Source organism: Triturus cristatus, chromosome 3_1 (genome assembly GCF_964204655.1).
Source record: "Triturus cristatus chromosome 3_1, aTriCri1.1, whole genome shotgun sequence".
NCBI classification, from domain to species: domain Eukaryota; kingdom Metazoa; phylum Chordata; class Amphibia; order Caudata; family Salamandridae; genus Triturus; species Triturus cristatus.
Window position 1 is genome coordinate 484,329,698 of NC_140583.1, and position 72,089 is coordinate 484,401,786.

Here is a 72,089-nt window from a genome sequence, read left to right on the forward strand (position 1 = left end):
GTCCAATAGTCCTCGGGGTCGCACGATGCTGTAAGGGGTCCACCTCCAGATAGCCCCTTGGTCTGATATAAATATGACAGACACAGAAGGGCGATCAGGCGAGGGAAGGAAAGGATGGGAACTGCGGGGAGGGAGACCTGAAAGAGAAATAAACAGTATGCTATGGTTAGAACAGCCCTAGAACCCTGGGCACATTGCTATCCCCAGCTACCCTGCAGTACCTGTAAAGGAAATAACGGCTTGGGAGACGTGGATCCCCTTGAAGCTGATGTTCGGGAGTCCTACAGAGAAGGCAGGGATTAGCATAGGGGTCACCCTCTCACTCTACTCCCCCACTCACGTATCTCCCTAGGTTTTCAGTACCTACCACCATTCCTAGGTGTACGGACTGTACAGGGGGGGGAGGACGTATGCCAGAAGTCACCTCACCGCCCCTGTATGGAGTACAAATAAACAAATGACGTGCAGATGGGACTAGCGCCCCGGGTAAATCCTGCACCCCTATGTGGGGTTTCAACACACCCCTATAGCACTGCTCCAATACGTCTTGTGCAGTACTAGCAAGTAACAACGTATGACCCCCAACAGTATCGCAGCGGTTTTACTACCACAATGTTCTGATAGTAAGTACTGCTAGCTCTGGGAGCCTTCGCTGAGTCCCTCCTAAGACGAAACCGCTGTATGCCTGGTTTCTCTCGGACTCGAACCTCCGATTGTCTCAAGGATTCTAGACCCTGTATTCGCGACCCCGCAATGCCTCGTAAGGCGCCCAACGGGATCGACAAAGGTCTATTCGGAAGTAGAAGCAACAGCCTTGGCGATCCCGCAATGCCGAGATCGGCGTCCAACGGGATCGACTACGTTCGAAATCACTACAGATTAAGTTCAAACCTGTAATGCTCAAGAAGTGCAAGCCCTTGAGCCTGCGAGGAAAAGTAAGTCGGTGCGGAGCACCCCTACCAGTACGTAGCACTCTGTCTTGCTCGAACCAGGAAACCAAAATAACCAGCACCTGAGTTCCGCCGGATGTTCCTTTTGTTCTTGATTGCGCCGAGCGCGCTGACGTATGTACGTCTGCCCGCCTTGCGCCCTGGGAACTGTAGTTCCCCTTACTCCCGTTTACCACGGGTGTTCTTCCTGTAACCTGGCAGTGCTCGTCGGCGCCCTCTGTGGGACGTGACAGTACATCCCTCCCCCGAAGAGCACTGACAGAAGCAAGCTTTCTTTGGATGGGCCTTATGATATTGAGCCTTCAGCTTGGGAGCATGGACGTTGGAAGCAGGTTCCCACGAGTTCTCCTCCACCCCGTATCCCTCCCACGCCAGCAGGTACCACAACCGGTTGCGATAGATCTTGGAGTCTAGTATTCCCTTCACCTCGTATTTGACCTCACTGTCTATGATGGTAGGCGCAGGGGTCTTACTGGGCCCCCCTACGGCGGGTTTCACGAGGGACACGTGGAATGCCGGGTGGATTCTCAGCGATGACGGCAAGGAAAGTTTCACCACTACAGGGTTTACTAACTGCACCACCCTATATGGCCCGATGTATTTGGGATTAAAGATGCTATAGCGCTTGAACCTTATGTGTTTGGTGGACAACCATACGTAATCTCCTACTTTATAAATAGGACCCTGCCGTCTACTCCTGTCCGCGTAAGCCGTGTAACTGCCCTTCGCTGCTCTTAAATTGTTTTTAGCTGCCTGGAAGTTTTTCCGGATGCGTTCTATTCTATACTGCGCCTCAGGCACCTTAGTAGCAAGAACGGGTTTAAGGAAGGGAGAAAACCAGGGGTGGAAACCATACGAGCAGAAAAAAGGAGTAAGCTTGGTGGACGAGTGGGAAGCGCTGTTATATGCCACCTCCGCCAACCAGAGTAAGTCCACCCACTCGTTCTTGGATGCGCTGGAATAACACCTAAGATATTGTTTCAGGGTTTGGTTCACACGTTCGGTTTGCCCATCCGTCTGGGGGTGGAAGCTGGTGGAGATGTTGGATTCGATCCCCAAGGCCGAACACCATGCCTTCCAGAAATGGGCAGTGAACTGACCACCTCGATCCGAAACAATCTTCCTTGGCAATCCGTGCAGTCGCACCACGTTCTCCAAAAGCAGGTGCGCTAGTTGTCCTGAAGAGGGTAGTGTCTTACAAGCCACGAAGTGTGCCATTTTTGTCAAATAGTCCACAATGACCGTAATTACGGTACATCCTTTATCACTAGGCATTCCAACGATGAAATCCACAGAAATGTTTTCCCAGGGGAGTTCGGGTGTGGGGAGAGGATGCAACAGTCCCGCCTGTTTCGTATGTGAGGATTTCATCTGACTGCACACTCGACATTCCTCAACCCAGGCTGTGATATCTTTGTGTACCGAAGGCCACCAGAATTGACGCAAAATCCTGTCTAGAGTTTTCTCTTTGCCATTGTGACCTGCACAAGGTAGTTGATGACACCATTTAAACGCCTGCAGGCGTAGAGATTGGATTGGAAGGAGCAACTGCTTTTCTCTCATCGGCAGGCCTTGTACTAGCTTCCATTCAGCATTACTTCTCAGCCAGTCCCTCCACCTGGGAGTTCTGACGTTCTGAGCTATACTCCGTAGGAACGGATCCGTGCAAGTAGCCCCGATGACGTGCTCCGAACTGATGATGGCTCCTTTGGGAACTGTCGAGGGAGTACCCTGAGAGGCTTGTCGGGATAAAGCGTCTGCTTTTTTATTCTCTCTTCCGGGCCTGTAGGTAACAAGAAAGTTGTACCCTGCAAAAAAGAGAGTCCATCTCAGTTGACGGGGTGTGAGATGTCTCGCGGCCGTCATAAACTGCAAGTTTCTGTGGTCGGTGTAAACCGTGACCACATGTCTGGCGCCCATCAAGTGGTGCCTCCATTCGCTGAAAGCATCCTTGATGGCAAGCAGCTCTTTTTCTGCGATGTTATAATTACACTCCGCGGGGTTTAACTTCCTAGACATGTACGCCACTGGATGCAGTCTGCCTGTTTCGAAGTGTCGCTGTGACAACACCGCTCCCACGGCTGAGTCCGAGGCGTCTGCTTCCACGATGAATGGGTATTCTGGGTGAGCATGAGCCAAGACCGGGGCCTTTGAGAAGGCGTCCTTCAGTTCTTCGAATCCTTGTTGGGCTCGTGCGGTCCACTGAAACACTGTTTTCTTGCGCAATAGTTGTGTGAGGGGATTTGCCATGTCGGAGAATCGATCGATAAACCGACGATAAAAGTTGGCAAACCCCAGGAAACATTGCACGTCTCGAAGGTTGTGAGGGGTCGGCCAGTTCTTCACTGCCAGTATCTTCCGTTCCGACATTTCTTGGCCCCAGGGGGTGAGGTTCACCCCTAGAAATTCCACCATGGTTACCCCAAACTCACACTTACTGATCTTACAAAATAAGTGGTGTTTGCGCAAGGTGTGTAGTATGGTCTTTACATGGTGAGTATGATCCTTGGTGTCTTTAGAATAGATCAAGATATCGTCTATGTACACTATGATGAAATGATCAAGGTATTCACGAAGGACGTCATTTAAGAAAAACTGAAAGGCAGCCGGGGCGTTGCACAGCCCAAACGGCATAACCAAATACTCGTAGAGGCCGAAGCGCGTTTTAAACGCGGTCTTCCACTCGTCACCTCTCCTCATACGGACCAAATGATAAGCTCCTTTTAGGTCCAGACGCGTGTATATCACAGCCTCCTTTACCTGCTCCAGCAGCACGTTAATTAACGGTAGAGGGTACCGATTTTTGACTGTAATGGCGTTTAACGCCCTGAAGTCCACACACGCACGGAGCTCGCCATTTGCTTTGGGAATAAAAAAAAGAGGTGATGCTGCGGGAGACTTAGATACTCTGATAAACCCCAGGCCCAAGTATTTATCAAGATATTCCCTAAGGTATTTATGTTCGGGCTCCGTTAGGGCATACACCCGTCCGGCTGGAATGACTGCTCCGGGTATCAGATCTATTTGGCAATCGTAAGCCCTGTGCGGAGGTAAAACTTCAGCCTTGTCTTCATTAAAGACGTCTTCGAATTCGGCATAGGCTTCCGGCAACGCAACCGCGTGTTCCACCGCAGTTGCCACTTGATAACCCGTTGCCAACGAGGAGGCTGGGTTCCGAGGGGAAACGGAGCAATTAGCCATGCAGTAATCCGAGGCGAACTGTAGGGTCTTCTCGTGCCAGTTGATGAGCGGATTGTGGAGACGTAACCACGGCAACCCCAAGATGACGCCGTAATGGGGTGCCGGAATAACATTAAAGGAAAGAAACTCCTGGTGTTCCTTTCCCTGCCGCACCGACAAGGGTCCAGTATGGAATCTCACGGGACCGGAATCCAACATCTTTCCATCTACCGCAAACACCATCTCTGGCGTGCTCTTCTCCTGTAAGGTTATTCCGAGACGTACCACCTGGTCCTGATCGATAAAGCACCCTGTGGCCCCAGAATCCACTAACGCCTGGACTGGCAGCCACTCCCTCGCTATCAGAATATGCAAGTCCACGTAAAAGTGATTTCTGTTCGGGGTTTTCAGCTCTTCCAATGAAGGGATATACAAGGTGCTCAAAGAATTCCCTTCCTTCTTCTTTAAGCCGAGTTGTTTCCCGCCGACGATAAACTAGTTCGAGTTACTGCAGCCTTTTGATCGGGACGCGGACTTTTTGGCCTCATACTGCATTCCCGTATGAAATGACCCTTCCGCCCGCAATATAAACACAGGCCTCTCTTCCTCCGATACTCTCGTTCCTCGGCGGTGAGCGGGGACCGTACCGCTCCGATTTCCATGGGCTCTGGCTTACCGGGCGCCGCATTGTGGGTCGTCTTGGTATTCTCCATATTAGGTACAGGTCTCTCTCGCCTTCGGTGCTCCCCTTTTCTCTCGCTCATCCTATGGTCCAACCGAAGGACCAGACTTATGAGAGCCTCACAGGAAGTGGGTTGTGGGTCGATCTGTGCCAAGACGTCTTTCATCTCGTCGCATAAGCCCTGATGGAAGATAGCCGCGTGTTTCCCTTCAGGCCACTCTGATTCTGCTATTAGTCGCCGGAAATCATTGAGATATGAGATGACATCCCTATGGCCTTGTCGCAACTCCAGCAGATCCCTGTCTGCCGAAAGCGTAGCGGCTCTGCGATTGAAAGTTTTCTCAAATTCTACCAGAAAGGCGGTCCAATCGTACAGGAGCGGGTCGTCCCTCCTCACTAAGGGAACTGCCCATTGGGCTGCGTCCCCTGATAAATAGGAGAGAAGGAAAGCGACCTTCGAATGGTTGGTATTGAAGGCCCTGGCTTTACATGTAAAATGTAACATAACTTGCGCCAGGAAGACTTGCAATTTACCGCCGTCCCCGCTGTATCTTTCCGGGGTGGCTAACGGACTTAGCGTGGGGATTTCCACCACTACAGGGGCCGCGGGGTGAAGGCGTTGTGAGCCAGCATCAAAGGGATTCCGCTCCAAGCGGTCTACCTGCGCCTGTAGTGTGGCAGTTTCTGTTCTAGAGGCAACCACCTCGGCCTGTAACAGGGCCAAAGCGGCTAAGACGTCCTCTAAGGTGGCCATCCCACCGTGCGACTGGGAGGACAGTAATTCGTGGGCCGGTTATTTTGTCACCGTCCAATAGTCCTCGGGGTCGCACGATGCTGTAAGGGGTCCACCTCCAGATAGCCCCTTGGTCTGATATAAATATGACAGACACAGAAGGGCGATCAGGCGAGGGAAGGAAAGGATGGGAACTGCGGGGAGGGAGACCTGAAAGAGAAATAAACAGTATGCTATGGTTAGAACAGCCCTAGAACCCTGGGCACATTGCTATCCCCAGCTACCCTGCAGTACCTGTAAAGGAAATAACGGCTTGGGAGACGTGGATCCCCTTGAAGCTGATGTTCGGGAGTCCTACAGAGAAGGCAGGGATTAGCATAGGGGTCACCCTCTCACTCTACTCCCCCACTCACGTATCTCCCTAGGTTTTCAGTACCTACCACCATTCCTAGGTGTACGGACTGTACAGGGGGGGGAGGACGTATGCCAGAAGTCACCTCACCGCCCCTGTATGGAGTACAAATAAACAAATGACGTGCAGATGGGACTAGCGCCCCGGGTAAATCCTGCACCCCTATGTGGGGTTTCAACACACCCCTATAGCACTGCTCCAATACGTCTTGTGCAGTACTAGCAAGTAACAACGTATGACCCCCCAACAGTATCGCAGCGGTTTTACTACCACAATGTTCTGATAGTAAGTACTGCTAGCTCTGGGAGCCTTCGCTGAGTCCCTCCTAAGACGAAACCGCTGTATGCCTGGTTTCTCTCGGACTCGAACCTCCGATTGTCTCAAGGATTCTAGACCCTGTATTCGCGACCCCGCAATGCCTCGTAAGGCGCCCAACGGGATCGACAAAGGTCTATTCGGAAGTAGAAGCAACAGCCTTGGCGATCCCGCAATGCCGAGATCGGCGTCCAACGGGATCGACTACGTTCGAAATCACTACAGATTAAGTTCAAACCTGTAATGCTCAAGAAGTGCAAGCCCTTGAGCCTGCGAGGAAAAGTAAGTCGGTGCGGAGCACCCCTACCAGTACGCAGCACTCTGTCTTGCTCGAACCAGGAAACCAAAATAACCGGCACCTGAGTTCCGCCGGATGTTCCTTTTGTTCTTGATTGCGCCGAGCGCGCTGACGTATGTACGTCTGCCCGCCTTGCGCCCTGGGAACTGTAGTTCCCCTTACTCCCGTTTACCACGGGTGTTCTTCCTGTAACCTGGCAGTGCTCGTCGGCGCCCTCTGTGGGACGTGACAGTTTAATCCAATGTTCTTTTACTACTTAGAATCATGGTAGATAGTTTGCGCTTCAGGGCAAACACTTTATCAGCCACACTCTCAATATATTATTTTTATTTCAGTGCTGCCCTTCTCATCTAATACTGATTCATGTTTTGTACCATATTCTGTATTACCCTACTCCTAAGTATTCTCATTTATTGGGGAGAGGAGTTGGCCCAACGGCCAGGGCACTCGACCTCGGACCTGGGGAACTGGGTTCAAGTCTCTGTAATGACGCTGAACATCCTGTGATTCTGGGCAAATCACTTAATCTCCCCGTGCCTAACAAAGAATGAATGTGTGTCCTAATGTAACGTAACTGGTGCTATGTAAAGCGCTCTGATACCTGATTGGATTCGGGACAAGTTCGCGCTATATAAAACTCTGCAAAAAAAATAAATATATATATGTCTTTAAATTGTTTCAGCCAATTTGTCAAATTCTGTGTTTTCTTAATACCATATTTATTCCTTCTCTGTTGTGAGTTGATTGTAAACCTCGCTTTTTATTTGAAACTATATCCATATTTTGCCTTTCCCCAAATATGTTTTATCAAACTCCTTCGTTCGTTTACCAGCAGCTCTTTTTTCCATTCCGTTCTCTGCATCAGGCACTTTTTTACTCTCACTTTTAAGCAGATAGTACTCCTTCTGTTTTTTTCTTCTTCTGTCTTTCTTGGCATTATAAATCTTCCTCTTTAAACACAAGTAGTTATCTGAAAAGCAAATATAGAATACATTTATCTCTACCTTACATACTATTAGATTACATACTTCAAGCAAGTGAGTAACTACATAAGTGGTTATTTCAGTGTGTAAGACATTGTGTAAGTGTGTCAGTATGTGTGTTTAAATGGGTATATAAATGGCTATATGGGTGGGTCACTAGGTGTGTGAGTGGTTGGGTGCATATGTGAGTGAGTGTGTCAGTGCCTCTGTGGGTGTGTCACTGGATGTGTAAGTAGCTGTGTGGGTGTGTGACTTGGTGTGCTAGTGCCTGTATGGGTGTTTAAATGGATATATCAGTGGCCGTATGGATTGGTAACTGACTGTGTTAGTGGGTGTTTGTGTGGGCAACTGTTTGTTCAAGTTACTCTGTTACTGGTGGATATGCAAGTGATGTGTGGGTGCGTGAGTGGATGTGTAAGTGACTATCACTCTCTGACAGGGTGTGTGAGTGGCTCTATGGTTTTGTAAATAGGTATGTGCCTGTATAGGTGGGCGATTGGGTGTATAAGTGGGTGTATTGTGCGCAAGTGCGTGTGTAACTGACTGGCTGAGTGCTGGGTACATGAATGATGGTTTAGGTGTGTGAGTGGATATGACAGTCCCTGTATGGGTGTGTGAATGAGTATTTAAGTGGATGTATAGGTGAGTAAATGGGTGTGTGAATGCTTTTATAGGTGTGTGACTGTGTCAGTCACTGTCTGGCTATACGAGTAGTGGGTACATAAGTACTTTTGTGGAAGTGTAACTGGGTGTGCAAGTACCTGCCTGACTGTGCGAGTGGGTACAAATTACATACTATTAAGTTACATACTATAAGCTAGTACCCATAACTAGTTTCTAACACATTCATTCATACTGGCTTGATAAAATAACTATATTTTCAGTATGGTAAATTCTTCTTCTTACTTTGCTGCTCACTATATTTGTATTTAATGTTCTCATCTCAACTCCCTTCATTTTGCCTTTCACTGTAGTTTCCAGAAGCTACACATTTTCTTTCAGCTCATATACACTCATAGGTTATTTTAAATATACTTTTGTATAGTACAAGCAATTAACATACTTGTAACATTTCTTTACTGTTGTCCAACTTTTATTGTTATATCTGATAATATCTGTTTTTCACTGCAAATTTCAAGTCAGAACTATGGCAATCCTTCACTTTTTCCAGTCTAAAAGTACCTACAATGGCTACCCTTCCCAATGTGCTCTTACTCATACTCCTGTACTTAGCAATAAACAGAGTTTCTTTCATCTTTCATTTTTGTTATATCACTCCTAAATGATCACTATTTTTTAACCTTTTCCATGTTACCCATAAAGAAACAGACTTTGGCCAGCTTTTTGTGGGTCCGTGGATCCACACTGAAGCGCATAAAAGCATTCAAGAATCTGCTGTTAATGCTTTGCATTTCTATGTTTTTTCTAAACTATTGTCAATTACAATACAAACACTCCCTACTGAGCAATTTGTACACACCAGCCTGTTTTTCTGGTTCAACTATAGTCTCTTTTGTTCCCTTCCCCATACTCTTTTAGCTTCATTTTCATAGTAACCATTATTCCAATAGTCTCTACCTACCAATAGGTCAAAAGGTCACAAGACTTTATCTCAAAAGTATACTACCTTTACATTAACTGTAGCAGGTGTGGTTGACTGTTTGCAATTCTAATCATATCCCAAACAACATAACTTTTATTTTTATTTTTCCACAGAATTAGTTACTTTTTTTTCTTAAATTCACTCTCTAATTTTAGTTACCTGCATATCAAATATGTTCTTTTATTTTTTAATTGCTGTCCACCATTATATCTGCTTTTCATCTTCAAAACTGCTTCATTCTGCTGTAGCCTTTTCCTGTGTGCTACTCCTGCTTGACTCCAAAATGCTCAGATTCTGGATTGTGTGCCATAGTTTATTTTTGGCCAGAGAGAGTGCTAGAAAAAGTGGCCTTGACTGGGACTTAGGTTTACCTCCCGTAGACATCATTCGGATTAGCCAGAGACGGGTAAAGTGGCATCAATTGCTGCCTTTAGTTGAAAGCATTGTGGATTGACAAAATCCAGACCTTATAATTGTGCACTTTGGTATCAGTGACCTAGGCACAATTACTACTGGGGTAGGACTGAAAATCCAAATGAAGGATACCTTTAGTAAATTAATTCCCCTCGTACTGCCTTGGTGTCTCCAAAATTTGCCAAAGACATAAGTGGCAGTGGTCAACCCAATTTTGTCTGCAGTAAAAGAAATCCATGAAACATGTCAATAAAACGGTTTCTGCATTTCTCTGAGACCACAAAAAGGGCTCGATATACCATAACAACTTACGCTTAGACATGGATGGAATACATTGAAAAGACCACTTCACAGACACAGACAACAGGGTGTTCCTCAACAACTTAAAAGACTGCATCCTATTCAATGTGGAGTTGTCAACTACACACCATTAACACAATGGCTCTTTTCAGAGCTAATACTTTTCAAATCACTGTTTTTTTCCCAATCCTTTTTTCTAATTTCTCACTTAGATCTGCTGATCCCTCATGGATCCTTGTCTAAATAAGAGTTCTGTTGAATATATTGAAGGTGGATTTGCAGATCCCGACCAAAAGCACACATTTAATACCAAAACAAAAACACATTAAATACAGTGAGTGTGTGAGTGGGTATGAGTGCCTGTTAATGCAGGGATTCTGCACATATACAGAGCTATGCAGAGAGGTGGTTTAGTTTAAAATTTTTATTTTAACTAACGTGCTCTATGGTACAGTACACATGCCGTTACTTGCAGAAAAATGCTTAAACGCAATATAGTCAGCATTGTCACAATTCCATAGAATACAAACGGGGATATTATTTTATAAAGACAGTGGAAAAGGGACTAAGAGACCTAACTACCCTCCCCGTTGTAAGAAATAGTTTATTATAAAAAAGAAGACCTCTGGGCTTTGTCAGCAGACCCCATACCTCAAGGCCTAGATGAAAAGTTCACATCACAGGACAAGCACAGCTCTTCTCTCTGGAAAGGTGTCACTCCAAGTGTGTCATTACATGTTCTGCTTGCAATATTAAAGCACACGATTTCCAGTAGTGCAGCTGTGGGTAGTATGTTATGTCTAGGTGCGAGGAACTGACCAGAACAGAATAACAAGAGGCATTGTTAATCGACCTTGTACATCGTGTGCAGAGTAAACCTCAGAGCACAGCAGAGAACGCGAAAAGCAGACAGTTCTCATGTGAACGGGGCACAAAGAGAGTCTTGCGAAATATATGCTTGCAGTGTTGTGCGCAAAAGTAGCCTCATAGCAGCGAAGCTCATGCTAGGTTAGCAAATGTCGACAATGGGCCCATAGGCTCTACTACACTGTATGAGTGCATTAGGTGTGTGAGTGGTTGCCTGGGTGTATGAGAGAGTATATGAGTATCTGTGTGGGTCAGTGGTTGGATGTGTGAGTAGCTGTATGGGAGTGAATGGAGCTGTGACTGACTGGGTGTTGGACTTGGCCCTTTTTGAAGGGTCATCCCAGGACCTTTTGCCTCCCTCCTGTATTTTATCTGACCTGTCATTGGTGGTTTTATGACTCTGGGCACTTTACCACTGCTGATCAGTTCTAAAGTGCATATGCTCTCTTTTGTAAATTGTGTTATGGATTAGTGTTTCCATGATTGGCTATTTGATCTACTTATCAGACCCTAGTACAGTGCACAATGTGTGCCCAGGATCGTAAATCAGATGCTGATGGTGAGCTTGCAGAACTGATTGTGCCACCCACAGAAGCAGCTTGTAAAATGTGGCTCAGGCCTGCCATTCCAGAGCCTGTGTGCAGTCTGGGACTGCCTTGCCGACTTGGCAAGTGCACACACTTGCCAGTCCCTAAACCTTCCCTTTTCTACATATTAGTCACCCCTAAGGTAGGCCCAAAGTACCCCTGTGGACAGGGTGCATTGTATGTGAAAGGTAGGACATGCCTTGATGTGTGTGGCATGTCCTGATAGTGAAATACTGCCAATTTCGTTTTTCACTATTGCAAGGCTATCTGTTTCCATAGGCCAGATTGGGAAGTTTGTTTATAACATCTTTTAAACATAACGGACCCTGGGAAGAAGATCGAAAAATAACATTTAGTTATATTTAGTTTTACATTCTATGTTTGAAAATACCACTTTTAGAAAGTGGGGATTTTCTTGCCTAACCATCCAGTGTGTCTCTACTCGGTTTGTGTATTGCATGCCTGGCTTTTGGATGACAGGGGCTGGAGGAGGACAGTGGCTCCAGAAGTCTGATGAGTCAGGGCTGGGCTGAATAGGCCCAATCTGCATTTGGAGTGGTGGGCGGAGTAGCACAACCACCTGAATAGGGCTGTGCCTGCCTTCCACAATGACGGCTCCCCCCCCCCCCTGTGGTGTGTCTGGAGCCAGGGCTCACACTGACAAAGGAGGTTGTTATGTACTTGCAAAGTGCCCTGCAGAACTGGTTTTGGCCAGGTACAGACAATCTCTGCCTTCACAGAACAAAGGATTTTGGTGTATAAAAAGAGGGTCCCAGACCCCAGACTTTAAGATCACTTCTGGGAATTAAGAGAAACCTTTGCCAAGGAGAATAGCTGGAGAAGCTGCGCCTGTGCTGTATGCTGTCTGGGGTTGGCCTGCAGTGGCTGCTTTCTGCCAAGGAAAGGAGAAAAGTACTTTGCTGCTTGCTTTGTCATCTTGAGGAAAGACTGTCACATTGCTTGGGGTCCACAGTAAGAAACAGACGCATTAACTCCCCACACAGTAAGGAACTGACCCATCACCTCCACTGTGGCCATTTTGTTTGCTTTGCGTGTCGCATCTAAGGTACTTTTGAAAAAAGTGTTGCATTTACAACTTGCGTTGAACTGAACTATTTCTACCATTTGAAAGCCTTATTTTTAATACTGTATTGTGGATTTTTGTCATTTGGTCTTGTTTTGGTTTAGATAAAGATTACTCATTTTTCTAAACTGGTGTGATGTCCATTTGTTGTGTTTTCACTGTATTACTGTATGTGTTCACAAATGCTTTACACACTACCTCTGAGATAAGACTGTCTGCTCGTTTGCCAAGCTACCAAGAGGGTGAGCAGGGGTTATTTTAGGAGTGTATCCCCCTTACCCTGACTAGAAGCAAGGGTCCTTATTTGGACACAGGTACCTACCTTTGCCAATTAGAGACCCCCATTTCTAACACTGGGTATTTGGGTATGTGAGTGATATTGTGAGTCTGTGAGTGGGTGTGTCAGTGGCTGGATGGATGTGTGAGTGGGTGTGGGAGTAACTGTGTAGGTCTGTGAGTAGGTGTATGAGGGGTTTTGTGGGTGTGTGAGTGGGTATATAAGTGGTTGCATGGGTGTGTAATTGGGTCTGTGAGCATGGGACTGAGTGCATGAGTGGGTATGTGAGCGCTTGTGTGGGTGTATGAGATAGTGTGTGAGTGTCTGTGCCAGTCTGTGAGTGGGTGTGTGAGTGGTGGTATGGATGTGTGAGTGAGTGGTTGGGGGTGTGAGAGAGTGTGGGAGTGTCTGGGTGTGTGAGTGGCTCTATGAGTTGCTGTGTGGGTCTGTGAGTGAGTGTGTGAGTGGTTGTTTCCGTCTATGAGTGGTTGTGTGAGTGGCTGTATTGGCTGCATGAGTGGCTATTTGGGTCTGTGAGTGGGTGTGTGAGTGGTTTTATGGGTTTGTGAGTGGGTTTGTGAGTGACTGTATGTGTGTGAGTGGCTGTATGGGTGTGTGAGTGGCTGTGTAGGTCTGTGAGAGGGCCTTTAAGTGGTTTGGGAGATCTGTGAGTGGGTATGTGCATGTGTGAATGGGTGTGTGAGTGGGTGTGTGAGTGCTTTTGTGGGTGTGTATGAGAGTATGTGAGTGGCTGTGTGTGTCTGTGAGTAGGTGTGGGAGTGGCTGTATGGGTATGTGAGGGGATTTGTGAGTCTGGGTGTGTGAGTGGGTATGTGTGAGTGTGAATAGGCATGTGAGTGGGTATGTGAGTGGCTATATGTGTGTGTGAGTAGTTGTGTCAATGGCTAGATGGGTGTGTGAAACTCATGATGTTTATGATATTTGTAATTCATGATATTTTATAAATAATATTATGTCGGAGAACCATGCATAGTAATCCTAGTTGTGACTAGGAGAGCAAAATAAACTATTTTCATTTGTTAAAGCAAAGTCCTGGTTGGACAATGATTTAATAACTGTTATTTGCTGCTGGTTGAGTTGTGAGTTTCTAACCCCACAACACCTCCCTGAATAAGAATTGGACTGGACTGATTGACCATACTTCAATGAGAATCAAGTGCTAAATGGTGCACTAGTTGCCCAGTTTTGGGTTAAGTAAACAGTTAAAATCTGGGACACCAGAGTAAACTGACCCTGAATCTCATATTCTCGGCCCACTGAGCCCTGATTAACCTGGGACACCTGAACAGTTCCCAAATGAAGAATTATTCCTTCCTCTGTTCCACACCTTAAGCTTAGCAGGTTGTCACTCCCGTAGAACCTCCCAAGAAACAGATTACACTGTAAAAGGTGGATGCTGGATTTCATCACAATCTCTCTGGGGAATTTTACTCCCTCTCCCTTTGCATGAAATTTCCAGGGTACTATGTGATAGTGTCTTGTACAGGATCCTTTTGGCTTTGAGCATTTCCTTTGGAACAGTAGTTTGCAGTGGGGAGAACATTTCTTCTAATGCAACTCATAATCCTTTTTCAAATTTCTCATATGTCATCCGTATGCTCTGCCGTAGTGTGTTGCATGCTTATTGATATGATCCCACTTTTGAGGTTTTTCTCATTGAAAGTTTGGTTTTCAGAAGAGCTTACATTTTTACCCTATCAGTGCTGTGACCTATCCTCCCCCTTGCAGTAGGCTGACTCTCATCTCATCCTCTATTAGTCCCTGTTCAAGGCTTATACACTACTTAGCCCCTGCAACAACAAAAAAAGAGAACATTGCTTACCACTGCTAGTTGTGATGCCCAATTATTCTGCGCGTTCAGAGGCCCATTTCCACCATTATTCACTCCTCTGAAAACTGTTTCAAAAATGTATCCTTGGTGCATGTCATTCCATAAGATGATACCCATAACTGTACCCTCTAGACTCTTAAACTGGCACTCTTTTATTTCAAATGGTCTGTTCTGCACCAAATCAAAGAAGTGCAGAAGCACAATTATTTTAAACAGAGCCTCCCTGAGGAGCTGCAAGAATGAGTCCCTTCCAATGTGCTGTTCTTTTGTCAAACCACAAAAGAATCAGTTACAGTTAATATTATCCCAAAATAGCAGAATTTCTCCTTTCTCTGCATCAAAGCCAAAGGGCCTTAATATGAGTCTGGTGGTGTGGGTGCAGGACTGCCAAACCCATGTACGAACCACCAGTCAGATCAGGAGTTTTCTCTAGTCTGGCAGGCAGTTCTTTGGTGTTCCTAGGGCATTGCCAATGAAATAGGCACAGCCCTGGACACCCCCAAGCCAGTACCTGCAGGGCATGTATTGCTTCAGTCCATGCCATGCAGGTACTGGTGTGCATGCACACAGAAGGGCACATGTTGTGCCCCCCCTGTGTGCATCCACATAGAATGAGGCACAAGCGGGCGCTGCAAGGCCCCCTTTGTTTCCTCACCACCACACTTTTCAATGCAGTTGCACCACCATGAAAAGTGTGGTGGTGAGGAAACTTATAATATGCTTGGCAGGGCTGCAGCGGCCCTGCTAAGCATATTTCAGCCTCAAGACCACTGTGCCACCACCAGGGATCCCAGACCCCTGGCGGTTGCGATGGTCTCAGGGTGGTCTGAATGCCCTGGTCGCAATGAGGCAATTGGGACACCACCATTGCCGTGCCCCCAGTCTTGCGGTCAATGAACAAAAATGCACTAACTGCAATTGATGCCTCGCCCACCATGCCTGGTAATCTGTCAGAATATAATTGACTGTATGAAACCAAGCCTTGGAGGTCCCCACCCATTCACCAGAATATCATCTGTACATAGCAAAATCACTAGCTCTTTCCTATTAGGTCACACAAATCATTTCAGTATCTGGCTCATTAGCATCCAGGTCACTGGTATTTTGAGTCCAATCGCAAATTGGAGGATTAATTATGAACAGCCATGTCTTACAGTGTATTATACTTCAGTTGAGTTAGATTTCTCCCTGTTAACTTTGGGTGTTTGTGCAGCAACTCTATGCATCTCCTACGCTTAGGTCCTAGTTCATCTTTTACACATATTAAATCTGAGTTAAAGATCACTTCTCCATCAGGGATATTGGTAGCTCTACTCAAGCCACATGTGCTATAAGGTTTAAACATGATGTCTTCTGTTGTTATTTTAGGTCATTAACCATCTCTAATAAGCAAAGATGCTGCAGGATTATGGGTTCTCCCATGTCAGTACCATAGATTCATGCTATGAAAAGTGTGATACTCCAATTTATTGGCTGATAATATGAGCATTGGTAAAATCATTCAGTTTTCTCTCCTTAGGCAATGCAAATAAGCCACAATTTTCCACTTGCTCTACGGGTTCCAAAGAATCTATAAACACTCGTATTTTGTGGTTCCTGAAATTTCCATATTGTGACAGCTTTTTGTTTCAGGGTCATTGAAATCACATGATTGGTGTACCTTGTCTACATTTAAGTAGAGGGGAGAGAATATGGCCTAATGGCTAGGGCGGTCAGCCTCGGAGCTGGGGAACCGCGTTTGGGTTCGGCAGGGATGCTCAACATTGTGTGATTCTGGGCCAATCACTTAATCTCCTCGTGCCTAGCAAAAATGAATGTATCCGTCTGTAACATAACTGGTGCTCATATAAAGCGCTCTGTTACCTTCAGGTCTAGTTCGCGCTATATAAAACTTCACAAAAAAATGCATTGCTTTTGCTAGCTCTATGTTTTCAAATATAACCCCTAGTTCTTCCAAACATCATTCCACTCAGGTAAACACAAACATCTCTTCTCAACACTTTCGAAATCCATACATCATCCTATCTCAGAACCTCATCATCTCAAAACAAAGTCCAAGATCTAGCTCCTCCAGCAATCTGAAAACAGAATGCTCATGCTGTCTCATACCAGTGCTCCAACACCCGCTTATCATATTAATGCCGCCCTCCTAAACTGTAGGTCTCCTGTTTTGAATGCTACAACTGCACCTTAATCGTGATACTCTAGTTCTGATTGAAACCTGGTTCACCCCATCTTTTACTCTGTTACATTAGATGTTAGCACCTGCAGGCTACAACATTATCCACCTTGACAGAACAGAGAAAGTAAGGAGACAGTTATTTCTACCACAAAAGGCATCACTCAAATACTAAGTGGCATGATCATAAAATTCCTCCCTATTCCAATGTCTCATGGTTGAGACTGCAAACATAATACCCAAATATCTGAGGTGGAACATCCATTACCACTCAGCCAAAAGAGAAAAGGACTTCCTATAAACTATCATGAATATAGCCCATATCAACTGATCTCTCTTGTCACCATATTTTCCTTAATGACTTCAATTTCCTTCGGGGAAATAAAAATGACACCCACTCCTCTAAATTACAGTCCATCCAATCTGGCAATAAGCTGTTCCAACACTGTATCCCCCCCACCTACAAAATAGGTACCACTTTGGAACTGGTCTACCCCAATGTGCACAACATTTGCAAGTCAAATGGTCAGAAGATCTCCTCATCCATTTCCAAATGTCTACATTTATCTTCCTCCTACATGTCAAACAGAAAACTAGAGTGGTGAACTCTAGAGATACCAAACACATCAATAAAATGGTTCTAGCCTCTCTGATTGAGTTGGTCAAACTATCACGAGAGCCTAATGCTGGCACTGTCAGGATCAAAGAATCATATCATGAAAGTCTATATTACTGAGATTGAAGCTTACATATTCTATGATTCACTCTGAAGACATTTTCCAGACTTTTCACAAATAATTCAAAGAGGATACCCCATCTCTCTTAGAAACCAAATGCATTGCTGTGGCCCACATGAGGATTAGGGATGATATAGCCAAACACCTTCCTTTGACATTGAAAACTCAACCAAAATCCTGTTTCCATAGATATAGTGAAACAGCCATTGCAAACAAAAAAAACTAAACTTTGTCTTAGCTCCTAAACCATGATCCCTAGCCTAAGATCAGCAAGATGCCCTCTCCCACTCCTGCTCCAAAATAACAAGTCCTTAAACCAAGGCTTTCTTCAGGATTTTCTCAAAATAAATACTGTTTGTCCCCCGATTAGGAAGTCCATGATGTTCTTGAAAACTACAGCCCCAACACAGTCCACCCTTTTCTGCAAAAGAGTATTGAATAATGTGTAAACAGCCAACTAGAATAATACACCAGTGTATTCAAAAGACTGCATTTCTAATTTTCGCCCCTAACAAAGAACATGAACCACCAGCCGAATGGTAAATCATCTTACAGACATGAGTCTCACACAAATTACTATCACCTCAGCTAAGTCACTTGTTATCAAGTTTGACAAACTAATCCACTTTGATATACACATCAAAGAGATGACTAAAAACTCTGGGGCATATTCTCAAGGATCTATCGCTGAGTTATCGGCACTTTATCGCAGCCAAAGTCGCGATACATTTATCGCCCCATTCACAAGCTGGTGTTAACAGCCCATACCACCAGTTTACCTGCGATAGCAGCCGCAAAAAACATCGCCACAGATGACCCCAGAAACTATCGCTAATGAGATGCAGAGTAGGCGTTCCCGAGCAAAAACCCGCGACAACACCACACCTCAACATTCTAAACGGCCAGCCAGATCGGGGATAAGACCACAAAACAGGTGATAAGGCTCGTTAGCAGCAGGAAATTAACACCTGCTCTGACCTGGTGTAAAGTTGGACGACAACCTGCACCATCAAAGAAGCCACTGACTATGCATCCCGGAGCCCCGAGAGGGCAACAACACCCACTTCCACCACCCCCAGGACAGCCACACCCCGTCACCTTCCCCAGACCACCACAGAGGCAGTGCAGACAAAGACAGCGGACCTTCAGGAAACGCACCAGCCTCACAGACCTAACAGGAGACAGTGTCAATGCCCACTACAGGCTCAAAAGACAACCATCCTCCGCATCCTGACGATCATTGCCCACAGGCTGAGGGTACCAACACAGCGGACAACCAACATCCCACCTCAGACAAAGCTGCTGGCTGTGCTGCACCTGTTGGCTGTTGGCTGAGCGGAGGAGACTCACAGCCAGCCCCATCCAAGTTCCTCACACCTGCCCTGGTAGCCATCATCAGCTTGGTCCCCCAGTACTCATAAGTCCTCCACAAAGCGCAGGAACAGCTGGAGACCAAGAAAGGACTATACGCCATATCTGGATTCCCGCACATGTTGAGGGCACTCGGCTGCACACATGTCCTACTTGTGCCCCCTGCCGACACTGCACACAATTACCGCAACAGAAAGCACACGCATTCCATCAATGTGCAGGCAATAGTGGACCACCGGGTACTCTTCACCAATGTCGTCACCAACTACCCAGGCAGTGTGCATGATTCCCTCATCTTCCGACAGTCCAACATCAACCAGCGCTCCCAGGATGGCACCTATGGGAATGCACTGCTCGTTGGCACATACCAAATGAACACAGCACACACCTCAACTCCACAATCATGCAACTCACTACTCTGGAAATGCACACATCACAAAATCACATACAACATACCAAACAACATGCCCACCCACCAGACACGACAGCACAACTTACTGTGTTAACCTTGATTGGCCATGTACATGAGCCATCAACGGCATGGCACCTCAGCGGAATGTTGGGAGAGGTGGGAACCAAGCATGTGCGAAGGAGGCAAGTGACCCATGAATGTGAATGTACACAATACCAAGTGTGGCAGAGATGTGCTGGACAGACAGCAGTGTGCAGACCACAGACATATCCATGTCTACATGCACTGCTGGTGTTTGGGGTGTAGTGGACAGTGGATGCAATCATGTCACCCCAGCCAGTGGGGAAGACCGCAGAAATGTAGCTTGTGAAGTCCCCCCTGTAAGTGTGTGCGGAGTGGGCTAGCCAGTGTAGGAGTGTGAATAAAAAGCGCGTAGCTCTGGGCATGGTTCTCTTCCGGAAAGCCCAATGTGTCTGCCAGGATGGTGCCTCCCAGCCCGCCACAAGCCTGACGCCGTTGCCATGAGCGGTGTGGCCTGCGATCCTGTGCGCCTGCTGCACCCAGGCCTCTGGTCCCCGAACCCGTCATGCCCGCCCCTGCGCAGCCAGGCCTCACTGCTCACCTGCCGACACGGGCGTGTGTCAAAGAGGGCCCACCGGTGCTAGTTCCAGGCCCGAGGCCTGCGACCTTGGCAGCCTCCTCAGACCATCACGGCCTCCGCAACACAGGTCCGCTTTACTCCTTTCTCGTTGACCTACTCTACCGCTGCGTCCGGCCTACACTACAGTCAAGTAGGTCACACATTTGGAACTGAGTCTTGATTATACAATGGCCGAGTACACATATCAATGCAGAGTTTAAATCACTATACTCCCTTCGATGTGGTGACACCAAGTCTGTGCATGGCATCCCAACAACATGTGTCTGTAGGCCCTTGATGACTATGCCATCGGCCTACACTGCGGTCCAGCATGCCTCACACCATCCAATCCAGTCCATACCAGGCAGGACACGGCATCGTCGCTATCTAAACACCCGCTCAGCTCTGGTGCTACTACCTCTGTCAACCACAAGTCATCCCCACATGCCATTTCAACGTCGTGTATTAGCGTTCCAGGAGGAGCTTGCTGAACAGCGGTTAGCCCGAGCTGACCGCTGCCTCCGGACTACACAGCGGTCAAGTAGGTCACACATGTGGAACTCAGTCTTGATTATGCAATGGCAGAGTACACACTTTATGGCTGATTTTATGTCACTATACTCCCTTAGATGTGGTGCCACCAACTCTGTGAAAAGCATCCGAACGACACCTGTCTGTGGTCCCTTGCTGAATACTGCCTTTGGCCTACACTGAGTCCGAGTAGGTCACACACTTGGAACGGAGTCTTGATTTCTGTATTCCAGAGTTCATATCATTGTACGCAAGGAGAGGAGTAATAGGCATAAATGGTTCAGTCCGGAGGAAAAAAGGATCCTCGTTACGGAGGTGATCGAACACTGCCGACAACTGCTCTGGTGTCACTAACTCTGTGCAGCGTGGGCCAACAACACGTGGCTGTGGGCCTCTGCTGACCGCTGCATTGGACCTACACTGCGGTCGAGTAGGTCACACATTGGGAACTCAGTCATGATTTATTAATGGCAGCTTTGATATCATTATACTGGCATCATCGCAGACTGCATCCCCTTTAAGCTCTGGGGCCATTAAGTCTGTTCCCCGACATCCATGGACACTTTCTGTTTGGACTTTGGTGGCAAATGAGTCTATGGACTGGGGGTTGTCTTCATACTCATGTTGGTGATACTGGCTTTGTGGCAAAAACAAGGCTGTAGCATTCCACTCCTCCATTTGCCGCTTCCGGCCAGCTTCTGCCCTCTGCATCATGCCCTAGAAGACACATTCCATTGTCCCCCGCAACCCACCGCTAGATTCACCTTGGACATCGAATGGGGACCTGCTCAGCTCACGTGTCCCTATCTCACTGCACCGCAAGTCACCGTCCCATGGCGGTGTGCCTGTGCCGGCCACAGTGCATCCAGGGCCACCAACTCTGTGCAGCTCAAGTCATGGGTCCTGTCTGATAGCATATTGGATGGCCTCTGGGTCGATAAACTAGGGGTCATCAAGGCCATGTGTCTGTGGCCCCGGGCTGTCCGCTGCCTCTGGCCTCAACTGCGGTCCACCTTGGCTCACACATCAAATCGAGTCCTGACCTGCCCGGACGTCGCATCACCGCAGGATGCACACGCCACCACCGCCAGGACCAACTCCAAACAACAGGTGCCAGAGTCGGAAGTGTCTTACTGCCAGACTATCAGAGTTGCTCACAACTGTCGTGGGTGCCATCATCAGCTTGATACCCTGCTCAACTCTTTAGGTGCCACTAACTCAGTGCACCACAAATCATGGACCATTCTGCTTGCATGGTGGGTGAACACTGTACCTTCTCCGGCTACCACCATGATTCTTCACAGTTTTTTCTGCTATGCTGGTGTTTTCTGTTTCCGCTTTAATTGTGATCACTGTTCAAGTTGTTGCCAGCACCAACGACTCCATATGGGCTGGCTTACCCTCACCCTGCACTCATCCAGAACATAAGTCACTGTACATGTGACCATGCCAATAAAGGTGTCGAGCGCACGTACCCGTAGCCAGTTCAACAAACTATCTGAGTGTGTCCGTGTGCTCATGATGTATGCATTTGGGGCCCAGGCCCTACAACATCACATTGTGCAGTGTACAGCGTGCGCAGCCATGTCACCGCAGGCAGCGGGTGAGCCTGGCACATGTAGCTTTGTCGTCTCCCACTCAATACATAAGAGGAGTGAACTGGCCTGGCGTCTGCCAGTCCAGCGTGGGGGTGTGGATGATTATCCCGTGGCTCTGGGTGTGGTTCAGTACTGGAAATGTGCAAAGGCATGTGTCTCTGTCACAGTGTGGGTCTCCATTGGGGAGTGTAGGTGGTCCCTGATGGGACTTAGACACCCACGTATGGGATCTGGTTTGGCTTTTATGAGGTACTACCCCACCTGCACATGTTCGACCACCCCCTTCTGGCAGTCTGACACCTGGCCTTAGAATGCGATGTGTGCTTCGGTGGGCTGCTGGGAGCCAGCTGGGGTGGTGAGTGCGTCTAGCTTTGTTGTCTGTGCAGGGGGTGGGGTATCCTCGAGGCAACTGGGCTGCCCTGCTCCTGAAGGTCGATTGCATAGGATGTCCATGAACTGTTGTAGGGCGTCGATGTCGGAAGTGTGGATGTCCTCTTCAGCATCACTGTAGAGTTGTCTGGTCTGCTCAGCTGGAGGTGTTGTTTGTCCCTCTGCAATGTGAAGGGGAGATGCTTGTTGACATTGTGTTGGCATGTATGTTGACACATTGTTCAAGTTTACATAAGACTGCATGATATTGTACATTGTGACTGTTTGGGAGGAGCGGACTATTTGATGCGGGACAGTTGACATTTGGACTACATGACGTAGGTGAGGTTGTCCACGTACATTTTCATCTCACAGTTTCCTGCTATGTCAGATGTGATTGGCCATTTTCTACGCACAGGCAGACCCAGTTGTGTCCTCTGTTCTGCAGTGTAAGTGTTGCACTGTGTGCCACATTGTAGTCCATGTGGATGTGCTGTCATTACTATATGTGTGTGCTGCATTGTGGGAGAGTCGTACCTGCAGCTGTCATTTTGCTGCCCCTTATCCCTTGGAGGCGTTGTGCCTTTGGCTTTTCTGCTTTTAAGGTGCTGTGATGTTGGCCACTTGGGTCATTTGTGCTCTTGTACGGTTTTTGTACTCTTGTGCATTGTTTGTCTGCAGATGTATTGTTGACGTCAGTGGTTGTTTGTGCACGTGGATGTGTCAGAGTGTGACCTGCTCATTTCCGATTGTGGTCCACACTCAGCCACCTCAGTCTCGTGGTGTGCACAATGTCATGGTGATTGTACTCCAGCCATGCTGCTCGACATGTGGTGTCACTTGCATTGTCAGTGTGGCTCTCACACGCATCTTTGCTGTGTTTCGCACGGTTGCATGTGTGTGTTGTTCAATTGGTGATGTGACCCCTTTAGGCACATGGTGGACAGGGGCCTACTTGATGTTAGTATGTGTGCTGCAGTGTACCACGGGGATCAGGGACATGACCCAGGGTCATTGTGGGTGTGCGGTGTGCTACACGTCATTGTGCATGTGTGCCATTGTGCCCGTCCTACCCGTCCCCCAGTCCCTGTTCAGAACTCACCCTGTTGATGTTGTGTCAGGTCGTGTCGAGCAGTGTCCGGACTTCCGACTCTTTGCACCGTCTCCACACTGGTGACTGTGGCCACCATTTGCTCCTGCTCCTCCTGTGGCGCAGGACTCCCACCTCCGTTTGCCGTTGCTGCCTTCCTGTTGGCAGCGGGTTTCTGCTTGGTTTGGCTTTTCACATCGTGCCAGCGGATCTTGGCCTCCTCGACACACCGACTGCATTCATGTAGGAATGCCATTTTTTCGTCTGTGTTGCCAATGACACAGTGGAGGTGACGGACAGTTGTTGTTAGTGCTCTGTCACCTCCGTGACGACGATCCAGTTGTCATGCGGACTGTACCCCGTCTTCCTCTTCTCCTCCGCCTTCCCCGACACCAGGGTTCCTTGCTGGTGGTCTGTGGGGCTTGTGGGGTTCGCGTTGACCTGGACACTCGTTCCGGGTGCATCCATGTTGCTACGCAGTTTATTTTGTTTATGGTGTGTTTTTCTTGTTCAGCTTTTATAGTGCATTTTTCCGCATGACGCGTGGGAATTGCAGGCCTGTCGCTGGTTATTGCTGATTTTTGTATCGTGTTGGCCTCATCGCAACTTTATTCGCGTTCGTGTTTCGCATATTTGCGGCAGCGCGTTGATTTTAACGCGGTCATTTGACGCGTTATCATGGGACTATCCCGCCAGGTTGAGAATACTACGTTAACACAGGTTTTTTTCCCGTGATAGACTGCGATATGCAAAGTTGCGTTAAGCTAAATTTGCGATGGGTATCACACGTTCTTGAGAATATCCCCCTCTGGGTTTCCTCAGAAACCTCAGTGTAGCCTCAAGTTTTTCCTCCCAAAACAAGATCTCAATTAAGCAATGCAATCCCTAGTCATCTGATCTATACACTACAGAAATTCACAGCTGAGCTGACTGGTCTGCCTAATGTCGCCCAACTTCCCTAAAAAGGTCCTCCATTCAGTAGCCCATATGTTTTTGATACAAAAAGATTTCTAAACATAGCACCTGTCCTTTCTTGTAGCATGGCTTCCCATGAACCTTCTCTCTACCTTTAAGAATGTATGCAGAAAATGCAAGGTGACTCATAAAGAAAAATGAATACTTTTCTCAAAATCTTTAGTTCAGGACTTGATTAAGCCTGACAAATGTCATATTTTTAAAACATCTTCCACTCTAAAATTATCATAATCTGGAAATGCTCAAATGATACAGATACCTGTGACAGGCAAATCATTGTCCATTTCTAAAAGGAACCTCAAACTCTATTTCCTAAAAAACTTTCATCACCTTAACTCACCTCTTTTAATTGTTGCTCCCAAATCCTGTACCATACACATATCAACTTTTTCAAGACCTAGATTTTATGCTCTTAAACATGTTCTTTGCCTGTCTCACTGCTATTTTCTGTTAGGAAGCTCAGTCAAATTTCCAACCATGCAATTTTTGTTAACTTTTTCTAACTTTGTGAGTGAAGATTGAAAGTTTGCCCACCCATACAGATGATGGGAGACTGAGAGAAACCTTAAGAGTGGTCAAAGTTAGGAAAGTTAAGATTCAGTGCAGTGAAGAGTCCTATCTTTACCTTGATACCTGCTTGACCTTGTCCTCTTTACTACTTCTGAGTTGAATCCACCTCCTGAGAAAGAAAAAAGGACAGGAGTGCTTGCACGATTCCCCCTCACTCAGTAGGTATGCCCTATAAGGGTTGTCTTACCCAGTGTTGGACCTTGCCCTCTGTTCAGGGTCACACCCAAACATTGTGCCTTTACCCTCCACCTTTTTTTTGCTGAATTTGTTTTCGTTGGCCTTAGGACTCTGTGCACTTTATCATTGCTAACCAGTGCTAAAGTGCTTGTGCTATCTCCCCTAAACATGGTTAATTTGGCTTATACCCCATTGGCCATTTTAATTTACTTGTAAGCCCCTTGTAGAGTGATATACCATATACACAGTGCCTGTAAATCAAATGCTATCAGTAGACCTGCAGTACTTATTGTGCCACCCACTTAAGTAGCACTTTAAAACATGTCTTAGGCCTGCCACTGCAGCCTGAATGAAGTTTAATATTGCCATTTTGACATAGCTTTAAAAAGCACTAAAACCCCCATGCCAAGTCATAAACTCCTTTTATATTACATATACGTCACCCCTTAGGTAGGCCCTAGGTAGCCCATACAGCATCATGCTGTGTATTTAAAGAGCTGGACATGTACTTTTAAGTTTTACATGTCCCGGTAGTGATAAAATCCTAATTTCGTTTTTCCCTACTTTGAGGCCTACTCTTCCGATAGGATGACATTGGGGATTCCTTCTTACATTTAATAAGCTGTAATGTCCATATGGGAGCTGGTAGCTAAGCTATGCCATGTTTGGTGTCCTTAGAATTGTAATGAAAAATCCTATTTAGTGGTAAAATCGGGTTTTTGATTAAAATTTCAAAATGCTAATTCTAGAGAGTTGCATTTTTCTACCCTTAGTCCTTTTGTGTCTGTATCCTGACCTAGGTCACAAGACTGGGCGTAAATTACAGTGAGACTGTGAATTCCACCAAAATAGTCACACAATAGAGGGATTAGGTATCCCTACCTCACATTTTCACTGCAACTAGCCTGGGGCCAGGGCAGGGTAGTAGTAAAGATATTCCATACACTTCAAAGCAACTGTCTAGAAGCTTCTCCCGCCTTCCAGAAGGAGGACGCCAGGGAATAAAAAGTGGACCTCTAACACCAACTCTTCAGTACACTACTGAACCTGTGGATACTTTGCCAGGAAGGACTGTTGTTCAGGACTGCCACTCTGCTGGACTGCTTCTCTAAAAGACTGCTGCCCTTCTGAACTGCTTCCCTATTGTCCTGCTGCTCTGCTACCTTATGCCTTGGCACAAGGACTGGTTCTTCGTCTGAGGATCTGCAGAGTGACTCACAAGGGCTAGTTTGCTGGACTTCTGTTCAGATCCGCAGGGTCCACAGGGGCACAAAAGGCTTTCTCCATATTAAACCTATACCCGTAACCAGCCTGAGTGAGTCCTGACCCCCCATTGGTGCCCTTTCAGCCCTGGACACTTGGAAGTAGTGGCAAAGGTGCCCAAATAGCCAAAATACAAAAGTGGTGAATTTTTGGCTAAAAGGTGCTCAGAGAACCAGGAGGAGACGGAGACCAACCTGCTTGTCTATCTGCCCGAGGTCAGAATGACTTTGTTGCTTCTCCTGCTACGTTCTTCTGCGCAGCAGCAAATCCATTTCAGTGGTCCTTCACCAAAGGGGTATCCAGACTCAGGAAACTGTCTTTGGCTACAGCCCTCTGCCTCGTCCCACTGGAAATGTTCAAATTGCATTTCGCAGACTAAGTCCGAATATAGAAATCTTCACTGTGGCTTTGACACGAGGCCATCCAATGACAAAGCTCCCTCTTTGGACATCTCCTGTAGCCCCATCCCACTGACTTTTACCTTATCAGATAATTTTCTCTGAACTTCTTCTAAGTCCAAAGATAAAAGCTGGACCCAATCCACTGCTGTATCTGAACCGCACTCCATTGCGGTTGGCCATATTTTTTACTTTGACATGGTATTGACAGTAGTGGCTCCTGGAGGGAGTGCTGCCGGGTTGTGACGGGTAGTAAATTCCGGAGTATGGCCGAACAGAGGTAAGTATACAAATAAATAAATAAAACGAATTTCGTTGCGCACGCTGCATCGCCAAATGAATCTGTCTACAGCTAAAGAGTACCACCAATTAAAACTACACAGAACATTCGAGAATCCAATATCATGTGTCACAGAACTTTTCTACCTTCTCACAGTAAAACTTGGCAACTTTATTTGATACGTCCATCTTCTGGACCGCACATCAGAACATCCTTGGATTTCTCCTGTCTCTACATGTACAGCAATACAAGGGAGGGACCTCCCTTTGTTCGTTAGCACCTCTAGTCCTTGCCAAGAGTTCTCCTTCAGAGCCTCACTATCTGTCATACACAATGTGCCTTTCACTAACTATGAGATCATGTGAACGCACCTGCAAAGAAGAAAAACATTGCAACCCAACTTTCATGTTGAAGGTTAAACATCAGAGTCCAATTGCTTTATGCCTTTGGTCATTTTAGCATGGCAAACATTTCAGTACACATTTAAATGCATGATTATGGATACATATACAGTTATAAAGTAAATGCAGGACACTATTCAAATGAATACATGATTATATAAGAGTTAACAATATTACTCAAACCACACAAATGCAGATATATACGAGAACTGCAATTTGGTGACACTATAGAAAAGAACATTAGTATGCACACTCATGTAAATGTCTGGATTATAAAGTAGATGCACCTTCAGTATTTTGGTCAAGTTCACCACTTCACATTAATGATATTAAAGCACACAAATATATGGTAAAGAAGCACATATATACGACTTAGTCAAGATGTGAATGGATGGAGCCAATATTAGGCTGCTCCAGTCCCCCCTGATGGGGAATCAAGCCACCAAAATAAAGATCGAAATCTTATCAGACGCACCATCTAAAACCTTGTTTTCCTTACATTTTCCATCTAGACTCTTCCAGACGTTTCATGTCGTCATAGTATTTACTCTAACACTCCTCTGACTCCACATCTGCAGTCTCTTCCTCTTCACTCCCTGTTTGACATTCATGCACTTATATCCCTTTAAGATCACAACTAGGAATATCACACTGAGGGCAATTATTGCAAGAGGTTTCAAAATAGCACCCAAAATGCCACTTCCCATATTTCCAAACCATTTGCCCACTGAAGCAAATCCATTACTGTAAGAAGGTGGTTCTGACCATCTGAGCCGCCTGGATTTTTCGCTTTTTGAGCACCTAATTGTTGAGCTTTTACTGTGGGAGAGCCTCATAAATTGGAACTCACCCACAGTGAACTCATGATGAGAGAGACTGCATGGGGATTTTACTGGTGTCCCCCTGGCTTGACTAGGCCGCTGTGCTGCAGCTGGAGTAAGGGGCACTGGGCTGGTTACATGCAGACACATGTGTACATGCGTGCGCACACGTGTAGGGGCTGCGCAGGGGAGATTCCTGGTGTGCACAGCCAAGGAGCAGGTACAGATGGAATGGTGTGGCAGGACTTATGCAGAGCTGGGTGGTGACATGGAATAGGCTTTATACACTGGGAAGAAACATGCCAGGGAAAGTCAATGTGTTTTACTGTTTTTCACTTAATTATTCTCCTATGGGGATGTGGAGCCCATGGGCTAGTTTCACTTTCCAAAGGCCTACGAATTTCAGATAAGCACTAAAGTCTACTGTAACTTGTGTAAGAAGAAGTATTGTGCAGAGTCCAAAGCCATATCTGTACTGCTTTTGGGTCATCCAGAACTGTCATATTGCTCTGACTCAGCTCATAACCAGGGCCTGGCTGGGCAGACCCTGGCAGGCTGGATTAATGACCTTCCTTCCAAGAGTGAAGGCCTCCTCTCCAAGAAGAGAAGATGGTTGGAGCCACAGGCTAATCCATCATCAGCTGTCACCTGGTGCCAGGGACCAAGCTACACAAGGTACAAGGCAGCACGGGGGTAAAGGGGCTGTCAGAGTCCATGTGGTATGAGCCCCCTGGATGACGCCATCTTGAACCAACCCAGAGGCCTAGGCAGGAAGAAGGGAGCAGTGGCAGGGAAGTGATGTCTCGCTGTTTGATAGGACAAATAGAGACTTCCTGCCAGCCCCCTCCCCATTCTTTAAAAAGTGTTTGCACAGGAAGAGAAGTTCTCTCTGGGGTGTGGTCTGCTGAGGCAGAGGGTGCTGTAGCCTGGCGCCATGGGCAGTTGTAAGGAAGAACCCCCTGACTGTCCCAGGATAAAGAATTGCGCCAGGAAGGGAGTCCAGGACGAGTGAGTAGAAGCCTGGGCCTCTGCTCAAGGAGAAGAGAGGCCCAGGGAGAGAGCAAGGCGAAAGGCTGGTGCAGGGAGCCAGTGAAGACAGCTCCCTGCTGAATCCACCCTCCATCAGACCAGGAGGGCGAAGGAAAGTGCTCCCAGTGGCTGAGGTGTGCCACCAGGAGCAAGAAGATGCCAAGATCATGAGGATAGGTCCACTGGGGGCTGAGATATGCCCCCAGAAGGTAGGCGACCTTTGACCTCTGGCTGGACTGACGACGAAGCGCGTGGGGCTCTGCTGCCGGTCTCCAAGATGCATCTGGGGTGGGTCAGGTATCGGGGGCTGCCCTCACTCGAAGCAAAGTCAGGGAGCGCGACAAGAGTTCCCAAAAGGGTGCCAGGCGCCCACCCTGGCCCCCGGCAATGGCGATGAAGAGGAGGGGGGGCGTGCTATCGTGCAACCCCCTCTTGCAGGCAAAGCTAAGCCAGGGAGCGCCGCCGTGCTCCCCGTCAAGATTCCAGGGTCCCGGGATCCCAACTCCGGGCCCCGTAGTGCTGAAGATAAGCCGGGGAGCACTATCGCGCTCCCTGTGAAGATACCTCTGGGGCCCATGGACCCAACTCCGGGCCCCAATGCCAAAGCTGAAGTTGGGGAGCGCCGTCGTGCCCCCTGCAAAGTAGCTAAGTCGGGGAGTGCCATTGCGTTCCCCGTGAAGTTGGCCAAGTGGGCTAAGAGAAGCCCACCCTGGCCCAAAGAAAAGCCGGGAGCGCCGTTGCGCTCCCCATAAACATGTCCGGGGACCCGGGACCCCATCTACAGGCCTCGAATAGATGGCGGAGACCGGGGGAGTGCCGCTGCACTCCCCCGTGGCTGGAGGAAGGTGGGGGAGTGCCGTCGCACTCCCCCGAGGTCCAAACGGACCCGTCAGAAGCTCTGTGTCTGCCCGCAGGATCAGGCAGACGAGAAGAGATGTGTCAGCTCCCACGGCAGCACGCGAGGGTGCTGGGCGGTCGGGGAGCCGGGAAGGGCAGCCGGGGGTGAGCTCCCTGGGCTTCCCTCCAACAATGTGGCAATGCAGGATGCCCGGGTGGGACCGGGCCCCCGCGAGGAAAAGGAGTGGCTGGGGGTGGGCTCCCCGAGCTGCATGGAAGCACTCACCTGGGGGTCCGGGTGGGACCGGGCCCCCCATCGAGGGCGGAAGATGCGGCGGGAGGCCGCCAGCAGCGATCACAGCTCTCCCCGAAGCAACGGGGTAGCCGCTGCTACAATATGCAGGAAGCGCCCCATAATGTCTTGCAGGCTCGGACCGGCATACGAAGGCAAACCGCGTTTTCTCTACTCGTGGTGGCCCGAGGAGGACGGGGTCACCACTAAACGTGTGACAAGGTGCAGGGGGAGCTGCAGAAGCAACGCAGTCTCCCCCAGCACGAAGAAGAAAAGTCCCTCCCTAAGTCTCATGGGGACTTGTAAAGAACAACCCCTCAAGGGCTGAGGCAAGCATCATCAGCATTCCCATGGCTGGAGCTTTTGTTCTGCAGCTGGGGGTGCCTAAATGACTGCACCATGACATGGAGGTCTGAGTAGGGGATGTCTGGAAGGGCATCCCCTGGAGATGAAGAGGTGTAAGTACACCAGAAAAGAATTTACTAATGTTATTCTTTTAGAGGGACTGAAAGTCATAGATGTAATGTGAAATACCTGTGTAAGGTGATGTCATAAGCAAAGTGGGGTTATGTTGCCAGACATTCCTGCTAGGGTGTCTGGCTGTATATGGTAATCCTGTGATTCAACTGTGATGCCTTTTAGAGCCTGTGATTGCAATGCATTCCAACTGTTATCAGCTATGACCAGTACCTCATTTAAAGTGATGCCCAAAAATGTATTCTTGCTACTGCGTTAGGGGAGGATCAACCCAGACTGTTAGCTGCTAAGATTTACAGGTGCATACTGAATGGTCAGTATACAATGCTCAGTCCGGGTTATGTGTCCCCAGGGCAGGTGTACCTATTTTTAATGCTTGTTGAGATAGATGATGGAGTGGGTCGCCATTGGGATAGTGCCAGTTGGCAAGGCCCTCGCTCCAGCTTGTGTCAACCCATTGCATTAGGGGGCAAGATGATGTGTCTACTTGGGAGTGGTGGTACTAGACCCCACCCCCCTGCAGGAGGGGTGGGGATGTTATGCAATGTCACAAAGTAATTCCAACAGCTTATGTATATTTGTAAATTGGTGCATAGTATGTTTTTCTGCGCACCTGTAATGGCGATTACTAACCCACACCACCTTCCTTGAGTAAGCCTTAGACTGCTCTGCAACGCTACCCTCTGAGAGACAGGCGCTACACTAGGGTATTTGGTTCCCAGTGAAGGACAAATGTGACATGTTATTTGTGCAGGCCTCACAGATACTGCCTCGTTTTCCAACAATTACCAATAGCTTACCAAGTACCTGTTGTTTCCAACTCTCTTAACTCTCTTGTTAGACTTGAAGTATTCCTAATATACCTCTGTATATCTTTACTCTTGTCAGGAATGTAGGTGCAGCATTGCTGGACCTTTAACACCCAGTAGGCTCCGCCCACTTTTGCGAGAAGGATGTCTAATGCAAGTCTATTCTGCAAATCCATGGACCTAATTACTATCATTTCAGTATCTACAACTAATAAAGCTACTTCTGTACTAGTAGCCAACTTATCCACTACAGTGGACAACTTTCTAATCTTGAAATCATTCAAAAGCACACCCACAGATGGGATCCTCACACCAAAGAAATCTCCCACTATTTCTCCAGTACTTACTACTCGTTTAGGCCTGAAATTCTGTTACAACACAGGATACTTAAAAGCTTCCACATGATAAATCTTTGGAAAAACGACACCTAAATAACACACGCCATACAAACCTTCAGGTAACTCAAAATAAGCATGTCCTCCACAAATATAATAAACTCTAGGAATAATAGGGTCTTGACTTTCCATAAACAACTTCCGATTTCCTCCATATTCAAAAGTATGATCACATTTACCCTGCCCTACAAATTTTGTGTCAACCACAGATCTACCTTTCAGTACACAAAATTCCCCTTTATGCTTCCAATCTAAAGTCAGCGCAGCGACATTTCCTGTCACTTTTTATTCTTTAGCCTACTTGTTTTCTTCCTTAATTTTCTCATCTGTTTTCTACATTCCAATCCCTTCTCCTATCCCCGTTGAGATTCAGAAAATTCTTCTCGAGCTCTTTTAAAATGCAAGTCAAATTGTGTCTGTGGGTATAAGCAGTATCTAATATCTGGATAGGTTTAGACAAACAATTGGTTGTCTCGATCTCTGGGGCATTGGGATGACGATTTAAATGTCTAAATATCAGGTAGAGAGTGGATCACTGGTCCTGAAAAAACCAGGGTATGCAGAAACAGTGCGAGGCACCGTTTAAGAAACCCTCATTCACGTTTTTTAGCCGGTGGATTGAAGCGGTATGATCGATTATCCGCTCTGTGCTTAGCAACGTGACAGCATCATCATTGGATTACTGAATGCTTCCTCCACCTGGAGGTGTTTCCTCTGGTTGTTTCAGTAGTGATCGTGGAAAGGTGATAAGTGAAGTGACATATATTGAAAATATTAAAAGAAACTCGTAAAACCAGTATATACCTTTAATAAAACTGGGTTCGAGATAATTAAAAGTGTTGTGTGTGCACCAATTAGACTGGTTACGGTCTTGTGCACTACAAAAAAGTCCATAAAAAGGTCGACATGTTTCAGCCCTATCTTATGCCCCTAAGGGTCAGGTGGGCTTTCATCAGGACCTAGTAGAGTGAAGGGGACCCTAATTTTGATAAGTCTCCTAGTGAAAAAATGGAAAAGTAGTTCCACAAAAATTGGTCAATTTGAACCTTGTATCCACAGGTCGTGGGCTACATCGGGTTAGGAGGGCGGTCGTTCCCGCTCTTTGCGGCGGAGGTACACGACATGTGCTGTCTCTGCTCCTTCTTACCCGGTAATTTAAATGTCTAAACATAGGAACTTCTGAAAGGGCTAAATCATACTTTGGAAATAATTATTGGAAATTACCCCATCCAAAAAGTATTGGAAATTACCATGTCCATACTCATTAAAAGGCTAAAGTGGCACCATATGTCGGGCGCTAACCAAGATGGCCGTGCCGATGTGAGGCTCCCGATGCTTGACCCCTCGCATCCGCCCTAAATCCGTGCACCGCCGTCCTAGAAGCGATCCGGAGGTTGCTATCCGCAGAGGAGCTGCTGCGCCACACTCGGTGCTGTTTCCGGGCGATTTCCTGCGACCAAGGCCGAGATCTGAGGCCCTTTCGCCGCGCCGGCGTGAGGGACACATCCGGCTGGTTCCAAGGCGGGCACTGTGAGCTACGCGAGTCCCGTGGCGCCCTGGGGGAGAGAAGGCCGTGTAGCCGGCGGCGGCCTGCCGCCCGTCGCAGGAGCCCGAGTGGGTGAACCCCTGCCCTCCGCGGAGCACAAGTGAGCTGGAGGGGGTGACGGCGGGTGGGGCGCCCCCGGAGCTGGCACGGGGCAGAGGCCCAAGACCTGCTGTGGCCCTGCAACGCAGGTGGACCGGTCCGAGTGGCGCAGGCCTGCGCGGGCGGCTGGATCTGGCCTTGCTGGGACTGGCGCCCATTCTTCATCTGCACCGCCGGCTGGGAGCCCACGCCGGCGAGGGAAGACGACTCCCCCCTGGTCTCCCCCACCCTGTCTTGTGTGTCGGACTGGGGGCTCTGTCCGGGCGCTCAGCCAAGCGGCGGCATCCTGCCAGGCCCCTAGAGTGGACGCAACACGAGAGGTGAAGGCGCTTCGTGGGCATAAGCAGCGGTGGCCGACGTGAGAGGTCGAGTCTGGCCTTGCTGACGGTGGAGCCCACCTTCACCCTGCACCACCGGCTGGGAGTTGCTGCCAGCGTAAGGGGCGGCGCCCCTTTCCCCCCCCCTGGATTTTACCCATCCTGGCCGGAAGGGGGCCCTCCGTCTCAGCTGCTGACCGGGCGGAGACGCCCTGGCCCTGCCCCTGAGGAGGTCCTGCTGTCGGTCGGGGACCGGGGCGAGTGCGGGGTGGTCCCACCGCATGTGATGAGCCTGCAGGCCCAGCGCGGGAGGCAGTGGTGCGGCGGACCTGGGGCTGCGCCTCAACTGGCGATGACTGCGAGTGTGGGCCGCGGCGGGGGGGCCGCCACGAGGTGAGAGAGAGGCCCGGCCCGGATCATCGCGGGGAAGTGGCGCATCCGACGGACTCCTGGACTCCCCCCACTGGGGGAAAGACGTGTCTCTACCCTTCCTCTCTCCCCCGCCCTTCGGTCCTTGGCCCTGCACCGGAAGGCTACTTGACTGGCGGGCGTGGCCGACGGCGGTCCACCGTACCGGGCCTCGGGACCGGCGCATACACCCCGGACGCCGCCATGGGCAAGGACAGGGGCACCAAGCCGGCGACAACGTCCCACCAAACAAAAATCGACCAATTTGTGAGCCTGGACCCGCCGGCTGCGGGCGGAGAGGCGGCGCCGGCTCCAAACAAAGACCTGGCCGTCATCTTGCAGGCCATCAGTGCCTCCCGAACGTCCTTGGAAGGGATGGTCGGGGAGGTGAAGATGGACGTTACGCTCCTGCGGCAGGACCTCCGCAACGCCACGGCCCGCATCACGGAGACGGAATCACGGATCTCGACGGCGGAGGATGACATCCGCCAGCTACAAGACCAAGTCTGGGAGCTTACGACCCACTCCAAGGAGCTGCATCGGCGGGCGGAGGACGCCAAAAACCGAGCACGCCGCAACAACCTTCGCCTGGTGGGCTTTCCGGAGGGGGTCGAGTCTGGCCGAACCGATGACTTCCTAGACGCTTGGTTCAAATCTTGGATGCCGGCGGCCAGCTTGTCAACCTGGTTCATGGTGGAGAGAGCGCGCCGGTCATTGGCAGCCAAGCCTCCGGTGGGGGCCCCCCCGTGCCCCTTCCTTCTGAGGATCCTCAACTTCAGAGACAGAGACGCTATTCTGCGGGAGGCGTGGGTGAAAGGCCCCTTATCCTTTAACAACCACACCATCATGATCTTCCCGGATTACACCAGGGAGGTCCAAGAACAACGCCTCTCTTACACGGAGGTGAAGCAAAAGATGCGCTCCATGGGCCTCAGCTACCAACTTCAGTTCCCGGCCCGCCTCCGCGTTGTTTTCCAGGGCAAGACTCTATTTTTTGACACTCCTAGGGCAGCATGGACCTGGCTCACTGAAGAAAGACCTTTCGCCAGCCCGAGCGGGTGTCGCCCGTCAATATGCTTCAGGACCGAGCTGCGGCCGGGCTTCCGCGACCACGACGCATTGACAGGGGGGGGCGGCGGCCTGGTTCCGCTGCGGCGGCAGCGAACTCTGCAGTCTCCCGCTCTTACGTAGCAACCTAGGACACGACACTTAAATCCGTACTTCAGGAGGGGTCCACCACGCTCTTTACACCCGAGCGCTCATGCTTGGGGCCTGGTAGTTGTCAGTTAATGTTAGGGCGACAGATGCTTCCTTTCTCGAAGTGTAGGGTGGGGGGTGGGTGTTAGTTGGTTGTTACTCCTTGGGAGGGTGTTCATTTTAGTTTGGGTTTGCTTCTCACTGGGCCTATCACACAGCAGCACACTGCGAGTGCCACCACGTGGCTCCATACAGACACTGACATGCGCTCCGCTGTCGCTCGTTCTCCGCCTTCATTCCTTGGCTTCCCCCAGCGTGGGATTCGTCATGCCTCTGGGGATCACAGGCTCCCCGTCCCCTCCCCGCGCACTCGCGCCGCTCGGTGTCTTCCCGGCGCCCCCCTGGTCGTTCCGCCCCCAGCGCGACTCGCTTCCACCACTTCTATGGATGACCTAGCCCCCAAGGCCCAGCTGCGCATCCTGTCCTGGAACGTGAATGGCCTGTTGGATAGGCTCAAGCGCACCGCAGTCCTTAAATATGCCCAGCGCGCAGGGGTAGACGTGCTCATGCTTCAAGAAACCCACCTCCTCGGTGAGAGATGTCCCTTTGTGGCTCGCTATGGGTATGATCGGGTGTGGCACTCTGGGTTCTCGCGCGGTTTCCGAGGGGTCGCCATCCTGCTGCGCCGCTCCCTCCCCTTTGTCCTTACACAGGCAACTCATGACCCTCACGGAACGGGGATTGCCGTCTGCGGCACACTCGAGGATAGGCCGATCAGCTTCCTGTCGCTCTATGCGCCACCCGCCGGGTTGTCGCAGGCTTTATCTCAAGCTGCGTCTCTGCTGGCAACCTTCCCTCTGGGTACTGCTGTTCTCGGAGGAGATTTCAATGCCGTCTCGGCCCCTCAGCTGGACTCGTCAGGACCGATTTCAGATTCCCGCGCCACGCGAGCAAGGCAGCTGGTGGGTTGGGCAGAGGCTCAGGGCTTATGCGACGCATGGAGGACTTGGCATCCACACACACGTCAATACACCCACACTTCGGCTGCCCATCACTCCCATGCACGTATTGATGCGATCTTCGTCCCCCCCGCCAATTGCGTAGGCATCCAAGATGTCTGTATCCTCCCCAGAGGGATCTCAGATCACTCTCCGGTCCTCCTGGGTCTGGGCCCTCCACCCCGCACGGCTCGTCAGATGTGGTGCTTTAATGCTCGGTTCCTCCAGGATAAGACACTTCGTAAGGCGGTGGGAACCGAGCTGACCCAGTACTACTGTAACAACGAGGGTTCGGTCTCGTCGGCGGGCACCCTTTGGGAGGCCTGCAAGGCAACCATTAGAGGCGCTGCCAAGGCGCACGTGGTACGGCAACGCCAGAGGCAGCTGCAGCAGCTCACCGCCTGTGAGGCCCGGGCGCTGCAACTGGAGCAATCTCTCTCCGAGCTCGGGGGCCCAGCCGGGACTCGGCAGCTGCGGCTCCTTCGCGATGAGATTCTTCAACGATCACTTGACGCGGCCAAGCTTCTCTGGCAGTCTTCGCTGGTGAGAGTGTACGGATGGGGCGATAAGAATGGCGCATTGCTACATCGCCTGGCCACCTATCCCAGGGCATCGCGCATCATTCCGGCGATTGCCGACTCCGACTGTGTGCTCCAGTCCTCTTCCGTGGCGATAGCGGAAGCATTTGCCCAGTTTTACTCTCGGCTTTACCGGGCCCGAGCCCCGGATCTTTCCCTGGCCACTCTGCTCGCGACTAGTAGTGTACGACTCAACCGGCTTAGGCCGGGAGACTGGGAGAGCCTGGAGGCACCCATTTCCCTTGAAGAAATTGGGGAAGCGATAGGGCGTACGTCCGCTGGGAAGACCCCGGGACCCAACGGCTTCCCTCAGGAATTCTATGCCGCCTATAAAGATAGCCTGGTCCCGAGGTTGCGAGATCTCTTTGTCGAGGCGATTAAGAACGGCTCCTTCCCCCCAGAAGCCAACATAGCCACGATTGTGGTTCTGCCCAAGTCTATGCCGCCACCCACTGACAGAGCGGCTTACCGGCCGATCTCTCTTATTAACACCGACATCAAGCTCTACGCGGCGGTCCTGGCCCAACGGCTCCGGCCCTTTTTATCGAGCCTGGTCCACCCGGACCAATGTGGTTTTATACCCGATCGGGGCACTCGCCATTGCCTACGCCGCCTCCACGTGGCCCTGGCTCACCGCCACCGTTTAACCCCATATCTCGCTCTCCTGCTCGCCGATTTCGAAAAAGCTTTCGACTCGGTGGGGTGGGCCTACTTGTTTGACGTCTTGACCCACATGAGTTTCGGCCCTAAGTTCTTGGGAATGGTACGGGTCCTCTACGCACGCCCCCGTGCCAGGGTATTGGTCAATGGGGCGCTGTCGGGGCCATTCCGGATCGGCCGGGGGACACGGCAGGGGTGCCCACTGTCGCCCCTTCTCTTTGCGCTCGCGATGGAACCCCTTGCTGCCCTGATCAGAAATGACCCTTTCCTTCAGGGCTGGGAGTGGCCGGGCATGGAGGCTGACAAAATCGCCCTCTACGCGGACGACGTCCTGCTGTACCTTGGAAATCCGGTGCGCTCCGGACCTCGTGCAATGTACATCTTGGGACGCTTTGGCCGAGCATCTGGCCTGTATTTAAACTCGCGGAAATCGGTTCTGGTGCCTTTGCACCCCTCCCGGGAATGTTTCGAAGGGCAGGACGCTATTCCCCTCCGCCGGTTGTCCTTTAAATACCTGGGCATCTGGGTCTCCCTTCTCCCGGAACTGAGCTGGGCGCTTAAGGTGCCCCCCTGGTTAAAAAGGCCAAGGCGGACCTGGCGAGATGGCAATCGCTACCCCTCAATCCGTTGGGGAGGGTGGCCCTCTACAAAATGATGATTCTTCCCCGGTTCCTGTATGTGCTGCAAAACACTCCCCTATCCTTTCCACGACCTTGGTTTCGTGAGCTTGACGGGATGGCGACCAGATTTCTTTGGGGTGGTGGGAGGCCGCGGTTGACTCTATCGTTATGCCGCCTGCCCACCTTTGATGGGGGTCTGGGCATGTCCAATCTTTACCTCTACTACCTGGCCACCCGCCTCCTGGTCATCCACGACTGGTTTGGGGGGGGATGGTCTGACCCAGCCTATAGGGTGGAATTAGGGGACCTAGGTTTCTCCTGTATTCAGGACCGCCTGTACGGCGCCCCCATCCCCGCCTCCTGCCCGGATATTACTAAAGCAATCTTCCTGGTCCGGCGAGCGGTGCTCCGCCACACCCGGTGGACTGGGAAGCTGACCCGCGTCACCCCCCTATGGCATGGAACATGGTTGCGGGAGGTCGCGGAACTAGAGGGCTTTAAATCGTGGTATCTACTCGGCATCTCCCAACTGGGAGATGTCTGGCAGGGGGGGCGTATGTGCTCCTATTCCGAGCTGCAGGAGCGCTTCTCCCTCCGCTCATCCCAATTTTATAAATACCTTCAAATACGCCACGCCATACGCACTTACACCCCACTGGACGTTAGGCTGACAGATCACAGCCCCCCGGAGGCTCACGTCATGATGGGTAACCTGGGGAGGGGAGGCATTTCCAGGATCTACCGTTCCCTCATCAACAGCACCCCTACATCCCTGGAGGGCCTTAAGGAACGATGGGAGGGGTGGGTGGGTCCCCTGGACGAGGCCGACTGGCGGGATGCCCTTATGGCCCCCAGACTGGTGACGGCTTCCGCCAAACTGCGGCTTATCCAAATTTACTACCTGCACAACGCTTATCTCACACCGGCTCGACTACACTGTGCGGGCCTCTCCGCTGATGCAGCTTGTCCCCGTTGTGGCTCTGAGCCGGCCGACTTAATTCACATGGTGTGGTCTTGCCCGGAACTGGGGGGGTACTGGAGGGGCATAGAAACCGAACTCACAGAGGTCCTAGGGTGGGAGGTGCCGCATGACCCTAGACACACCCTACTAGGCATCACTGACGGCCTGGATGGCACACGCCCGGAGAAGTTATTCCTCATGACGGCCTTAATGGTAGCGAAGCTTGACATCGCAGCAGCATGGAAGCAGCCGCAGCCGCCTAGCCTGGCCAAGTGGAGCACCGGGGTGGACTGGTGTGCGGCACAGAAACAAACTCTTTATCAGGCAAGGGGTTGCCCCAAGAAGTACCGAAGGGTCTGGGGGAAATGGCTGGGCAACATACCATAAAAGTGCTGTTAGAAGGAGTGGAGGACCAGGGAGGGGGGCTTACGGGGGGAGGACGGGACTATGGTGCGTTTTCATGCTGTGTAGCTGTGTGGTAGTGGTTCGAAGGGCCCAGAAGTGTTTCATGTTGTACAACCCAAAACAATAAAAACTTGTTTATCAAAAAAAGTGGCACCATATGTCAAAGGGAGGTGATGGTATGTTATACCCTCTGCAGCAGATACATGTAACTACGTGCAAACATAACAGTCCCTTACATCCATAGTGTTGATGTATTCATCAAGCAGTTTAAAGTAAGCATTTGAAGAAAAATCTCATCTGGATGTATCTATGTGTAGCTCTGTATCACCTAACAAATGTAAATTACTCTCAGCAGGGTGGGCTGTTATAGGGGCAACTGTGGACCTAGTCCCCACTGAATTAGCTGCAGGCACATGCAATCCCATAGGCAAAATGATTAGTACTACAACTATTAGTGTGACTGCTATTATGTACCTATGTGTACTAGTATTGGGATTGGCTTACATCATTTTCTCTAAAACTAAACCGTTGGGTGGACCTACGTAGCAGCAGAGCCTTCTTTGTAGATTTCCACCTTTGCAAATGGCAAACGAAAGTCCAAATATTATGCAATAAATTATGTCCAAGGTCTTCGTGAGTCTTCATTAGCCCTATTCCTTGTTCTTCTAAAGGACAACCTTGCGCTCCTTAGCTGTCTTGGGCCTCCATACTATTCTTTTTTTTCCTAACAAATCTATTTAAAGGTCTCTAATAAACACACAGTAGAAACCCACTGATAATCGCATCCAGAATAAAATGTCTCAGTCTAATTGATTATATAACAGGGAACAGCGGTTCCGGTGGACAATGTATGTAAAATCTGTATTTAGCTCAATGGCATTTTACATGGGCAAAGAGATGTCACATAGGATGAATTGGATCTGCACTGTTATCCCAAAATTCCCAGAACTCTTTCTTTCTCTCTGTAAGTCCATTCAAAGGATGAGTACCTTTGACAGAGTACTCTAGCTTGCTATGATCTTCTGAGTGCAATGCCTTCACCTCCTCCATCACTCGACTCAGAATGCTCTTCCTGTCCTTCGGAATATTCTGGATCCCACCTTCTCCTTGTGGAGTCAGTCTACCTCTCTCCTGCCTTCTTGGGTAACTTTCTCCTGCTTCCACTTGTGGTTCTACAGCACCCAGCCCTTCAGCAAGGTCTGAGTCTGACTCAATCATCCCCACAGGGCCAGACTATACCCCCTTCTACTCTAGCTATCAACTCCCCAAGATCCTCCTCAGGCCGAAAAAGTGCTGTTTCAAGCTCTTGCTGGTCCCCCACAGCTTTACTAACCTGCTCCTGTGATTTCCCGATCACCACCGGCACTTCTCGAAGAGGTGAATTTACATCAACTAGGGGGTCATGGAACTCTGTGAGTGTGCACAGCGTTCACCCAGATCAGGAGACCGCCGAACTTTACAGCAGTTGTCGTGACTAGAATCACCTAGAAAGGACCACTTCAGCTGGGCTCCAAACAATTCTTTCGTACATGTTTCTTCACCAAAACCCAGTCACCTGGACTAAGGTCCTGGGACTGCTCCTGATGAGGCAGGGCCATGGCGACTTCAACATCCTGAAACTCAGAACATACCATGTGAGCCAGTCCTTTGCAGTAATCAAGTATCATGTCATGGTTAATGTTCACAAGTGCATTTGCAGGTACAGCTATCAGTCTCATAGCTCTGCACACAATGATCTCATGGGGGGACAATCCTGTCCTCCAATCAGGTATGCTGCGTTAGCACTCATCAACACAAGAGGCAAAGCATCAGGCCACTTTAGAGAAGTAGAAGCACACACTTTTGCAAGCCTGAATTTCAATTTTCCCTTGAACTGCTCCACTAGACTTGAAACCTCAGGTCTGTAGCTACAATACAGTCTCTGTTTAACCTGTAAAGCTGCAAACAACATTCTCAAGATTTCATTGTTCAAGTGTGTTCCTCTGTCCGATTCCAGAGCAGTCAGAATGCCAAATCTAGGTATTAACTCTCTCAAGAGCCACTTTGATACTGTGAGACTGTCATTCTTCCTCATCAGGTATGCCTCAATCCAGAATAAAAAGATACACACAACAACCAGAACATATCTCAACCCATTGCATATGGGCATCTCAATGAAATCCAACTGCATCTTGTTGAAGGGACCGTCTGATCTCCCTAAGTGCTCGATGTTGCTGCAGTTCTTTCCCCTACATTGTCCTCTTGATACACAACACATCTGTGACACAATGTTACAGCCATCAATCTAAATCTATGATTAAACCAGGTCCGTCTAAACAACCTGACTGTGGCATCTCTCCCGATATGAGTAGGAGCGGGGTAATGCCTGCCAATTGGAGGGAATAGACCAGTAGGCAACATAGGTCTTTCGTCTCCTGAAACCAAAATATAATAACCTCATCCCTCAAAACACAACCTGCCCCAATCCAACCTTGCAGTTCTGCCTCTGAAACTACTTCCTGAAGCCTCTTGACCTCCTCCCATGTACCTGCAGTTGTTAACAAAAGGTTGTAGTTGGTATAATCTGCTCCTTCATTAGTGTACTCTCCATTAAAAGTTCAAGCATTATAAGCATAGTACTTTGAGACCTCATCAGCATATCTGTTGCCAGTGGTCACATAATAATCCCCCTTCCAATGAGCAGCACATTTAACAACCGCAATGTGTGCAGGCATTTGTAATGCCTCAGGAAGCTTTCACACCTGCTCTTTATTCTGGATGGGAGACCCTGAGGAGGTAAACCCCCTCTGGGACCATTGCTGTCTGAAATCATGAACAACAGCAAAGCAATGGTGACTATCAGTGGCAATAGTCACTCTCTGCTGGTCTAAGACACAGTATGCTCTTGTACGGGCAATTAATCCAGCCACTCTTGCAGAAAATACTCCTTGGAACCATGAAGCTTCCCCTACTGAAACTGTAAAAACTGCATAGGCAGCTCTTTAATTTTCTCCATGGTCTTGCAAACATGAGCCATTCACAATGCAAAATCAGATTCAGGCAATGACTCATCTTGTATATCTGGTTTGGCCTGGTGCACAGTTCAGTAACATCAAGACAGTCATGCTCCACTTCACCATCTTCACTGTCACTCTCAGGAAGGGGCAACAAGGTGGCAGGGTTTAAGATAGCACATCTCTTTAAGGTGACATTCTCAGCCACCAGTATACTTTGCTCATATCGGGTCAGGCCGCTATTTGTCAAGTGTTGAGTGTGAGTATATGTCAACAATATTTGCATAGAGTGAGTCACATACACGGTTAGAGGATGGTCCATAACAATGCCTTCACACATCTCGATGTTGACACCAGCAGCAGTCACAGATTTGAAACACCTGGGCAGTGCTGCATCTACTGGATCAAGAGTAGTAGAGAAATAAGCGGCAGGTGTATGGGCACTTCCATGCATCTGTTTAAGCACTGAGAGAGCGCAGTCCTCACTGTAGAAAAGTGAAAACACATTGTTGTAATCAGGCATTCCCAGTGCCAGGGAGCGACAGAGACTTTCTCTCAACTCTAGGAGGGCAACCAAGCAGTTGCTATCCCAGAGTACCGGATCCGACAGATCCTTCTGTGTCAGCCTCTACGAAGGCTTGGCCACTAGGGAAACATTGCGGATCCACTTGCAAAAGTAGCACACCATTCCCAGAACATTATGACATCTTTCTGTGTTGTTGGTGGCTTTATTTACAGAATTATACATAAACAAGATAAGGCAAATACGTGCAGTACAGAGACAGTCAGCATAGCCACTGCGTGTCCAAAGAGGGGAAGTTTCTGACAGCTTTTATTGATACAAACCACAGAAGGAAAGAATGTCATTATGCATACAATACAGATTAGCAAAAGACACACAATGGATGGACGGAATGCAGAACAAATCAAAACATTCACTCCCAGTCAAGAGATCTGGGTTAAATCCATCAGTCTTTTGCTCACCATGCCACCCCAGTTTAGACCTGGCCATATGCAAATCAGTCTTAAACCTGTGCCACATGGGAACAGTCCAGCCCGAACTGCCAAGCTAGGTCCTCTCTGGACCAGAAACAAGCATCCTAGGACCGGTTTTGGGGTTTCACCCCTCTTGAGCCAGGATAGCTTGATTCCAGTGGCACAGTGAGCCCAGGACCCACGTCTGGGCATACCTGGTGCCCTTAGGGCGAGAAAGCAAAAGACACACAATTGATGGACGGAATGCAGAACAAATCAAAACGTTCACTCCCAGTCAAGAGATCTGGGTTAAATCCATCATTCTTTTGCTCACCATGCCACCCCAGTTTAGACCTGGCCATATGCAAATCAGTCTTGACCCTGTTTGGGCTGGACTGTTCCCATAAAGCACAGGGTCAGACTGATTTGCATATGGCCATGTCTGAACTGGGGTGGCGGAGTGAGCTAAAGAATGATGATGGATTAAACCCAGATCAGTTGACTGGGGGTCAGTGCTTGCAGTGTTCAACACTCCGTCCATCATCCCCTTTGGTTTTGCTTTGCTCGCCCTAAGTTGGCAGGGTATGCCCAGATGTGGGTCCCTTGCTCACTTTGCCACTGGATTCAAGCTAGACTGGCTAATGACGGGTGATTAGCCAGAAACCGGTCCCAGGATGCTTGTTTCCGGTCCAGGGAAGACGTGGCTTGGCAGTTCGGGCTGGACTGGTCCCTTGAGGCACAGGGTCAGACTGACTTGCATATGGCCATGTCTGAACTGGGGTGGCGGAGTGAGCTAAAGAATGATGATGGATTAAACCCAGATCAGTTGACTGGGGGTGAGTGCTTGCAATGTTCAACATTCCGTCCATCATCCCCTTTGGTTTTGCTTTATAATACAGATTAAGCATTGAATATTCGTCCAATGATAGGAGGCCTAAGCTGCATGATACCTTTTATGGTCTGAGATATGCTGTTTCTGCCGACATGTCCTGAGAATGTGACACTTTGGGGACTGTCCAGCCTAATGAAATGTACTAGCCTTAGTACTTTTCCATATAAATTATTGCAATATCTAGCACTTAGCAGTGTCACTTCTAAATATGGTATGCTGATGTGCTTGTGGCTAAGCTAGCATCATGTATTGTTTGAATGTGGTTCTTGAGCAAGCCTTGTGTTGTGGGAGCATCTTTCTTTCTGCACCATGGAAAAGTACAAGCATTTGTCTAATGATTTTGTGTCAACTTTGTGCAGGCCTGTAGATTAGACACTTGGTATCAACTCACAAAGATGGTTTCCACAGCTTCCTGTAACACCTTCCTGACTCCTTTCTCAGTGTGATGTCTAAGATACAGGACTTCTATCAAACAGCATTGTAACTTATTGAGCGACACCTTATGTCCTCTCATAGCCAAATAATTCAACAGGGCAACAGTATCAGTCTTGCAAGTTTCTTAAGTATTGGATGCAACCAAAAGGTTGTCAATATACTACACCAGGACAGAGTTACAGGGCATAACCAAGGACTCCAGGTTCTCTTCTAGTTGAAAATGGACAAACTCCTTCTGGGATTCGGCACCATGCCAAAACATGACTGTCGAACCGAAATGCAAAGAGGAACTGACTGTCCTCATGCAGGGGTATGGAGTAAAAGGCCTGACAAAGATCAATGACGGTAAACCACTCAGCCTCATATGAAATCTGAAACAAAATCACAGCAGGATTCGGTAGCACAGGACAATAAGGTACTACAATATTGTTTATCTTTCAGAGGTCCTGAACTATGCAGTACTTACCACTATGCTTCTGCAAGCCAATAATGGGGCAATTACATGGACTCCCCATAATCTCCTTCAAAATATCTCTTGTTGGATCATTGTCTCAATTATTGGAGTAATTCCAATAATTGTTTCGGGGTCAGAATATATTGTGGGGTTCTTGTGTACTCAGCATTAGGCTTTATCTGTATACGGACAGGCTCAATTCCTTTGCTGAATCCAATGTCCTTCCCTGCAAAATCTCAAACTCTTGACCTCACTGTATCGCTGAAATCCAGGGGTAACTCGTCACATGCCATCATAGGGAACAGCTCAACTGCAGGAATTTGATTAGTCAATTTAAAGGCAACATCTTCTTCAAAAGTTTGGAAATCCACACCCTTCAGGTGCAATAAATGGTGCAATTCACAACAAATCACATCCCAACAAACTCACAAAACCTGAGTCACATTCCACAAATTGGTGATTCTCCTCAAATTCCCTTTTTTACAGGTACATCCTCTGTTACGGGGTTTGTACAACTTGGATTCTCTTTTCTGAGAGGGGTACGTTTGGAACTTCCAATGTTCTTACAGTTGAGTGGGTAGCACCAGTATCAACCAGAAATGATAGGGGGTGGCCATTTACATCACCATCTATAAATGAACCACTCTGGTCTACCTCCAAGAGTGCGCCAAGCACACAATGATCCTGCCCTATCAGGCACCGTCAGTCGGACTGATCGGAGCCATAATTATCAACAGTGTCAAACAAAAGATACTGCTGGAAAGGATTGAAATTCTGGTAAGTTTTCTGAAATGTTGGGATCTTGCTCTCGGCACATTTTGTGACTGCGTGGGGTTTTTATTCTGAGGCATTGAAACCCTGATTTTTGACCCTGGTTAGCAAGATTAAGACAACATTCTCACTTCCAATTCCCCAACTTATTGCTGTGCTATGCTATGCTATGCTACGGGATTTGTAGTGCACATGGCGACCGGAGGCATCTCAGTGCTAGGAGAGCCAGGTTTAAATGGCTTTGCAAAATTGCAGCTCATTGTCAGACTCCTAATGACCAAGGGGAGAGAATTACAGTGATTAGCAACATTGAATTGAAAGGAGCTTCCTCCCTTTCTGGCTCTTTTGACTCCAGGAACAGTGTCCAAATGCTGGTTGGATGAGTGGAGAGCCCTATTAGGGTCGTAATGATTGACAAGCTGTTGAAGGATGTGTGGGCCTTTCCCATGCAGAATTCTATGGGCAATGCACAAGGACTTAAATTCAACTCTTTGAACCATGGGAAGCCAGTGCAATGCTGTCAACCCCAGATGGGCGGATTGAGACCTTGGAATACCCTTTAACATGGATGGCAGCCATGGGGAACCCAAGTAAGGAGAATTTCCATAGTCCAGGCGGGAAAGGATTAATACCTAGACTAATATCTGCCTCGTGGTCTAGAGGAGCAACGGCAAACTCCTACTTAACAATCGCAGTAGACCAAAGCAGCTGGCTGATGTTTGAGTAGCCTGGGCTACCATTGTCAAGGTGTCATCAATCCACATCCTCAGAATTTTTATAGTTGACTTATTAGACGGAGGGCCCAGGTGAGTTGGCCAGGCCAAATCGTATTGGACATGGGACATACTGCCATGTCTCATTATTTCAGATTTGGCTCCAATGAGCTTAAGACGTATTTGATTCATCCAGCTGGCTATTTGTTCCTTGCAGGTTACCTGATTGACTGTGGGAGAGTCGGTACCAGGTGTAAGTGAAAACACCAGCTGGGTGCCCTACGCGTAGGTGTCTATGAACATCCTAAGAGGAGGTACAATGTCTGGCACTGGTTGAAGATAATGTTGGACTGAGTGAGGACTCCTGCGGGACCCCACAGGTGACAGGCAAAATAGTGTCAGGGGTTAGACTTCTTCAAGGTAGCTACATCAATCCCAGTACTTCAGTCAGTTGGAACATCACAGCCTCTACATTGTGGATAGAATCCACCTACAACTTGCATCACAGGAGCTCCCTGTTGATACACTCCTTGCATAGGAGGAACATTACCTATGAAAGCCTGACTCTGACCTCCTCTCTGAGCTGCCTTCATTTGTACCACCATCAATTTTTCCTTCAATTTCTTCTGCCTCATATCTATTTCGACATTACAGTACTTTGCACATCTCAAAATCTCATTAACCGACTTGTTCTGCAAACAAATCAAATGGTGCTGAACCATCATGCTAATCTCAGGCCTCAGTCCTGTCACAAACCTGGACATAAAATGTCCCATATTCTTGGGCTCCAACATCTCCAACCCACTGTACTGTTTAAATGCCTGCAACAATTTCACAGTATGAATGAATGGAGTCTTTTGTTAAATTCTTTTTATTTACTAAAACAACAAAATGCTCAGCATTACTGATAACAATAAGCCAACAGCCAGGTACATCACAGATGCTTATTACAATTGGCATATCAGTCCAAGACATTCCAACAATATTATAACTCCCCTTCTGCATCTAGTGAGCCCCGCGGCCTCTCCTCCCTCCGGCACAACTCAACAGTGGGAGACAAGCATATTTCACCCCAATATGTATTCCAAGCTGCCCACTTATGGTTCGATTTTTTAGGGATTCCCGTGTTTTTAAAGACGTCTTTCTCAGCTATCATAGCCCTGTCCATATTGGTTATCCATCTGTATCTTAATGGTGGTTCTCCGACTCCCCATTTCTGTGCTATATTCCTTTTGGCGAGTGCCCGTCCCAACGAGACCCAGGATGGCTCTGTATGGGTTAGGTCGGTGGCTTCCCATATCTTTGATGAGCAGAGTTTCGGAGATGCATTTAGTTTCCCCCCTCCTACAGTTTCCATTTGAGACGTAACTGCAGCCCAGTATGTTTGGACGACCGGGCATTCCCACAATATGTGGAGAAAGGTTCCGTCTTGGGAAACTTTTCGAAGGTAATATGTGTCCGTCCTTCTCCCCATCTTAACCAGGGTTTTCGCGGCCAGGTAAACTCTATGTAGGATTTTAAGTTGGACCAATCTGAGTCTCATGGGGATGGCGATCTCCCTGGGGGAGGCCAGTGCGTCCCACCAGTCTTCATCCTCTATATCTCCCACATCCACCTCCCAATGCTGTCTAAGGCATGTCAACAAATCCGGTCAATTATTAATTAGCTTCTTGTATGTTAAAGATATGGCCTTCTTGGGCATATGATCTAGTAGCAATCTATCTTCTAGAGAGGATGCTTTGGGTAGAGGGTTCCCCTCAGGTATCGCTGTTTTCAGGGCGTGACTGATCTCTAGGTATCTGAAGATTTCAGAATGCACCATTTGATATTCTTTCTTTAGTTCTGAAAATGGTATCAGCCCCTATTTGGTCCACATGTCTCCCACAACTGAGATTCCTTTAAGGTTCCATTGATCAAAGCCGGGACAAGCACTCGGTCTGCCTAAGCTCTCAGGCTTCCAGAGTGGAGTTACTTGTGTGATCTTTTTGTGCCACCCCATTGTTTTTTGGTAACCAGGTGCTAAATATCTATAGTGAGGGCTGTGGGGCCTGTAAGGTGTAGGCTTTTGGGATTCGTGTAAAGGTCTCTATGATATCCCCCATTTCCCATTAGCCATCTATCTGTCTGAAGGCTCGGTTCAGTTTGCGGACCGTGGACCCAACGATTGAAAACCGTCACGTTGGACGCCAGGTCGTATAGCTTCAGATCGGGTAGAGCGATCTCTGCCGTCATACCATCCTCCCGTCAATTTCTGCATTGCAAAACACGGTGCCCTCCCGTCCCATAGCAGAGTTAACACTGCACTCTCAATGTTCGTGAAATAGGAATCTGGGACTTTAAAGCGAGGCAATGCCAGCATTTTGTAAAGGGCTGCTCATCCCAAAGGGGTCAGTGGGAGGGTTCGCCAGTGTCGAACATCGGTGCGCAGTCCAGTTAATGGCCCCTGTAAATTAGTGCCATAGAATAGTGTTGCGTTGTTGGTTACGTAAATTCCTAAGTATCGAAAACCCTCTGTTACCACTGGAATGTCATAGGCTTTTGGCAATTTTGGCTTAGGGGCACAAACTAAAAATAGAAGGGATTTGGTCCAGTTATAGTATAACCGGAGTGATTGCCGAATATGCAAAATATGTGTAGGATGCGATGAATTGACGATGCCGGGGATGCTATGTATAATAGTCTGTCATCTGCGTAAAGGGAAATTCTGTCTTCATGTTGTTCAGTCCATTTAGGGCCCTGTATCAGGGGGTCACCACTTACCCATGTCGCTAGTGGTTCTAATACCAGCGTGAAAATTAATGGTGACAGGGGGCATCCCTGTCTAGTTCCTTCACTAAGTTGGATGTGCCATAATGTGTGGGAGTTAACCACTATTTGTGCTTCTGGGTTTGGATATATAAGCTTAACCCATTTAACAAAGTTGGGTCCAAAACCCCTTCGTTCCAATACTGAAAACAAGAAAGGTCATTCGATAGTATCGAATGCCATCTTGGCATCGAGAAAGAGCAGTCTTCCTGTATCATATCCGCTCTTCCCAGAGCATTATGCTGATGGCGTAGATTTAGGGCAGTGTTTCGGCCTGGCATGCAGTCTGATTGGTCAGGATGAACTAGATGTGTGATTAGGGGGATGAGTCTATTTGCTAATGCTTTCTTGAGGATTTTGGCTTCTGCAGTGAGGAGTGAGATGGGTCGATATGCACTACATTCTTCCACTGGTTTGCCTTGTTTTGGTTATTACAACTATTGTAGCTAATCGGATCTCGGATGGTAATCAACCTTTTTGATAACTATCTAGATACATTTCTCGATGGTGGGGTGTCAACTTAGTGGCAGCTAGTTTAAAAAACTCAATATGGAGTCCGTTGGGTCCCATGGCCTTACCCGAGCGTTTGTCTTGGATTGCTGTCCGTATCTCTTCTTCTGCCAGGTCCCCCTCATGGAATTTCCACTCTTCTGAAGAGAGGTCAGTAACCTGGATAGTTGCCAATACGTTTTGGGCGTCAAGACCAGTGGACTCAGAGGAAGACTCATGGACCGCCTCGAAGTAAGTGGTGAATGTGTCTGCTATCTCCTAGGGGTCGACTATGTCCGTACCCGTGGCCCCTTTTAACCGGTAACCCAATTTTAGCGCCTGCTCCCTTCTCTCGAGCCTAGCCAATAGTTTACCCATCTGCTCCCTGTGTTCGTATATCTTGTGGTATATTGTCTTTTGCCTGGATCTGGCTGCTTCTGTAAGAAGCTGTCTATAGTCTTGCCTCTTGGCATCTATTGTTTGTATGATCGAGTTGTCTCTGGCCTGGGTAAGGTTTTTCTCATCCTCTAAGTTCTCTTCCTCAAGCTGTTCTATACGCTTCATCATTTATTTTTTGTGCCCCACCATTAGAGCCAAGGCTCTACCTTTTATAACCACCCCAATGCTCCCGATATAGATTGAGGCGAGGTCATTGAGCTGATATTTTCGCTGAAGTATAGATCAGTATATTTTAGCAATTCTGTTTGTATATGTGGAATTTTGAGAGTCCATGGGTTTATTGTGAAGAGTGTGCATCTAGGTGGAATGTCCACAGCCATCCTAGTGAGTACTGGAGAGTGATCGGAGATACCCCTCACCAGGCAACATGCCTCGACGAAATCAGAGGCGTCTTTGGTGTGGGCGAGTAGGTAGTCAATACGGGATTGGCTGTCATGGGCTCCCGAGTGGAAGGTATACTGGTGGGCAGTGGGATTGAGCTGTCTCCAGATGGCAACCAAGCCAAGAGCCAAGAGGAATTCCGTCAACTTAGACCCGGAGCTAGGTTCTCTGCGTGGTGGTCTTCGGTCAGTCATTCCTTTCAGTGTGAGGTTAAAATCCCCTCCTATAACTAGGAAATCCACTGGGAGATCTAAGATGAATTTACTTAGGTCGATTAATGTGGTTTGCTGTAGTGCAGGGGGAACATATATTGACATTACGCTTAGGAGCTTCCCTCCCCAAGTGCCAGTGGCTGCCACAGATCTACTGTGACCATCAACCCATGTTTTGGTGACCATATAGGGGCAGCTTTTGCGGACAAGGATGTCCCCGATCGGGAGCTAGGGGTAAATCCTGCATGTGCTATGAGCTGATATCCTCATCGGTTCAAGGCTTTACAGCTATTACCAATGAGATGGGTCTCTTGAAATAGTGCTATTTCTGGTGCTTGGTGTTCTAAATACTAGAGGACTATATCTCGCTTGAGTTTTTTACCTAACCCATTCACGTTCCATGTGAGGAACCTCAGGTCGCTTCCTTTCTTGCTAGCCATGGTGATGGGTGTGTTTTTTAATGGCGGGGTAGCGAAGAATCTACATAGGCCCCCTTTTCCAGGCGAACATAAACCAGAAGTCTCCCTCCGTACACCTCTCCTGATTCCATATTTGTTGAGCTACTACCCTTTCCCGCTGCTTTGAGTGAGCTGAGACTTGAATATGATACCCCCCTTTCCCCAACCCTGGTGTCTCTAAAGTGTGTGGCTGCGTGTTCGACCCTAAAGATGACCACTGTGATGTGCTTCATTCCTGAGCATGAACATTATAACAAACAATTCTACAAGCCCCCCTCCCAACAACTCCCCTCTCCCTCCACCCTGCCTCCCTGCATGATGGTGTCCATCGGCCCACCTCCCCAACTGTGCAGAGTGCCTGTTGCCCTCCCATCCCTATGTTGGAGGAGTTGTGGACCAAACCTCCCCTTCCCACGCCCTCCGTTTTGATCAGATAGTCTGCTACATAAGTCGTGTGTGAACAGTCAATTTATACTTATCCGCTCCACATGTCGACGATCACTGTTTGTGGTTTCCACTTTTCTCCCTTTCGTGCGGCCTTGTCTGGCTTGTTTCAGGCTGATGATCTCTTAGAGGCTTCCAAGATCACTTATCCGTCTAGGTTGCAAAGCACCGAGAGGTGCCGTCCGATTCCCCATGACTCAAAAAATACTCCTCCACTTAACACTGGTCCGAGACGTTACAGACGATTTACAAGCTGCCCGTGCTGTGCTGGTCTCTGTTTCCTTGTACTGGGTCTTTTCTTTTCGGGCGCCTTCCCTACTCATCGATCCTACAGGTCTAGGTTCCCTCGACCGCTTACTCTCTGCCATTCATCCAGCCAATCCCATACGTCATTTGGCTTGGTAAAAAAACAACTTTTGCCGTCTGCCTCTACCCGCAATTTCGCTGGAAACAGCATTGCATATTTAATTTTTCGCTCTCTTAGGGTATTTTTGACCTCCAGGAAGGAGCGTCGTTGTCTCTGTACCTCTGCGGTGAAGTCAGGGAAAAATAATATTGTTCTGTTTTCATATTTGAGGGGTGGAGCACTGCGCACTGTTCGAAGAATAGGGTCCCGGTCCCTAAAATTGAACACTCGTGCCAAGATGGGTCGGGGAGGCGCCCCTGGATTAGGCCTGCCCCCTCTCACGCGATGTGCTTGTTCTATGGAGCAATAGTTGGAGAGGTTTTTGGCCTGCAGGTGTTTCATTACCAGGTCCTCCACAAATAGGCCTGTTGCTGGTCCCTCAGCCGTCTCTGGCACTCCTAGAATATGGACATTGTTGCATCACGATCTGCCCTCATAATCATCAAGCAGCGCTGTTAGAGGTTCAGTGCGAAATTGCAGATCAGAGACATGTTTCTTTAGCATTGTTGTGTCTGCACTCAAGTCTAGGACAGCATACTCAACCTCCTTGACCCTAGTGTCCATCTTCCTTATGTCCGCCCGGAGTAAGGATATGTCCGTGGAGATGTTGTCTATGCGTCCCTCCAAGGAAGTGCGCACACTAGTTATCGCCGCCATCAGATCGCGTAGCATGGGGGATTCTTGTTCGGTTGGTTACTTTTGTGCCTCTTGCTCCGGACCAGGGCACAATACACCTCCCTCCTAAGTTTTTTGCCACGCAATATTGTCAACCTTAGACTAATGCGAACCACGTCCTCCTTTGCTTGCCGCCATTATCCCACTTGGGCTGCAGACTCGCTCCGTCGGGTTATTCACCGCCGCCTACCGGGGTAACTTCCACATGACCTGTTGGCTTTTCTCCTCCGGAGAGCTGCGGTGCCCCAGGAATGTTTGCCAAAAAAGGGCACAAAGTTCAGGTGGTGTGTGCTGTGTGATTATGCAGCAGTTTTTGGGTCTCTGTGTGCATTTACTCTCTTCTGGGGCATATTATCAAGAACGGTGTTAAAATTATCGCCGCTTTAGCGGCAGGAAACTGACGCTAATGCGGCGATAATGGGATTGATAATATGCCCTTGCGAATTCCAATAGAAGCCCATGTTCTGGTGTGAACCTGGGCTTCTATTGGAATTCTCAAGGGCATATTATCAAGCCCATTATCGCCGCTTAAGCAGCAGTTTCCTGCCGCTAAAGCGGCAATAATTGTAACGCCATTTTTGATAATATGCCCCCTCTGTTCCTTAGTGTCTTTACATGTATTTGCCACCAGCGCCCAGCCACCAGCTTTAATCCATGTTGGCCGTCACGTATCGGCAATTCAGTGTTGGCGTCTTTCAACACTGGGCCGCACCACCGGGATCACTGAGGGGCCAGACGACCTCTCCCTCTCACCAGCAATGCCGGCCTGGTGCCTCAGTTCTTCTGGCCTCCGCCGTAATGGCATCACAGAAGGTTACTATTCAGGCCCAGGGTCGATCACCTTAATTCCTCTGGGGAGGATCAACCATACTTAAAGGGGATTCCCGGGCGTGTTTCTTGCTCGGTCATGCTCCTTTTCCGCCCGATTAGGTGTTTCTTCCCTGCTGCTCGATGTCGTTGCTGGAGGGAGGCCTCTTTCACCCGATGTGACCACGGGCGTGCCTGTGCCGCATGTACGATTACTGCCTCCTCGCGATCAGGTCTGAGTTTACGTGAGTTTGTGGCTGCCGGGCACCGGTAGGCTGCAACTTCGCGGGCTTCCAATTGCGGCAAAGGTCGCTTGTGGATCTTTGATATTGAGATCACAGGATCCCCACTTGGTCGCTGCCTGAGGTACGTCTTGTGCAGCTGGATCAATGACAGGATAGTCACGGAGAAAGGACGGTCGGGTGCGGAGCTGCGCTAGTAGGCCATATTCTCCGGCAGTTGGCCACGCCCCCATCCTGTCAATCTTGACCCAATCAATATCGTTTGGCGATATCTTAGTTTTCAACCACATCGTCACCTGGTTATACTTTCTCAATACTGTGGGTAATGGATGGTTGGTTTATGGATCTCTTATCAGCTTTCTTTTGGGCCATTCTGTTGCTATTTTACATGCTGTTCACAAAGCACTTAGAACTACAATATTAAACAAGGTATTTAGATCAGTCCATTTCAACTTGTTTGTCCCATTTTACAGGCTTGTCTTTTAATCTTGGAAAGTCATTTGTAAATGACGCAAGATTACTTATAGTCTAAGGTACATGGACATAACCTCTGCTGGGTACTTCCCGTAAGGGGAAACTTGTAGCTCCCACTTCTCCTTCTACAGGTGGAGGCAGTTGCCCCATTGACTTCTTTGGACCCTTTCTTTTTGCCCATTTCCGTTCCCACTCATCCAGCACACTCCAAATCCAAATGCTTTGAATAAGCCCTTGAATTTTTAATTTTGTTCCTGGTAGTTGTCACTAAAACAAAGTTGATGGATTTTCTGTAAGTTTATTAGTCTGATTCAAATCTACTTCATATTTCTGAGCTGTTTCGAATAATTTATCATAGACTTGCCTCGCTCATCTGGTAACATCCTAACTCGTAAACAAAAGTTCACTTTTGTTTATCTAATTGATCAATTCAAGACTTTCACTGATCATTTTGTCTATTTCTAGTTTTAACCCCTCTGCTGCTAGTTCTTTCCCCCCTGTGCTAAGCCTTTTTTTGACGATTTGGGGTAGTTTGTGCGTAGGCCCCTGTAACTTTTTGACCACATAGCGTATCCACGCCAAACTTGCGTCCTTTTCTTCCAACATCATGGGGATTCTAAAGGTACCCAGGGTTTGTGGATTCCCCTAGAGGGGACTGAGAAATTAGCCAAAATACAGCAAAAGTTTGGGGTTTTGGGGAAAAATTGGAAAAAAGTGCTGGAAATAAAACTGTATGTTTTTTCCCCTGCAAATGGTATGAACAAAGGGTTTGTGGGGCTAAAATCACCATTTTCTTAGCTTTCAGGAACTGACAGACTTTTGTCAGAAAACCAACATTTTTTACACAGGTTTGGCATTTTACTGGGACATAGTCTATTTTTGCTATTTTTTGTGCTTCCAAACTTCTTCCACTTAATGGTAGAAATGGGTATGAAAGCAATAATGGATCCTGGAAAGCTATACATTTTAGAAAAGTAGATAAAATTCTAAATTCAGCAAGGGGTCAATCGTGTAGATCCTTCAAGGTTTCTTTATAGAAACTAACGGTTGAAAGTAGTAAAAATTGACAATTAGTTGAAAAAAACAGCCATGTGTACCAACGTTTTCACCTGTAAATTCTTCAAATTATGACAGATGTTTGAACGCAATCTACAGTTACAGCCACTTGACCTTTCTGGTTGTGGGGATATATAGGACTTGTAGGTTCACCAAGAACCCGACGAACCTAGAGCCAATAACTTAGCAGCATCTTGCAATGGTTTTTTATTATGTACCGGGTATTTAGCAATTAATTTGGGAAAATATTTACAGTGAAAAATTGGGATGAAAGACACCTATGTATTTCTGAAATTGGAACAAAATATAGAGTTTAGAAACAGTAGCTATTTGCACATTTCCAAATTTGTGAGTACCCATACTAGCATGAGAATTATAGGACATTTTTCAAAGTGACTCCTTTTTTACACATTGTCTTTAATTTGGAAGGCAGAATGCATCAAAAGTCAATAGGTAATAATAGTTGCTCTACATTTCTGTGTTACCCTAAGTCTCCCGATAAAAATGGTATCTCACTTGTGTGGGTAGGCCTAGTGCCCGCGACAGGACACGGTCCAAAACGCAACATGGACACACCACATTTTCACAGTGAAAACTGATCCTTTTCTTGCAAAGTGCCTAGCTGTAGATTTTGAACCCTAGCTCTGCCGGCACCTAGGAAAACCTAGCAAACCCTATACATTTTTTTAAACTGGACACCCAGGGGAATCCAGGATGGGGTGACTTATCTGGCTCTCACCAGGTTCTGTTACCCAGAATCCCTTGCAAATCTCAAACTTTGTCAAAAATAAAACACATTTTCCTCACATTTCTGTGGTGGAAATTTCTGGAATCTGCATGGATCCACAAAATTCTACCCACCCTGCATTCCCCAAAGTCTTCCAAGAAAAATGGTACCTCACTTGTGTGGGTAGGCCTAATGGTCGCGACAGGAAACGGCCCAAAACGCAATGTGGACGCACCACATTTTCACAGTGAAAACTGACCCTTTTTTTGCAAAGTGCCTAGCTGGAGATTTTGAACCCTACCTCTGGCGGCACCTAGGGAAATCTAGCAAACATATAAATTTTCAAAAACTAGACACCCAGGTGATACCAGGATGGGGTGAATTGTCTTGCTCTCACCAAGTTCCTTTCACACCTAAAACTTTGTGAATAAAAGCACATTTTTGCTCATATTTTTGCGGTGGAAAGTTCTGGAATCTGCGTGGAACCACAGAATTCTACCCATCCCACATTCCTCAAAGTCTTCCGAGAAAAATGGTACCCCACTTGTGTGGGTAGGCCTAGTGCCCACGACACAAAATGGCCCAAAACGCAAAGTGGACACACCACATTTTCACAGTGAAAGGGACTCTTTTTTTGAAAAGTGCCTAGCTGTAGATTATGAACCCTAGCTCTGCCAGTACCTAGGGAAACCTAGCAAACCTATACAGTTTTGAAAACTAGACACCCAGGGGAATCCAGGATGGGATGACTTGTCTGGCTCTCACCAGGTTATTTTACCAAGAATCCCGTGCAAACCTCAAACTTAGTACAAAAAAACATATTTACCTCACATTTCTGTGGCGGTAGGTTTTGGAATCTGCGTGGATCCACAGATTTCCATCCACCCCACATTCCCCAAAGTCTTCTGAGAAAAATGGTACCTCACTTGTGTGGGTAGGCATAGTGCCCGTGACAGGAAACGGACCAAAATGCAACGTGGACACACCACATTTTAACAGTGAAAACTGACTCTTTTTTTGCAAGGTGCCTAGCTGTAGATTTTGAATCCTAACGCTGCCGGCACATAGGCAAACCTAGCAAACCTACACAGTTATGAATACTAGACACCTAGGGGAATCCAGGATGGGGTGACTTGACTGGCTCTCTCCAGCTTCTGTTACCCAGAATCCCTTCCAAACCTCAAACTTTGTAAAAAAAACACATTTTCCTCACATTTCTGTGGTGGAAAGTTCTGGAATCTTCGTGGGTCCACAAATTTCCACCCACCCTGCATTCCCCAAACTCTTCCAATAAAAATGACACCTCACTTGTGTGGATAGGCCTAGTGGCCGCAGCAGGAAACGGCCCAAAATGCAAGGTGGACACACCACATTTTCACAGTAAAAACTGACCCTTTTTTTGCAAAATGCCTAGCTGTAGAATTTGAACCCTAGCTCTGCCGGCACCTAGGGAAACCTAAAAAACCTATACATTTTTGAAAACTAAACACCCAGGGGAATCCAGGATGGGGTGACTTGTCTGGCTCTCATGAGGTTCTGTTACAGAGAATCCCTTTCAAACCTAAAACTTTGTAAAAAACAGCACATTTTTGCTCATATATTTGTGGTGGGAAGTTCTGGAATCTGCGTGGATCCACAGAATTCTACCCACCCAACATTCCTCAAAGTCTTCTGAGAAAAATGGTACCCCACTTGTGTGGGTAGTGCCCACGACAGGAAATGGCCCAAAACGCAACGTGGACACACCACATTTTCACAGTGAAAAGGGACTCTTTTTTTGAAAATTGCCTAGCTGTAGATTATGAACCCTAGCTCTGCCAGTACCTTGGGAACCTAGCAAACCTATACATTTTTGAAAACTAGACACCCAGGGGAATCCAGGATGGGGTGACTTGTCTGGCTCTCACCAGGTTATTTTACCAAGAATCCCTTGCAAACCTCAAACTTAGTACAAAAAAACATATTCACCTCACATTTCAGTGGTGGTAGGTTTTGGAATCTGCGTGGATCCACAGATTTCCACCATCCTCACAATCCCCAAAGTCTTCTGAGAGAAATGGTACCTCACTTGTGTGGGTAGGCCTAGTGCCCGCGACAGGAAACAGACCAAAATGCAATGTGGACACACCACACTTTCACAGTAAAAACGGACTCTTTTTTTGCAAGGTGCCTAGCTGTAGATTTTGAATCCTAGCGCTGCCGGCACCTAGGGAAACCTAGCAAACCTATACAGTTTTGAAAACTAGATACCTAGGGGAATCCCAGATGGGGTGACTTGTCTGGCTCTCATGAGGTTCTGTTACAGAGAATCCCTTCCAAACCTAAAACTTTGTAAAAAAAAAATAAAAGCACATTTTTGCTCATATTTTTGTGGTGGGAAGTTCTGGAATCTGCGTGGATCCACAGAATTCTACCCACCCCACATTCCTCAAAGTCTTCCGAGGAAAATTGTACCCCACTTGTGTGGGTAGGCCTAGTGCCCACAACAGGAAATGGCCCAAAACGCTACGTGGAAACACCACATTTTCACAGTGAAAAGGGACTCTTTTTTTGAAAAGTGCCTAGCTGTAGATTATGAACCCTAGCTCTGCTAGTACCCAGGGACACCTAGCAAACCTATACATTTTCGAAAACTAGACACCCAGGTGATACTAGGATGAGGTGAAATGTCTTGCTCTCACCAAGATCTGTTACAGAGAATCCCTTTCAAACCTAAAACTTTGTAAAAAACAGCACATTTTTGCTCATATTTTTGTGGTGTGAAGTTCTAGAATCTGCGTGGATCCACAGAATTCTACCCACCCCCACATTCCTCAAAGTCTTCAGAGAAAAATAGTACCCCACTTGTGTGAGTAGGCCTAGTTCCCACGACAGGAAATGGCCCAAAATGCAACGTGGACACACCACATTTTCACAGTGAAAAGGGACTCTTTTTTTGAAAAGTGCCTAGCTGTAGATTATGAACCCTAGCTCTGCCAGTACCGAGGGAAACCTAGCAAACCTATACAGTTTTGAAAACTAGACACCCAGGGGAATCCAGGAAGGGGTGACTTGTCTGGCTCTCACCAGGTTATTTTACCAAGAATCCCTTGCAAACCTCAAACTTAGTACAAAAAAACATATTTACCTCACATTTCTGTGGTGGTAGGTTTTGGAATCTAGGTGGATCCACAGATTTCCACCCACCCCACATTCCCCAAAGTCTTCTGAGAAAAATGGTACCTCACTTGTGTGGGTAAGCCTAGTGCCCGTGACAGGAAATGGACCAAAATGCAACGAGGACACACCACATTTTCACAGTGAAAACGGACTCTTTTTTTGCAAGGTTCCTAGCTGTAGATTTTGAATCCTAACGCTGCCGGCACCTAGGGAAACCTAGCAAACCTATACAGTTATGAAAACTAGACACCTAGGGAAATCCAGGATGGGGTGACTTGACTGGCTCTCTCCAGCTTCTGTTACCCAGAATCCCTTGCAAACCTCAAACTTTGTCAAAAAAACACATTTTCCTCACATTTCTGTGGTGGAAAGTTCTGGAATCTTCGTGGGTCCCCAAATTTCCACCCACCCTGCATTCCCCAAACTCTTCCAATAAAAATGACACCACACTTGTGTGGGTAGGCCTAGTGGCCGCAGCAGGAAACGGCCCAAAACGCAAGGTGGACACACCACATTTTCACAGTAAAAACTGACCCTTTTTTTGCAAAATGCCTAGCTGTAGATTTTGAACCCTAGCTCTGCCGGCACCTAGGGAAACCTAAAAAACCTATACATTTTTGAAAACTAAACACCCAGGGGAATCCAGGATGGGGTGACTTGTCTGGCTCTCATGAGGTTCTGTTACAGAGATTCCCTTTCAAACCTAAAACTTTGTAAAAAAAAAGCACATTTTTGCTCATATTTTTGTGGTGGGAAGTTCTGGAATCTGCATGGATCCACTGAATTCTACCCACCCCACATTCCTCAAAGTCTTCCGGGGAAAATTGTAACCCACTTGTGTGGGTAGGCCTAGTGCCCACAACAGGAAATGACCCAAAACACAACGTGGACACACCACATTTTTACAGTGAAAAGGGACTATTTTTTTGAAAATTGCCTAGCTGTAGATTATGAACCCTAGCTCTGCCAGTACCTAGGGAACCTAGCAAACCTATACATTTTCGAAAACTAGACACCCAGGTGATACCAGGATGGGGTGAATTGTCTTGCTCTCACCAAGTTCTGTTACAGAGAATCCCTTTCAAACCTAAAACTTTATAAAAAACAGCACATTTTTGCTCATATATTTGTGGTGGGAAGTTCTGGAATCTGCGTGGATCCACAGAATTCTACCCACCCCACATTCCTCAAAGTCTTCTGAGAAAAATGGTACCCCACTTGTGTGGGTAGGCCTAGTACCCACGACAGGAAATGGCCCAAAACGCAACGTGGACACACCACATTTTCACAGTGAAAAGGGACTCTTTTTTTGAAAATTGCCTAGCTGTAGATTATGAACCCTAGCTCTGCCAGTACCTTGGGAACCTAGCAAACCTATACATTTTTGAAAACTAGACACCCAGGGGAATCCAGGATGGGGTGACTTGACTGGCTCTCTCCAGCTTCTGTTACCCAGAATCCCTTGCAAACCTCAAACTTTGTCAAAAAAAACACATTTTCCTCACATTTCTGTGGTGGAAAGTTCTGGAATCTTCGTGGGTCCCCAAATTTCCACCCACCCTGCATTCCCCAAACTCTTCCAATAAAAATGACACCACACTTGTGTGGGTAGGCCTAGTGGCCGCAGCAGGAAACGGCCCAAAACGCAAGGTGGACACACCACATTTTCACAGTAAAAACTGACCCTTTTTTTGCAAAATGCCTAGCTGTAGATTTTGAACCCTAGCTCTGCCGGCACCTAGGGAAACCTAAAAAACCTATACATTTTTGAAAACTAAACACCCAGGGGAATCCAGGATGGGGTGACTTGTCTGGCTCTCATGAGGTTCTGTTACAGAGATTCCCTTTCAAACCTAAAACTTTGTAAAAAAAAAAGCACATTTTTGCTCATATTTTTGTGGTGGGAAGTTCTGGAATCTGCATGGATCCACTGAATTCTACCCACCCCACATTCCTCAAAGTCTTCCGGGGAAAATTGTAACCCACTTGTGTGGGTAGGCCTAGTGCCCACAACAGGAAATGACCCAAAACACAACGTGGACACACCACATTTTTACAGTGAAAAGGGACTATTTTTTTGAAAATTGCCTAGCTGTAGATTATGAACCCTAGCTCTGCCAGTACCTAGGGAACCTAGCAAACCTATACATTTTCGAAAACTAGACACCCAGGTGATACCAGGATGGGGTGAATTGTCTTGCTCTCACCAAGTTCTGTTACAGAGAATCCCTTTCAAACCTAAAACTTTATAAAAAACAGCACATTTTTGCTCATATATTTGTGGTGGGAAGTTCTGGAATCTGCGTGGATCCACAGAATTCTACCCACCCCACATTCCTCAAAGTCTTCTGAGAAAAATGGTACCCCACTTGTGTGGGTAGGCCTAGTACCCACGACAGGAAATGGCCCAAAACGCAACGTGGACACACCACATTTTCACAGTGAAAAGGGACTCTTTTTTTGAAAATTGCCTAGCTGTAGATTATGAACCCTAGCTCTGCCAGTACCTTGGGAACCTGGCAAACCTATACATTTTTGAAAACTAGACACCCAGGGGAATCCAGGATGGGGTGACTTGTCTGGCTCTCACCAGGTTATTTTACCAAGAATCCCTTGCAAACCTCAAACTTAGTACAAAAAAACATATTCACCTCACATTTCAGTGGTGGTAGGTTTTGGAATCTGCGTGGATCCACAGATTTCCACCCACCTCACAATCCCCAAAGTCTTCTGAGAGAAATGGTACCTCACTTGTGTGGGTAGGCCTAGTGCCCGCGACAGGAAACGGACCAAAATGCAATGTGGACACACCACACTTTCACAGTGAAAACGGACTCTTTTTTTGCAAGGTGCCTAGCTGTAGATTTTGAATCCTAGCGCTGCCGGCACCTAGGGAAACCTAGCAAACCTATACAGTTTTGAAAACTAGACACCTAGCGGAATCCCAGATGGGGTGACTTGTCTGGCTCTCATGAGGTTCTGTTACAGAGAATCCCTTCCAAACCTAAAACTTTGTTAAAAAAAAAAGCACATTTTTGCTCATATTTTTGTGGTGGGAAGTTCTGGAATCTGCGTGGATCCACAGAATTCTACCCACCCCACATTCCTCAAAGTCTTCCGAGAAAAATTGTACCCCACTTGTGTGGGTAGGCCTAGTGTCCACAACAGGAAATGGCCCAAAACGCAACGTGGAAACACCACATTTTCTCAGTGAAAAGGGACTCTTTTTTTGAAAAGTGCCTAGCTGTAGATTATAAACCCTAGCTCTGCCAGTACCCAGGGACACCTAGCAAACCTATACATTTTTGAAAACTTGACGCCCAGGGGAATCCACGATCGGGTGACTTGTCTGGCTCTCACCAAGTTCTGTTACAGAGAATCCCTTTCAAACCTAAAACTTTGTAAAAAACAGCACATTTTTGCTCATATTTTTGTGGTGTGAAGTTCTGGAATCTGCGTGGATCCACAGAATTCTACCCACCCCCACATTCCTCAAAGTCTTCAGAGAAAAATGGTACCCCACTTGTGTGGGTAGGCCTAGTTCCCACGACAGGAAATGGCCCAAAATGCAACGTGGACACACCACATTTTCAAAGTGAAAAGGGACTCTTTTTTTTAAAAGTGCCTAGCTGTAGATTATGAACCCTAGCTCTGCCAGTACCTAGGGAAACCTAGCAAACCTATACATTTTTGAAAACTTGACGCCCAGGGGAATCCACGATCGGGTGACTTGTCTGGCTCTCACCAAGTTCTGTTACAGAGAATCCCTTTCAAACCTAAAACTTTATAAAAAACAGCACATTTTTGCTCATATATTTGTGGTGGGAAGTTCTGGAATCTGCGTGGATCCACAGAATTCTACCCACCCCACATTCCTCAAAGTCTTTCGAGGAAAATTGTACCCCACTTGTGTGGGTAGGCCTAGTGCCCACAACAGGAAATGGCCCAAAACGCAACGTGGAAACACCACATTTTCACAGTGAAAAGGGACTCTTTTTTTGAAAAGTGCCTAGCTGTAGATTATGAACCCTAGCTCTGCAGGTACCCAGGGACACCTAGCAAACCTATACATTTTCGAAAACTAGACACCCAGGTGATACCAGGATGAGGTGAATTGTCTTGCTCTCACCAAGATCTGTTACAGAGAATCCCTTTCAAACCTAAAACTTTATAAAAAAACAGCACATTTTTGCTCATATTTTTGTGGTGTGAAGTTCTAGAATCTGCGTGGATCCACAGAATTCTACCCACCTCCACATTCCTCAAAGTCTTCAGAGAAAAATGGTACCCCACTTGTGTGGGTAGGCCTAGTTCCCACGACAGGAAATGGCCCAAAATGCAACGTGGACACACCACATTTTCACAGTGAAAAGGGACTCTTTTTTTGAAAAGTGCCTAGCTGTAGATTATGAACCCTAGCTCTGCCAGTACCTAGGGAAACCTAGCAAACCTATACAGTTTTGAAAACTAGACACCCAGGGGAATCCAGGATGGGGTGACTTGTCTGGCTCTCACCAGGTTATTTTACCAAGAATCCCTTGCAAACCTCAAACTTAGTACAAAAAAACATATTTACCTCACATTTCTGTGGTGGTAGGTTTTGGAATCTACGTGGATCCACAGATTTCCAGCCATCCCACATTCCCCAAGGTCTTCTGAGAAAAATGGTACCTCACTTGTGTGGGTAGGCCTAGTGCCCGTGACAGGAAACGGACCAAAATGCAACGTGGACACACCACATTTTCACAGTGAAATCGGACTCTTTTTTTGCAAGGTGCCTAGCTGTAGATTTCGAATCCTAACGCTGCCGGCACCTAGGGAATCCTAGCAAACCTATACAGTTATGAAAACTAGACACCTAGGGGAATCCCCGATGGGGTGACTTGACTGGCTCTCTCCAGCTTCTGTTACCCAGAATCCCTTGCAAACCTCAAACTTTGTCAAAAAAACACATTTTCCTCACATTTCTGTGGTGGAAAGTTCTGGAATCTTCGTGGGTCCACAAATTTCCACCCACCCTGCATTCCACAAACTCTTCCAATAAAAATGACACCTCACTTGTGTGGGTAGGCCTAGTGGCCGCAGCAGGAAACGGCCCAAAACGCAAGGTGGACACACCACATTTTCACAGTAAAAACTGACCCTTTTTTTGCAAAATGCCTAGCTGTAGATTTTGAACCCTAGCTCTGCCGGCACCTAGGGAAACCTAAAAAACCTATACATTTTTGAAAACTAAACACCCAGGGGAATCCAGGATGGGGTGACTTGTCTGGCTCTCATGAGGTTCTGTTACAGAGATTCCCTTTCAAACCTAAAACTTTGTAAAAAAAAAAAAGCACATTTTTGCTCATATTTTTGTGGTGTGAAGTTCTAGAATCTGCGTGGGTCCACAGAATTCTACCCACCCCCACATTCCTCAAAGTCTTCAGAGAAAAATAGTACCCCACTTGTGTGAGTAGGCCTAGTTCCCACGACAGGAAATGGCCCAAAATGCAACGTGGACACACCACATTTTCACAGTGAAAAGGGACTCTTTTTTTGAAAGGTGCCTAGCTGTAGATTATGAACCCTAGCTCTGCCAGTACCTAGGGAAACCTAGCAAACCTATACAGTTTTGAAAACTAGACACCCAGGGGAATCCAGGAAGGGGTGACTTGTCTGGCTCTCACCAGGTTATTTTACCAAGAATCCCTTGCAAACCTCAAACTTAGTACAAAAAAACATATTTACCTCACATTTCTGTGGTGGTAGGTTTTGGAATCTAGGTGGATCCACAGATTTCCACCCACCCCATATTCCCCAAAGTCTTCTGAGAAAAATGGTACCTCACTTGTGTGGGTAAGCCTAGTGCCCGTGACAGGAAATGGACCAAAATGCAACGTGGACACACCACATTTTCACAGTGAAAACGGACTCTTTTTTTGCAAGGTTCCTAGCTGTAGATTTTGAATCCTAACGCTGCCGTCACCTAGGGAAACCTAGCAAACCTATACAGTTATGAAAACTAGACACCTAGGGAAATCCAGGATGGGGTGACTTGACTGGCTCTCTCCAGCTTCTGTTACCCAGAATCCCTTGCAAACCTCAAACTTTGTCAAAAAAACACATTTTCCTCACATTTCTGTGGTGGAAAGTTCTGGAATCTTCGTGGGTCCCCAAATTTCCACCCACCCTGCATTCCCCAAACTCTTCCAATAAAAATGACACCACACTTGTGTGGGTAGGCCTAGTGGCCGCAGCAGGAAACGGCCCAAAACGCAAGGTGGACACACCACATTTTCACAGTAAAAACTGACCCTTTTTTTGCAAAATGCCTAGCTGTAGATTTTGAACCCTAGCTCTGCCGGCACCTAGGGAAACCTAAAAAACCTATACATTTTTGAAAACTAAACACCCAGGGGAATCCAGGATGGGGTGACTTGTCTGGCTCTCATGAGGTTCTGTTACAGAGATTCCCTTTCAAACCTAAAACTTTGTAAAAAAAAAGCACATTTTTGCTCATATTTTTGTGGTGGGAAGTTCTGGAATCTGCATGGATCCACTGAATTCTACCCACCCCACATTCCTCAAAGTCTTCCGGGGAAAATTGTAACCCACTTGTGTGGGTAGGCCTAGTGCCCACAACAGGAAATGACCCAAAACACAACGTTGACACACCACATTTTTACAGTGAAAAGGGACTATTTTTTTGAAAATTGCCTAGCTGTAGATTATGAACCCTAGCTCTGCCAGTACCTAGGGAACCTAGCAAACCTATATATTTTCGAAAACTAGACACCCAGGTGATACCAGGATGGGGTGAATTGTCTTGCTCTCACCAAGTTCTGTTACAGAGAATCCCTTTCAAACCTAAAACTTTATAAAAAACAGCACATTTTTGCTCATATATTTGTGGTGGGAAGTTCTGGAATCTGCGTGGATCCACAGAATTCTACCCACCCCACATTCCTCAAAGTCTTCTGAGAAAAATGGTACCCCACTTGTGTGGGTAGGCCTAGTACCCACGACAGGAAATGGCCCAAAACGCAACGTGGACACACCACATTTTCACAGTGAAAAGGGACTCTTTTTTTGAAAATTGCCTAGCTGTAGATTATGAACCCTAGCTCTGCCAGTACCTTGGGAACCTAGCAAACCTATACATTTTTGAAAACTAGACACCCAGGGGAATCCAGGATGGGGTGACTTGACTGGCTCTCTCCAGCTTCTGTTACCCAGAATCCCTTGCAAACCTCAAACTTTGTCAAAAAAACACATTTTCCTCACATTTCTGTGGTGGAAAGTTCTGGAATCTTCGTGGGTCCCCAAATTTCCACCCACCCTGCATTCCCCAAACTCTTCCAATAAAAATGACACCACACTTGTGTGGGTAGGCCTAGTGGCCGCAGCAGGAAACGGCCCAAAACGCAAGGTGGACACACCACATTTTCACAGTAAAAACTGACCCTTTTTTTGCAAAATGCCTAGCTGTAGATTTTGAACCCTAGCTCTGCCGGCACCTAGGGAAACCTAAAAAACCTATACATTTTTGAAAACTAAACACCCAGGGGAATCCAGGATGGGGTGACTTGTCTGGCTCTCATGAGGTTCTGTTACAGAGATTCCCTTTCAAACCTAAAACTTTGTAAAAAAAAAGCACATTTTTGCTCATATTTTTGTGGTGGGAAGTTCTGGAATCTGCATGGATCCACTGAATTCTACCCACCCCACATTCCTCAAAGTCTTCCGGGGAAAATTGTAACCCACTTGTGTGGGTAGGCCTAGTGCCCACAACAGGAAATGACCCAAAACACAACGTGGACACACCACATTTTTACAGTGAAAAGGGACTATTTTTTTGAAAATTGCCTGGCTGTAGATTATGAACCCTAGCTCTGCCAGTACCTAGGGAACCTAGCAAACCTATACATTTTCGAAAACTAGACACCCAGGTGATACCAGGATGGGGTGAATTGTCTTGCTCTCACCAAGTTCTGTTACAGAGAATCCCTTTCAAACCTAAAACTTTATAAAAAACAGCACATTTTTGCTCATATATTTGTGGTGGGAAGTTCTGGAATCTGCGTGGATCCACAGAATTCTACCCACCCCACATTCCTCAAAGTCTTCTGAGAAAAATGGTACCCCACTTGTGTGGGTAGGCCTAGTACCCACGACAGGAAATGGCCCAAAACGCAACGTGGACACACCACATTTTCACAGTGAAAAGGGACTCTTTTTTTGAAAATTGCCTAGCTGTAGATTATGAACCCTAGCTCTGCCAGTACCTTGGGAACCTAGCAAACCTATACATTTTTGAAAACTAGACACCCAGGGGAATCCAGGATGGGGTGACTTGTCTGGCTCTCACCAGGTTATTTTACCAAGAATCCCTTGCAAACCTCAAACTTAGTACAAAAAAACATATTCACCTCACATTTCAGTGGTGGTAGGTTTTGGAATCTGCGTGGATCCACAGATTTCCACCCACCTCACAATCCCCAAAGTCTTCTGAGAGAAATGGTACCTCACTTGTGTGGGTAGGCCTAGTGCCCGCGACAGGAAACGGACCAAAATGCGATGTGGACACACCACACTTTCACAGTGAAAACGGACTCTTTTTTTGCAAGGTGCCTAGCTGTAGATTTTGAATCCTAGCGCTGCCGGCACCTAGGGAAACCTAGCAAACCTATACAGTTTTGAAAACTAGACACCTAGCAGAATCCCAGATGGGGTGACTTGTCTGGCTCTCATGAGGTTCTGTTACAGAGAATCCCTTCCAAACCTAAAACTTTGTTAAAAAAAAAAGCACATTTTTGCTCATATTTTTGTGGTGGGAAGTTCTGGAATCTGCGTGGATCCACAGAATTCTACCCACCCCACATTTCTCAAAGTCTTCCGAGGAAAATTGTACCCCACTTGTGTGGGTAGGCCTAGTGTCCACAACAGGAAATGGCCCAAAACGCAACGTGGAAACACCACATTTTCTCAGTGAAAAGGGACTCTTTTTTTGAAAAGTGCCTAGCTGTAGATTATGAACCCTAGCTCTGCCAGTACCCAGGGACACCTAGCAAACCTATACATTTTCGAAAACTAGACACCCAGGTGATACCAGGATGAGGTGAGTTGTCTTGCTCTCACCAAGATCTGTTACAGAGAATCCCTTTCAAACCTAAAACTTTGTAAAAAACAGCACATTTTTGCTCATATTTTTGTGGTGTGAAGTTCTGGAATCTGCGTGGATCCACAGAATTCTACCCACCCCCACATTCCTCAAAGTCTTCAGAGAAAAATGGTACCCCACTTGTGTGGGTAGGCCTAGTTCCCACGACAGGAAATGGCCCAAAATGCAACGTGGACACACCACATTTTCAAAGTGAAAAGGGACTCTTGTTTTTTAAAAGTGCCTAGCTGTAGATTATGAACCCTAGCTCTGCCAGTACCTAGGGAAACCTAGCAAACCTATACATTTTTGAAAACTTGACGCCCAGGGGAATCCACGATCGGGTGACTTGTCTGGCTCTCACCAAGTTCTGTTACAGAGAATCCCTTTCAAACCTAAAACTTTATAAAAAACAGCACATTTTTCCTCATATATTTGTGGTGGGAAGTTCTGGAATCTGCGTGGATCCACAGAATTCTACCCACCCCACATTCCTCAAAGTCTTTCGAGGAAAATTGTACCCCACTTGTGTGGGTAGGCCTAGTGCCCACAACAGGAAATGGCCCAAAACGCAACGTGGAAACACCACATTTTCACAGTGAAAAGGGACTCTTTTTTTGAAAAGTGCCTAGCTGTAGATTATGAACCCTAGCTCTGCAGGTACCCAGGGACACCTAGCAAACCTATACATTTTCGAAAACTAGACACCCAGGTGATACCAGGATGAGGTGAATTGTCTTGCTCTCACCAAGATCTGTTACAGAGAATCCCTTTCAAACCTAAAACTTTATAAAAAAACAGCACATTTTTGCTCATATTTTTGTGGTGTGAAGTTCTAGAATCTGCGTGGATCCACAGAATTCTACCCACCTCCACATTCCTCAAAGTCTTCAGAGAAAAATGGTACCCCACTTGTGTGGGTAGGCCTAGTTCCCACGACAGGAAATGGCCCAAAATGCAACGTGGACACACCACATTTTCACAGTGAAAAGGGACTCTTTTTTTGAAAAGTGCCTAGCTGTAGATTATGAACCCTAGCTCTGCCAGTACCTAGGGAAACCTAGCAAACCTATACAGTTTTGAAAACTAGACACCCAGGGGAATCCAGGATGGGGTGACTTGTCTGGCTCTCACCAGGTTATTTTACCAAGAATCCCTTGCAAACCTCAAACTTAGTACAAAAAAACATATTTACCTCACATTTCTGTGGTGGTAGGTTTTGGAATCTACGTGGATCCACAGATTTCCAGCCATCCCACATTCCCCAAGGTCTTCTGAGAAAAATGGTACCTCACTTGTGTGGGTAGGCCTAGTGCCCGTGACAGGAAACGGACCAAAATGCAACGTGGACACACCACATTTTCACAGTGAAAACGGACTCTTTTTTTGCAAGGTGCCTAGCTGTAGATTTCGAATCCTAACGCTGCCGGCACCTAGGGAATCCTAGCAAACCTATACAGTTATGAAAACTAGACACCTAGGGGAATCCCCGATGGGGTGACTTGACTGGCTCTCTCCAGCTTCTGTTACCCAGAATCCCTTGCAAACCTCAAACTTTGTCAAAAAAACAAATTTTCCTCACATTTCTGTGGTGGAAAGTTCTGGAATCTTCGTGGGTCCACAAATTTCCACCCACCCTGCATTCCACAAACTCTTCCAATAAAAATGACACCTCACTTGTGTGGGTAGGCCTAGTGGCCGCAGCAGGAAACGGCCCAAAACGCAAGGTGGACACACCACATTTTCACAGTAAAAACTGACCCTTTTTTTGCAAAATGCCTAGCTGTAGATTTTGAACCCTAGCTCTGCCGGCACCTAGGGAAACCTAAAAAACCTATACATTTTTGAAAACTAAACACCCAGGGGAATCCAGGATGGGGTGACTTGTCTGGCTCTCATGAGGTTCTGTTACAGAGATTCCCTTTCAAACCTAAAACTTTGTAAAAAAAAAAAAGCACATTTTTGCTCATATTTTTGTGGTGGGAAGTTCTGGAATCTGCATGGATCCACAGAATTCTACCCACCCCACATTCCTCAAAGTCTTCCGAGGAAAATGGTACCCCACTTGTGTGGGTAGGCCTAGTTCCCACGACAGGAAATGGCCCAAAATGCAACGTGGACACACCACATTTTCACAGTGAAAAGGGACTCTTTTTTTTAAAGGTGCCTAGCTGTAGATTATGAACCCTAGCTCTGCCAGTACCTAGGGAAACCTAGCAAACCTATACATTTTTGAAAACTAGACACCCAGGGGAATCCAGGATGGGGTGACTTGTCTGGCACTCACCAGGTTATTTTACCAAGAATCCCTTGCAAACCTCAAACTTTGTCAAAAAAACACATTTTCCTCACATTTCTGTGGTGGAATGTTCTGGAATCTGCGTGGATCCACACAATTCCACCCACCCTGCATTCCCCAAACTCTTCCAAGAAAAATGACACCTCACTTGTGTGGGTAGGGCTAGTGGCCGCAGCAGGGAACGGCCCAAAACGCAAGGTGGACACACCACATTTACACAGTAAAAACAGACCCTTTTTTTGCAAAGTGCCTAGCTGTAGATTTTGAACCCTAGCTCTGCCGGCACCTAGGGAAACCTAGAAAACCTATACATTTTTGAAAACTAAACACCCAGGGGAATCCCAGATGGGGTGAATTATCTGGCTCTCATGAGGTTCTGTTACCCAGAATCCCTTGCAAACCTCAAACGTTGTAAAAAGAAACCACATTTTCCTCACAATTCTGTTGTGGAAATGTTCTGTAACCTGCGTGGAGCCACAAAATTCCATTCCCCTGCATTCCCCAAAGTCTTCCAAGAAAAATGATACCTCACTTGTGTGTGTAGGCCTAGTGGCCATGACACGAAACGGCCCAAAATGCAAGGTGGACACACCACATTTTCACAGTGAAAACTGACCCTTTTTTTGCCAAGCTCCTAGCTGGAG